A 72,089-nucleotide genomic window follows, 5' to 3' on the forward strand; every position below is an offset into this window, starting at 1 on the left:
TTAGGCTTAGATTCTTCAGTGTCAAGAAGGGGGATAGTTGGCTAACTATTGTTTCTTCATTATTTTCTCATTAGTTTTATCTCAAACAAGCTCCATCTATCAACTCAGAGCAGGGTAACATTAATTTTAGTGACAAAATTTGTAGGTCATTTTATAGAAATTAGAAAATGCAAATAATCAAATAGTAATTCCTATAATTCTACCATTACATGTTGCTGCTGTTACTACTTGTATTAGTTTCCTAGGGCTGAAATAACAGAAATTTATTTTCTCACAGTTCTAGAGGCAAGAAGTCCAAGATCAAGGTATTGGCAAGGTTGGGGTTTCCTTTAACCCTTCTCTTTGGTTTGTAAATAGTCACCTTCTGCTTGGGTCTTCTCGTGGTCTTCCCTCTGTTTGTATCTGTGTCTCAATTTTCTCTTCTTATAAGGACAGCAGTCATATTAGATTAGAGCTCATGCTAATGATCTCACTTAACCTTAAATACCTCCCTAAGAACTTACCTCCAAATACAGTCACATTCTAGTGGCCTTAGAGTTAGGACTTCAACATATAAATTGGGGCGGGGGGGGGACACAATTCAGCCCATAACACTACTAATTAGTATATGTTCCCATATGCCTTAATCATACGTAAACATTTTATACTTATGAGTTGGATTGTGTATCAGATAACATATAATAAAATACTAAATAAAATTTTTTTCTATGTTAAATATACACTTAATACGCTTAGTGGCTGAATGCCAACTCACCCTAAAATGGAGCTTCGTACTTATTGAGCATTTCACGTGGTAAATTATGATGCATGTCTTAGCTTAATCCTAATGATGGTGGTAGTGATGATAATAGATAAATTTAAAAAAAATGATAGAAAATAACATTCAGGGCGGGGGAGTCTGTGGTAACTTGAAATCTGGATAAAATGACATGGAAATGTTCCCATTCATTCACCAAATCACAATTTATTACACAGTTGGCACAGGTGCCAGGACTTCAAGTGAGAAAAGATACAAAATCCCTGGCCTAATGGAGGTTACACAACATATAAGTGAAGACAGTGACAAGCAAACAGGTAAGTAAAATTGCACACTGGGATAAACATAAAAGGGAGGAAACCAAAACTACAAAGAGACTGGCAGAGAGAGCATACTAAGGTATTCAGTGGAGACTTTCCTGAAAAAGTTACCTTTAAGCAGAGATTCAACGTTGAGAACAGCCAGCCACATGGAGAACAAAGCACATTGATTACAGAGCTATTGTGTTTTCTGGCCAAATAAGAAAAGTTTGGCATTCTTGAAATGTTGATAGAAGGCTGGTGGGGCTACAGGATGGTGAGCAAGTTGGTTTCCTTTTGTGAACATCAGGGACTGCAACTTTGGCAAACAAGTCCCCTAAGGGTGAAAGGGAGGGTCAGTAGATAGACTTCACTCACATTAAACACTTAAAAATACACCCATAACACATTTCACCAAAGAAACAGATGGTAAGCATATAAAAAGATATCCCATATCATTAGTCAATAGGGAAATGCAAATTAAAATCACAAAGACATACCACCACATACCTATTGTTCAGCTAAAATAAAAAAAGCAAGGACTCCAAATGTAGTGAAGATATGGAAAGATATGACTCATACATTGCTGGTAGGAACATAAAATGATACAGCCAATATAGAAAACAACTTGGCAGGTGTTTTTTTTTAAATGAAATATGCAACTAGCATACAAGCCAGCAGTTACACTCCTAAGCATTTATCCCAGACAACTGTTTACAAAAACCTGAGTAGTATATTTATAAAAGCTTTATTTATAATAACACAAAACTGGGAATAACCCAGTTGTTCTATAATAGATGAATGATTAAACAGTGGTACATCCATCCCATGGAGTACTACCCAATGATAAGAAGGACAAATTATTGATATGCTCAACAACCTGGATGAGTATTCAGAGAATTATGCTGTGTGAATAAAACCAATCCCAAAGCTTACATACTATATGATTCCACTTATGTAACATTCCTGAAATGACTAAATTATAGAAAGGAAGAACAAATTAGTGGTTATCAGGAGGTAAGGAAGGAGTGGCATAGAAAAAAGTGTGTGTGGCTATAAAAGGGCAATACATGGGATCCTTCTGTAAGAAAATATTCTATATATTGACTGTATCTATGTCAATATCCTGGTTATAATATTGTGCTATAGTTTTGCAAGATGTTATCATTGAGAGAAACTGAGAACAAGTCTATATTACCCTTTTTAAAAAATTATGACTGCTTTGACATTTTTTATTGTGTTATGTTGGTCACCATAAAATTACCCTTACAGCTGCATGTAATTTTTAAAAATTAATTTGAAATATATATCTCTGAGAATAAAGGGGAATTTGAGTTGGGATCTATTTCAAATTTTTCATAAATGACAAAGGTCCAAGGAGTGTAGACCTTAAATGTATCACTTCTCATTTCCTGCAAAAGTTTCCATACCTACGAAGTAATGGGATTCAGGTATAAATAGGTTCAAAGGTCCTTTTTTATTTCTATAATTCCATAACTACAGTGAGGTATACATATTTGTGGAACCTTGTTTTCAGTGTTACCATATTTATCAATGACCCTGTGAAAATGTTTATGGAAACAGCACAGCCACCTTTCTAGCATCACCCCAGAAGTAGATCCTCCCTTTCTACCCTACTAAAAACTGTTTTGCATACTACAGTAAGATTAATGCAGTTCTAGAGGGGGAAACACTGAGCATTTTTTTTGCTGCCTAAAGAGATCTCCCCATGCATATTATCTAATGATATCCTCTTTCATAGAGAAAGTGAGGAGCAGGGAATAAAGATGTTCTTTGAGACGACACACACACACTATGGTCAAGAAAATACATTTACACAAGAGGAACTGGGGACACTTTAGGAACTCTGTTCTGGATCTAATTATTTATTTTTTTAAGTCCTGGGGGTACTCTGAATATCAGTTGTATGACATAATCTTTTTTCCCACATTTTCATAAATTCTACAATATATTTCTTTCCGTTTTAGGCATGCCTTTCCAATTGAGTCATACCTCTATAAACTTAGTCCTCAAGCCTCAATCTTGTGACCCACTGTATTTTCCAAAGATGATTCTCCCATATACATGCTTTTCTTAGTATGACCTTGACATTTCTTCCATCATGTGTTGGCATCTATATTATATCACTTCCCCTTTATCTGGGCAGAGCTTTGTGGCTGTCTTGACCAATAGAGTATGATGAAAGTGGCACTATACAACTCCCAATGCTAAAACATAAAAAAAAAAGAAAAAGCTATGCATTTCCATCTGTTTTCTGGGGAGACAATCACTATTGGAACCCAACTGTTATACTGTGAAGAAGCCCAAACTCACCCAGGTGTAGAGGTTATATGGAGATATTTTGGCCAAATATTCCATTGAGGTCCCAGCCAATAACATCAGTTGCTAGACGTGTGAATGGACAGGTCTTTAGGTAATAAGCTCCAGGCTGTGATGCCATCTTTAGTCTTTAGGTCCAAGATAAGACACTAAACATAGGGGAGCAAAAACAAGCCATCCAACCATGCTTTGTTTGAATTCCTGACCCACAAAATTTGTGAGCCTAATAAAGTGGCTATTTTATACCACTAAATTTGGGGTAGTTTGTTAAGCAGGTATAAATAACTATACAGCTTGTTAGAATACATGCCCTAGTTCACCTTCTCCCTAACCTTCTGTTGGTGCTCCCACTGATCCAAACCAACTGTAATCCAGAGAGTAAGGGAGTCCATTGATGCAACCCATGGAAGGAAGCAGGAATGGAGTGTAAAATCTGGAGAAATTGGCAGATACCCAGTAGAGTTGGGAATCTCATTTATATTCTGCTTTATTTCAGTGATGATATAAAGTAAACAGGATGAAAGCTAGAATGCCTAAATTTGGAACAAGATAGGACAAATAGTAAACAGCAATAATTTAACCATCTTTTTTTTGAATCCATAAAACAAGGGATTTGAAGAAGTTTCTAATTCCCTTTTGGCTCTGGCATTTATCATGAAGAAGTACTAGAGCTTAATCACTAAAAGCATAGATTCTGGTTACATACTATCCAAAACCATCCACAGATTAACTATGATCCCTACCAAAATTCCAATGACATTTTTTTCATAGAAAAAAATTTTTTCATAGAAAAAAAATCCTAAAATTCATATGAAACCACAAAATATGATTAATAGCAAATGCAATTCTGAGAAGGAACATAAAGTTGGATGCATCATACTATAGTCAACCTATAATAAAAAGCTTTGATAATCAAAATAGTATAGCATTGGCATAAAAATAGACATATAGGCCATTGAAACAGAATTAAGAAGCCAGAAATAAACCCTCACAAAACAATCAACTAACATTTGACAGGGAAGCCAAGAATACTCAATGGGGAAATACAATCTCTTCAATAGATAGTGTTGGTAAACAGGAAAAACACATGCAGAAGGAAGAAATTGTATCCCTGTCTTAACCTACTCATGAAAACTAACTCAAATTAATTAAAGATGTAATCACAAAACTCCTAGAAACCTCAAAAACTCCTGAAACCACAAAACTCCTAGAAGAAAACATAGGGAAAAAGCTCAGTACCCTAGGTCTTGACAATAATTTTTTTATATGATCAAAAGCATAAGCAACAAAAGCAAATATTAATAAGTAGGACTAGTAGGGCAATTTCTGGGTTGTAGGATAGCTCCATTTTTAACTTCTTGAGATTTACGCCAAGGATACAAATGTAGTGATCTGAAGGGGCACCTGTATCTCAATGTTTATAGCAGCAATGTCCACAATAGCCAAACTGTGGAAAGAACCCAGAAGTCAATCTACAGAGATGAACGGATATCTATAAATGAATGAAATTATACACACACACCCACACACACCATGGCTTCTTTATCCATATATATAATGGAATGTTACTCACCAATCAAAAAGGATGAAATCTTACCCTTTACATCAACACGGATGGAACTGGAGGGTATTATGCTGAGTGAAATAAGTCATACAGAAAAGACAATTATCATACGGTTTCACTCATAAATGGGATATAAGAAGCAGTGCAGAGATTTTGAACAGCTGTGTTTTCATTTTCACTTGTTTCCATGGATTTTTAAAATTCTTCTTTAATTTCCTGACTAATCCATTCATTCTTTAGTAGGATGCTCTTTAGCCTCCATGTATTTGAGTTCTTTCCAACTTTCCTCTTGTGACTGAATTCCACTTTCAAAGCACTGTGGTCTGAAAATATGGAGAGAATGATCCCAATCTTTTGATACTGGTTGAGACCTGATTTGTGACCTAGGATTTGGTCTATTCTGGAAAATGTTCCATGTGCCCTAGAGAAGAATGTGTGTTCTATTGCTTCGGGATGGAATGTTCTTCAACAAATGGTATTGGGAAAATTGGACAACCACATGCAGAAGAATGAAACTGGACCATTTCCTTACACTACACACAAAAATAGACTCAAAATGGATGAAAGACCTCAATGTGAGAGAGGAATCCATCAAAATCCTTGAGGATAACACAGGCAGCAAAATCTTCGACCTCAGCTGCAGCAACTTCTTCCTAGAAACATCACAAAGAGAAGGGAAGCAAGGGCAAAAATAAACTATTGGGATTTCATCAAGATCAAAAGCTTTTGCACAGCAAAGGAAACAGAAAACAAAACCAAAAGACAACTGACAGAATGGGAGAAGATATTTACAAACGACATATCAGATAAAGGGCTAGTTTCCAACATCTATAAAGAGCTTAGCAAACTCAACACCCAAAGAACAAATAATCCAATCAAGAAATGGGAAGAAGACATGAACAGATATTTCTGCAAAGAAGACATCCAGATGGCCAACAGACACATGAAAAAATGCTCCACATCACTCGGCATCAGGGAAATAGACATCAAAACCACAATGAGATACCACCTCATACCAGTCACAATGGCTAAAATTAACCAGATGTTGGCAAGGATGCAAAGAAAGGGGAACCCTCCTACCCTGTTGGTGGGAATACAAGCTGATGCAGCCACTCTGGAAAACAGCATTGAGGTTCCTCAAAAAGTTGAAAATAGAGCTACCCTTCGACCCAGCAATTGCATTCCTGGGTATTTGCCCTAAAGATACAAATGTAGTGATCTGAAGGGGCATGTGCACCTGAATGTTTATAGCAGCAATGTCCACAATAGCCAAACTATAGAAAGAACCTAGATGTCCATCAACAGATGAATGGATAAAGAAGATGTGGTATATATACACAATGGAATATTATGCAGCCATCAAAAGAAATGAAAGCTTACCATTTGCAACAATGTGGAAGGAACTAGAGGGTATTATGCTGAGCGAAGTAAGTCAATCTGAGAAAGACAATTATCATATGATCTCTCTGATTTGAGGAATTTGAGAGACAGAGTGGGGGGTTGAGGGGTAGGGAAGGAAAAAATGAAACAAGATGGGATCGGGATGGAGACAAACCATAAGAGACTCTTAATCTTACAAAACAAACTGAGGATTGTTGGAGGTGGGGGGGTAGGGATAGGGTGGTTGGGTTTTGGACATTTGGGAAGGTATCTGCTATGAGTGCTGTGAAATGTGTAAGTCTGATGATTCACAGACCTGTACCCCTGGGGCAAATAATATATTGTATGTTAATAAAAATAATTTTTAAAAAAGAAATTAAAAACAGAGCTACTCTATGACCCTGCAATTGAACTACTGGGTATTTACTCCAAAGATACAGATGTAGTGAAAAGAAGGGCCATATGTACCCCAATGTTCATAGCAGCAATGGCCATAACTGCCAAACTGTGGAAAGAGGCAAGATGCCCTTCAACAGATGAATGGATAAGGAAGATGTGGTCCATATATACAATGAAATATTATACCTCCATCAGAAAAGATGAATACCCAACATGTATCAATATGGACAGAACTGGAGGAGATTATGCTGAGTGAAGTAAGTCAAGCAGAGAGAGTCACTTATGGTTTCACTTACTTGTGGAGCATAAGTAATAACATGGAGGACATTAGGAGAAGGAAAGGAAACATGAATTGGGGGAAATCGTAGGGGGAGACAAAACATGAGAGACTGTGGACTCTGTGAAATAAATTGAGCATTTTGGAAGGGAAGGTGGGGTATGGGTGAGCCTGGTGGTGGTTATTTAGGAGGGCACATATTGCATGGAGCACCGGGTGTGGTGCATAAACAATGAATTTGGAACACTGAAAAAATATAATTAAATTAAAAAATAAAAGATATATAGATTTGTTCATTTATTTTAGAGGGAGAGAGCAAGTGAGAGAACAGGGTTGGGAGGAAGAGGGTATGGACAGAGGGAAAGGGAGAATCTTAAGCAGACTCCTCACTGAGCACAGAGCTCAACATGGGGCTTGGTCCCTGGGATCATGATCTGAGCTGAAATCAAGAGTCTGGTGCTTAATGAGCTGAGCCACCCAGGTGCCCCTCTTTTCATGAATTTTCTAATCATCACTTCAATTCTTTTTAGATATCTTGAAATCATCATTTTATGTATAAGAAACTAAAGATTTAAGATTAATAAGGTGTATGGTTTTTCTGAGTCCCACAGCTAGCTCTTGTTGAAATCTGTATGTGAACCCTGATCTGACTCCACGTTTCATAATTTTAAAGATTATACTATTGGCCACCTACTCTTTTACCTCCATCACCCTCAGCTGAGAGTCAATAAGTACACTGTGTGCCACTGTTATTAACCAAGCCCCGTTAATGACAACACTTACTCCTAAAAGGTGCCTTTTTTTTGGTAAAGATTACTTATTTGTCAGAGAGGAGAGAAAAAAAAAAAGAGCACAAGCCGGCAGAGTGGCAGGCAGAATAGGCAGAGGGAGAAGCAGGCTCCCGCTGAGCAAGGAACCTAATGTGGGACTGTATCCCAGGACCCTGGGATCATAACTTGAGCTGAAGACAGATGCTTAACCAACGGAGCCACCCAGGCATCCCAGCAGTGCCTTATTTTGAGGCATATTTTATAAAATCATTTCTCTAAAGTTATGACTACTTCCCTACGCACTCCCACAATAGTCAAAGGAAGACTTAACCTGTCTTCTAAAAGCTCAGCTGGAGTCCTCCCCTTCCGACAAAATTGTCCCCAGGTGTTCCAGACCAAAATAACCTCCTTGTGCCGTACAAATCTCTCCCACCAAGGATGATTATTCACATCTTTACTGTTCAGTATCTTCATTTATGGGTCTATCTGTTCCCCTTGACAAACTAACAGCACATAACTTGCTTTTATGTTTCTGCCCTTCCTAATATATTGCCCATAGGAGACATATCAAAGCACATCACACTAATTTTGTATTAGTGCCATGTATCATGAATTACTTAGAAATAGGTTTTGGGATCTCTTCTTTTTCCTCATTCTCTAGTAATGATGCAATTTTTGCCTTTTCTTAGGTTTCCCACAGTGCCAAAATCCTTATCTATTTTATATAATTTTCACTCTGCCCTTTGTCTCTTGTGTAACTCTGCTCTGGGAACCTCAGGCAGTTAAGTTTATTAGCAGTGATTAACACAGCTGGTTATTTTCCAAATAAGGCTAACGTACAACACTCCTGTGAATGTGTTCAAACTTTTTTTTTTACTATGATTAAACTCAGCAGATCCAGAGAAAATGTTTTATGACTTATTGTACATAGTTGTGAAAGAGAAATTTTAGAATGGTTTAAAATCTTGCTGTGTGAAGAATGGTCCATGGGCCAGCAGCATCAATATCACCTGGGAGCTTGTTAGAAATGCAGAACCTCCTTCCCCATAAGTTATGTAGAGTCAGAGTCTCCTCTTCTAGCAAGATCTTCAAGTGATCACAATGAATATTTAGTTTTGAGAAATACTGATTTAAAAAAATAATTTAATGGCACTGTATATATCAATGGCTATGTCTGTTGCTTTACAAAATTCTAATAATCCCAACAACACTGAAGGTAGGTAAATGGTGATATTTCTATGTTAACTTACCACAAATCATTCTTCTAATAAGTTGCACTGATCTCAGAACCTAAACTTGTTTGCTCTGAAGACTCTCTTTCCAATATTCTATTGCAGATTCAGCAGACAATATCAGCATCTTCCCATCCCTGAGACCATACCATCCCAGAATGCACTGGCTGGATTTACCCTGCCCCCTCTCAGCAGTTCTCAATCAGTGATTGATGGCTGTTGGTGTCTAAGTTCCCCACCTCCTTGAGCCCCAGGCGAGATAATTCTGTGGTGTGTGTTTTAGTATCTCAGAGTTTCTTTGCAGGATTAATTTCCAATTGACCACTGTGATAGATGGCTTAATAATTCATCATTTGAGGCCACCTTTCCTACTTTCCTGAACTTCCCAACAAACTACCGATCATTAAATCCTTACTTCAGGTTCCGTCTCTGGAGGGAACAAAGATAGCACACAAAGATAGCAGAAAAGTCAGCTTGGATTTCCGGAAAGATTCCTCCCACAACAAAAGCAGCACTGGGAAGTGAATAACCCCCTTTTATATAGTGAATATAACACCATTAGTTATAGTGAAATTTTTTATAAGACTGGTGACAACTGAAAGATGAGACCCTGTGATCTCTATTAAAATAAAAATATCATTGGGGAATCCAAGAAAAAAAATTAACTCCTTCCCCAGTAGAGAGAGAGAGAGAGAGAGATGTGATTTCCTTCTAAAGGAATCTGTTACATGGATCTTTAGACAGAATCTCTGGTCTTTTGTTTACAACTATTATCTGTGGGAAGATTAAACAAATGTCTTTGGAACATACACATTTTCTGTCCCTATAACCTTCATACATAAAAGTAAGAGAAATTTTAACTGAACAAATGTGAGTTCACCCCTTGGTGAGTCAGACACTGCACCAAGTTGTCACACAAAGAAAACTTTACGGGCAATGAATAAGATCACAGGGATGCTTTCCAAAGCCATGACTCCTGAGAGAGGGTGAGTAGATGACTTTTGTTTATGATAAGGATGAATATTTTTTAAATTTAAATTCAAGTAGCCAACATATGGTATATCATTAGTTTTTGGTATAATATTCAATGATTCTGTAGTTGTGTAGAACACTCAGTGCTCATCATATCATGTGCTCTCTTTAATGCCTATCTCCCAGTTACCCCATCCCCACACACACCTCCCTTTCCACAACCCTCGGTTTTTATTCCCCTAGAGTCAAGGGTCTCTCCTGGTTTGGCTCCTTCTCTGATTTCTTCCCATTCAGTTTCCTCTCCCTTCCCCTCTGATCCTCTCTGCTATTTCTTAGAATGTCTATGCTTCCCAGAGCAATCTAAACATTAAAAGTAATTCCTATCAAAATACCATTGACATGTTTCACAGAGCTAGAACAAATAATCCTAAAATTTGTATGGAACCAGAAAAGACCCCAAATAACCAGAAGAATGTTGAAAAAGAAAACCCAAGCTGGTGGCATCACAATCTTGGACTCCAAACTATATAAAAAAGCTGTGATCATCAAGACAGCATGGTACTGGCACAAAAACATACACAAAAATCAATGTAACAGAATAGAGAACCCAGAAGTGGACCCTCAACTCTATGGTCAACTAATCTTTGATAAAGCAGGAAAGAATATCCAATGGAAAAAAGACAGCCTCTTCAATAAACGGTGCTGGGAATATTGGACAGCCACATGCAGAAGAATGAAACTGGACCATTGCCTTATACCACACACAAAGATAAACTCAAAATGGATGAAAGACCTCAATGTGAGAAAGGAATCCATCAAAATCCTAGAGGAGATCATAGGCAGTAACCTCTTTAACCTCAGCCACAGCAACTTCTTTTTTTTTAATTTAATTTTATTTTTTTTCAGTGTTCCAAAATTCATTGTTTATGCACCACACCCAGTACTCCATGCAATACGTGTCCTCCTTAATATCCACCACCAGGCTAACCTAACCCCCAACTCTCCACCCCTAACCAAAGAGCCACAGCAACTTCTTGCTAGACATGTCTCCAAAGGCAAGGGAAACAAAAGCAAAAATGAACTATTGGGACTTCATCAAGATAAAAAGCTTCTGCACAGCAAGGGAAACAGTCAACAAAATTAAAAGGCAACCAATGGAATGGGAGAAGATACTTGCAAATGACATAACAGATAAAGGGCTGGTATCCAAGATCTATAGGATGAATATTTTAGATAGGGAAGCCTTGTCATTCTATGTAAAGGCAGACATAATATTGAACATGCACCTTAAAGAAACATGCCTATACATACATAGTATATCATGTAGGAGGCTGAGACTCCTCCTTGGATGGAAATTTTAGTATTATAATGAGCTAAAGGCAATGGCCAGTCATGGGGTATGGGGTCACTCCACAGTCCATCTGTGCAAGGCCTTTGAGAAGAGATGGGGGTTTAGCTCAAAGGGTGTGGGCAGTTGCCATCACCTGAGGGATAGTTTCAGGTTTCATTTGCCTGAGTTAAGAGGTAAGCCAGAAAGAAGAGCTTAAGGAAAAATATAAGACAAATATTAGTGAGTACAAGCAGGTAAATATAAAAGTTAGGTCTTGGGGTCTAGCAGGTGACAAATATCTCACTGTGTAAATGGAATATCCAATCTTGATTGTGGCATAAATAAAGCAAAGGTTTTAAATATGTTTGTGCTCAGGGCCAGTTTCATGATTCTGCACTTCTTTTAATGCTTTTCTGTCACTGCCTTGAAATTCTTAATAATTGTGAACAAGGCACTTACATCTTCATTTTGCAATGGGTCCTGAAAATTATGTAGCCAGTCCTGTTTGTACTAATTTAAAATCACTTGAAAGACAGATTTTCAAGACACAAGAAGGAGAAATCAAACTAAAAGAACTATAGCAGTTGAAAAAAATTGTCTTTGGGAAAACTAAAACCAACAGTTGGAGTTTCTAGAAACTTCTGGGAGTAGTCATTATGGTTTTGCTGCACAGAGAACAAGGAAAGCAGTGGCTCCTGGAAATGACGTGGTGCTTCTCAAACTGACATATGCATATGTGTGACTGCAGAGGACAGATGTTAGATTTGGAGTCAGCAAGGAAAATTCAGATGACCCAGAAAATTAAGAGCAAAAGGAGAAAGCTGTTTGAGCTAGCTGTTCTGCATCAGACAAGGGAACAGACTGTTCCTAATGACATCTTGTATTTATCAAACATTACCATATCTGTCACAGTTTTAAGGGACTTACAGTCATGATCTTGCTTAATCCTTACAGCACCCCTGTGAGGCAGGTGCTATTATTGTCCCTCTGTCACCGGTGAGGAAATTTGGGGCAAAATGAGAGTATGTGAATGCCTAGGCTCTTGCACCTAACAAGTCCTGGAGCCTGGCTTTGAACTCTGGCAGACTCTAGAGCCCAAATTCTTAATGACAGACAGCAGAGAGCCCCCATCCCCAGTGAAATGTCTTCGTACAGTGAAATGTCTTCGTACTTGCAGAGGTGGATGAAGCAGATACTGTGCTGAAGGGCCCCCAGTGGAGAAGTGAAAGGGGAAAGGCCAAGTCCCAAGTGGTGCAATCCTTAGTGCAGTGAAGTTCCCCATTCCCCCAGGGGTGGGGGGTGGGGTGGGGGCAGCAGAAAATAAACAGCCGCAGACCTTGAGGAGCCCAAGCGGGGTTTTCCTGGATCCATTTTGCTTCACAAGCACATTTTCCATGGATTTTCACCAGGCCCAGTCGGGTTGTCAGTGGTCTTCAAACTGTTCCCCTGAGTCCAGCTGGCAGAGTCAAAGGTCTTCTGGGGAGAGAGAGGACTCAGTGGAGGGGCTTGGGTCCTGCTGATTAAGACTTGGGCAGCTGTACTTTCACCTAGTTTAGTCTAAATCACAGGAATGATGAGTAAGAATCTGCAAAACAAAATGAGTTTCTGCAGGTAAAAATTAAAGTTTAAAAACCATTGCTCTGGCTGTTACTTCAAAACAACTGGGGAGGAGCGCCTGGGTGGCTCAGCGGGTTAAGCCTCTGCCTTCGGCTCGGGTCATGATCCCAGTGTCTTGGGATCAAGCCCCACATCGGGCTCTCTGCTCAGCAGGGAGCCTGCTTCCCTTCCTCTCTCTCTGCCTGCCTCTCTGCCTACTTGTGATTTCTGTCTGTCAAATAAATAAATAAAATCTTTAAAAAAAAAAACAACAACTGGGGAAAAAAATGGATAAGCTGTAGGTTGACCGCATGTCCCTCCCCCTCCCCAAATGCAACTCATGTTCAACCTGGGTCAGCAGAGAAAAGATGATATTGGTATATGGTGTTCGTGGAACCCTGGGCAGAACATATTTGAATCTTCTCTGTACCAAAAGTTCACTGTGCGTTTGTTCCTGGCTTAAGAAAGTTTATATTAGGGGCACCTGTGCGCCTCAGGCAGTTAAGTGTCTGCCTTCAGCCCAGGTCATGATCTTCGGGTCCTGGGACCAACCTGGAGTCGCGCTCTCTGCTCAGCAAGGAGTCTGCTTCTCCCTCTGCCCCCTCCCCAAGCCATCTCTGTCTCTCTCTCAAATAAATAAAATCTTAAAAAAAAAAATTCTCTTAATTGTTTGCACAAGGTCCTTAAATATATATGCATATATATAAAATAGTCAAATAATTGTTGGATATTGTAGGAAAGGAGAGGAAGGAAGAGTTAATTCCAGGTGTGGAATGAAAGGAATGTCATTTTAAGTGCTTCTGAGATGGCCTTATATGGAGATTGATCTCTCTCTCTCTCTCTCCCCCTCCACCCTGCCCTCTAAAACAAAACAAAAGAAATGCCATCCACTGAGTGGATATGTAATTAGTTTCCCAAGAGAAGATGAAAACAACTGCTTGATAGAAACAGGAACAAACCCCACGATGTACCTTGAAAAGCCTTCTTTGAGGGCAGGAACTTGTTTTTTAAATATCTTCCTGGAGGACTCTCATATCCCATACACTCTTCAGCATCTGGACCTGTGTGTCAAGTTCTATAGACCTTTGTTTCTGATCCAGACGGACTTCTGTGTGATTCAGCTCTTGTTTGAGGATGACCGCGTACCGTCCGTACTGATATAATTCTGGAAGAATGTTCTCGATAAGCAGTGTTTGTGAAGAGCCCAATGTGTATAGCCCTCGGGATAATCCAAGTACTTACTATAAAATAAATATATTTAAAATTTTCTAAAATATCCAGAGCTGGAAATGTATGGCCCTACCTCTTGTTTACCAGAGCATTCAGGGGTTTAGAAAAGTACACCTATCAGAGAATAAGCTGGTGGTTGCCTGAAGGGAGGTGGGAGGGAATGGGCAAAATACATAAAGGGAATTCAGAGGTATAAACTTCCAATTATTAAATAAATAAGTCACAGAGATGCAAATATATGACTATGACTATTTCTATAGTCAATAATAGTGTAATAACATGATGACAGATGGTGACTACACTTATGGTGAGCACCGAGTAATGTACACAATTGTCGAATCACTGTGTCTACATCTGAAACTAATACGACATTATACAGTAATTATGCTTCAATTAAAAAGATATACCTGTTACGAAAACAAACCATTGCAGAAAACTTTGACTTTCTATTTGGCATTGTTCCTTCAAATAACAGGGATTAGAGAAGAGACCGAATATAGTTTAAGACGTTAAACTAGTAGTTAAAACTACTGCTATGTTTTTATTCACTGAACCATACCTTTCTTTTCCCCTTTTTAAGAAAATTATTGTTATGATAAAATATAAATACTGTGAAATTTACCATACATCTTGTTTTAAGTTATAAAAATAAATTTTTAGAATGTGAAATGTGAAAATCGAGATCTTTGAAGGGTCTTTTTCAATTTATAACTTCTGTTTTTCCTACAAGCACATAAACTACTGAAATATTTCAGAACATCCTGTCCCTCCCTCTCCTAATTTTAGAGCATGTTCCCTTGTCTCCTTTTATACTAAATCAGCATCTTAAATAGCAACGAGTAAAATTTATCAACCAGTCATCTGTGAACTCAAAAACACAAGTGTAAGCATGGTTTTAGGTGTTTGACAAGTTGCTACCTCTTGAGTTAGGTTGCAAATTATGATATTAAAGAAAATTCAGGATTCCAGGATAATGTCCCAAATTTTCATATTAAGAATAGTAACCACTCTCCCCACAAATACTTCTTGGCATGGTTTATAATCCATTCAGAGTTTTTCACAAGATGGAGGGAAGCTCTTTTCTCCTCTATATCAGGAACTATGTAACCACTAAAGCAGCATACAGTTGAGGTGGGCTGCCCCATAAAACATAAGCAGAAGTGTTAGATGGCTGTCTCTGGGCATTCCTTAAAGGACAGTGGGAGGCAGCTTTTGAACTTATTTCATCATCTTTTCTTCCATCCGCTGCCTCCACCAAGAATGTGAGCCAGAGCGGCAGCGCTGCGGGCACCACGCTCTGGAGACAGTGGGGCAGGAGGGGAAAGCACGGAGTGGCAGACCCTGAAGAACGTCTCCACGCGGCACAGGAAGGCCTTCCTCCAAACCCCTGCCTAGCAGAAGATGCACATCGGCACTCTTAATTTTGGCTTTCAGATACCCATCGGATTCTACTTTTACCCACGCGAAATACTTTTTGTTCGGAAGGCTCTTCATGAATCTCTGCCTGGGTGGGATTTTGGAAAGCTAGAGTGGGGCCGCCTCTGCGATGAGGCTGGTGTTACTGGTGTCACCCCATCACAGATGAGCGTCCTCTGCCCATCCAAGGTCCTCCCTGGGTCCAAGCGCATGCTCAAACTGGTGAAACGACCATCATCAGACCTAATTATATTCTCACTGGAAAGTCACGGTGTGCTATGCTGCTGGAAGCCCCCAGCAGTCTTGCCATGTTTGTTAGCTGTATGTCCAACTCGTGCCCCATATGTCCCCCTCGTGCATCATATGTCCAACTCGTGCCCCATATGTCCCCCTCGTGCATCATATGTCCAACTCGTGCCCCATATGTCCAACTCGTGCCCCATACTTTAAACAGGCTTCTTTGCTCTTGTGGTTTTCTTGAAAATTCCATAGTCCTGTTCCCTGGTAGGCTGTTGATGAAGACTTTCTTTTCCCCATGAGTGCTAACCCCTTGAAATTACACCTGCTAGCTCCCTCAGGAATGGTATGCTCAGCTGCCTGAAAATGCTCTGCTTCTTTGCAGAGGATGATTGTCTTCTTCTTTGGATGATTGTCTTTATTATAATCAGATAACCATAGAAGTCTTGGGGCCAGGCACCCAGGATCCTTGGATTATTCTCTCTCTCTCTCTCATGCTTATTCTGGGCAATGCTAGTAACTAGAATTAAGGGCTTACTCAAGGATCATACACCAAAGAACAGCTGTGTAACCCAGCATGATACTTTTATCTTTTAGCAACAGGCAGGCACAGGCACAATCTGGTCAGCCCTCAGCTGTGCAAACTACTGACACAGCCAAGTTTATGCATACCAGCGACCTCTCAGCCCTGGTGCAGACGATCAGAATCAAAGCTTTCCCACAGACTGATCCTTGAGGTGTCCACACATGCAGCTGCAGAATACCTTCAGGACTTTGTTCTGGCTTTGTCTTTCCTTCATTTCCAGAGGATGGTTTCCAAATCTTACGTACTCTTCCCTACTCACCTTGGTATTAGACTTCCTTTCACTGAGATTAAAGGCCTTCCAAACTCTTCATATTCCTAATTCTTCCCTTAAAAAAATACCACCTCCTAGTGAAAGAACCTGTCCCAACATAACATGCAATTCCATTTAAATGAAATGTCCAGAATAGGCGGGTGTACAGAGACAGAAAGTAGATCGGTGATTGCCTTGGGTGAGGAAGGAGGCAGATAGAGGAGTGATAACTAAAGGGTCCAAGATCTCTTTTTGATGATGAAAATGTGTTAGAGTTGTCTGTGGTGATGGTTGCATGTGTCTGTGAATTTGCTAAAAACAACTAAAACTTTATTAACATTTACTCATGTTTTCATTACTCTGCTGAAACTCTTTTATTAAAGGTCATTAGTGAATCATGTACTTTAAATGGGTGCACTCTATTTGTGAGTTTTATCTCAGTAAAACTGTTAAATGCCATGCCAGCAACTATGGTCTGGAGAAACAGGTACTAAAACAGGCTTTCAAATGGTTGCCGCTTGATTAAATATTGGCATTTTTATTTACTTCTGCTTAAGTCAGTCATCAAAACTTTAAAAATAAAGGGATCTCACATAAAAAACCAGCTTCTTGAGATCAGAATCTCCAGTACGAGCAGCTCCATATCCCCTCATGGGGACAAGTGCCTGGCTCTTAGCTGCTCAGGACCCCTGAGAGGAGACTCCAGTCCTCCCAGGCACCTCATCCCACTGACTTGTTTATTACGTTATTTACTGAGCACCTATTAGGCATCACGGACCTTTCCTCTCAGGACAGAAGCCTCACAAATCTCTATAATCTCTTTCTACCACCTCCTTTCCCTTCAGCCTAGAGACTTTTCCTGCCATCTATCAGCATAAACGATTTCACGCAGCTGAACAATCTTCTGTTGATCGTGCTACTTCCTCAAGTCAGCTGTTTTATCTTCCCCTTTATTTTCACCTACAGACTTGTCAGGTATAACTTATATTCGCTGCCATTTCTTTACCTCCTACTCCTTTGCTGACAATTTTGGTTTTCATTACTCTAACCGAAACTCGTTTATTAAAGGTCATTAGAAAAGAGCAGTAAATCATCAAATCTAATGCTCTTTTCTTAATTCTCACTTTCTTCAATGCTTTGCCATTTTTCTGCCCAGAAAATATAGAAAAATAGAAAAGGAAAAAAAATCATCATCTACTCCCCTAACACAGCAATTTTAAGACTCCAAGAAAATGAGTTTTCTTTTATTTTCCCCAGACAGAACTCTTCTGACATTTCATGGATCTTCCTCAAGGACTACCCCCCTCCCTGTATGTATCGGGCTGTCTCACTCATTCAACAAATAATTAACTAAAGCAGGCTGTTCTGTTCAGAGGAAATTATACTTAGATACTGAAATTGTCTTTACCAATACTTTATTTAACACAGGTTCACTGTAGGAATTATAATTTATAATAATAATATTTCATAAGCCAATAGCACACAGGATCACGTTTCTTAATAAGCTAAAAAGAAATGAAATACTCCAAACCAATGATAGATTAAGTCCAATTCTCCCAAATAAGGGGGAGATAAAAGAAACAAAGTCCAAATTTAGGTGAGGTATACCTTTCTACAAGCTGGTTCTTGGAAGAGTCAGCTTAGCCAACCAGACGATGATGTCCTGCAGTCAGCACAAATCAAAAGTCCCTTATTGCTAGAGCACATTGCTAAGGGAATGAAGTCTCTGGTGTTGAGAGGCAAGATGATCTCCTTCACCACGCTGCCTCATGGTTTTCACCACTAATGGCAAAGAGTTTCCTTGCCACAGTAGGAGCTACTGCTTCAAGGTCTCTAGAGAGCTATTTAGATACCCAAAAGGGAGCCTGGCCCAGACCAGACACTCTTGGTAAGTCCCCTCAAATTCTCAGTATTTAAAGTTTAAATGACTATTACATCATATTCACTCTTCCACATGTTCTTACTGATAAGTCCCCAGAGGCACTGACAATAGTTGAGCCACTGAGTGCCCATCAAGAACAGTTGACCACAACACCCCGACACGGCTTGTTCAATGTAGACACATTCACCTCTAGATCAAAACAACTCCACTTAAGTCACAAACAAGTGGATTTGAAATCATAACAAACCAATATATAACATGAGCCCTGGGACAAAAAAGACACTATCCTTATAGAGTTTATAGACTGGTGGAGTATTACATGAATGTATAATTTTCAACTGGGCAGAACTCCAAAAGAAATCACATGGTTCTTAGAAATCACAAAAACAAAGGAAGGTGATGTAGATGAAAGGGGTGGTGGGATCAGGGAAGATGTTCACGGGCAAGCCATGTTTGTCCAGTTAACTTCTATGTATCCTTTGTTTCTCCCCTCATAGCAAATGAGTGGGGTGGGGAGAGGGAAGGAGAGAGGGAGGAGGCATTCCAGGCAGAAAAACAACAACCAGCATTTAGGAAGGACAAAGAGAATACAAGGTGAGGCTAGAGAGATTAAAGAGGATCTTCTGAGTCATAGTAAGAGTTCTGTTATTTATCCTAAAGGCAATAGTAAGACACTGAAAGTTATAAACAAGGGAGAGGACATAATCACATCAATTTTTTTTAAATGGTTCTGTTGCATTTTGTAGAGGATTCGTACAAGAGCCATAGAAGAGAGAAGTCACAGTTAGTAGGCTATTAACAAGGGTAGGTGAGAATTAATGGTCGCCAGTATCCACAGGGATTTAAATAAACAGAAGAAGAAGGCATGTGGACTTTTGAGATACCTCCAACCATCAGAAAAATCTCAAGACTTTGTCACCATGCCCTCCAGACTCAAGAAAAAGTATTCATATCTAGGTCATGGCTGGGGATACTGTTACTCATGTTGTCAGGGTTGGAGTTTTTTTGTGGAAGGAACAAAGAAACACTTTCTTTCAGTTAAACAGAATAATCTGACTGTGACAGGCTCCCTCCTCCCTCCTTCCTGAGGTCAGAAGACCATGAAAGACTACAGATAGATTGGGGAGCCTGTTAGGAAAGCTACCTGAAGCCTTGAGCTAGAAGAACAAAAGTTTCTCTTGTGGTTCACTCTTGGTCCATCTGGACCACCTGGCTAGGTTTAGGCCCAAACCTCAGTCCTTTGAGAACTGAAAAGAGCTCAATGCAAATGCAAAATCCCACAGAGACACCTTTCCATTCTTTACCTGCTGACACAATTTTCTCCTTGCTCCCTTGTTCCTGCCAGCTTTATGGTTTGACAAATATTATTCAAGTGTGACCACTGTTGAGCCCATTGCTACAGATAGTGAAGAAAAGATAGGAGAGGAAAGGATGCGGAAATAATTTTCCCCCATGCACCCCTCAACCTTTCCAGAATAAACTACTCCTTCCCTTCCACTTCATTTTGCATTTCAATTAGGACTTTTTCTAAGCACTTCTTGTGTGGTTCTGAGGGGTCCTGTCCCTGGATCCCAGATGCACTTGCAGTAAGGATATAAAAAGCTATAAGGCTTTGTTGTTACTTCACCAGATTAAATTATGGTGTTGCACTGACTAGGCCCTCTGACTGGCAGAGAAAGCACTAGATGCTCATCCCCATCGAGGCTCTTCTTAGGCCGTATGGGGAAGAACCTGGTGGAAGTAAGGAAGGCGTTGAGGATAACTGTCTATCTGAAATGTACTCCTCAAAGACTAGGTGGGTTTATTTGGTGTTTGCTGTTACTGTTTATCTGCTCTGTTTTGCTCTTTAGTGCTGGTTTTTGTTGCTGTTGTCTTAGATTTCAATAGGCCCACCTGAAGGAGTATGTGGTACACCCTCTCCCTTCATTCCCACTTTCCTCCTTTAAAATTAAGTAAGTGGCAGCCATGGTAGGAATTAGAAAATGAGCCAATGTTGCCACTGAAATTATTCTAGTTAAGGCCCTAAAATGAAGGGGCAAGGGGGTTTCATGATAGAGGTACATCCCATGTCACTGATTTAGGACACTACATTTGAGCTTAGGGCCAACACACAGATGAATGGCATTGTTCCAAGGCCTACAATAGCCTTTAAATATAATTCCTCAAAAACCATGGTGTGACCAAAATAAATAGATACCCAGGACTTGTATCCCAACCACTGGCTAATACTTACCTATCCAGCTCTTTTGACCATTCAATACTTTTCAAATCACCTTGGTCTACTCTGCCATTCCACCAACATGCCCTGTCTTCATTACACAGTGGATGAAACCAGTGTGGGTTCAGAATAAGAAAGAAGGCCATTCCAGGCCTTTTGTTATTTTATGTTAACCTTGGTCCAATGGGTAGAGAATAGAGAAAATATTCTTTCCTTGGTTGCTACCTGAAATCAAAATAATCTCAGAATTTGACAGAAAGAAAAGAAGGTCTTCCCAGAGCCTTCTAAAAACCTGAATTATCTTTAGAAGATACATTTTTAACAGTGTTGAAAAATTCACTGAAGAGAAGCCATGGTTCCGTTGGAATTTCTGGGGCACAGGAATGCCAAGGAATCACCTGAGAAAGAAGAGAATTATTACCAGCCCACAACATCCAGCTCATTGACCACCTGAAGAACTTGTGGAGAGGGTATAATTGCCTGAAAGGAGAAGGACTTCCACCCCTTAGGCAAGTGAGGAGACAAGTAGGATATTCTGATCTACTGGCTTTGCTCTAGGTTTTGCTTAATGGCAAGAGTAAGGAGATAGAGCAGACATTGCAATCCGAGCATTTGAAATTCAATTATCCTCGATTCCAAAGCTGCTTTAATGACAGCTATAACTTATACCTTTCCAGAACCTACTATATGCTCTAGAGACTCTCCCTTCTCCAAAGACGTCAAAGTGAAGACACAGAGCTGGCTGAGCACACTGTGTTGCCGTATGCCCAAGTCTCCTTGCACGCTTTTCTGGAGGAGTGCTCGGAATCCCTCCTACTGGGCCACCATCTTGCAGCATCACTGTATCTCAGAACCCCTGTCAGGCCACTGAAAGCAGAGGCTTTACCAAAGCTGGTGGTTTCTTATTTAATACAAGTCTCAATCTTGGTATTTTGGTTATTTAAAATCTCTCTTGCTTATATGGAGTATCTTAAAAAAACAAATGAAGAAACAAAACAGACTTTTTTTTTTTTAGAGAGAGAGAAAAGGAGAGTGTATGGGGTGGGGGGCAGGCAGAGGGAGTGGGAATAAGAGAATCTTAAGCAGAGTCTATGCTCAGCTCTGAGCCTGACATGGGGCTCAATATCATGACCCAGAATTCATGACCTGGGACAAAATTAAGGGTCAAATGCTTAACCAACTGGACCACCCAGGCACCCCCAAAACAGACTCTTAAATACAGAGAATAAACGTGGTTGCCAGAAGGGAGAGAGGTGGGGGGTTGGGAAAATTGGTGAGGAGGATTAAAAGGTATGAACTTACAGCTATAAAATAAATAAATCATGGAGATGAAAAGTTCAGTACAGGGAATCTAGTCAATAATATTATAATAACATTGTATAGTGACAGTGACTGTAATTATCATGGTGAGCACTGAGTTATATATAGAATTATCAAATTACTATGTTGTACACCTGAAACTAATATAATAGTTTATATTAATGATACTTCAACAATAAAAAATAAATTAAATACATAAATAAAATTATGGGATAAAATTTCTCTCCAAGTGTGGACACTCGGGGGTATGGGAACTCAGATAATGCAGATCAGGAACATTTAATTTAAGGACAAATTAAGTTTCGAAAAGTGTTTACTTGTGACAAATCTCAAGGTCTGCAGAGCGGTTTGGTGCTGATGCCATTGACTGGGAAGCTAGAGTACTGATTCCTAACCTTCCTCAGCCACATCATATGAGCTTTTCTCCTAATACAAAAATTGTAATTACATAGTCTGGTGAGCAGACTACTGACACTTCACCTCCCTTCCACTCATATACATGGGGTCAGGGAAAGAGAAGCTGCCTCATCCAGTGAATACCAAAACTGCCTCATTTTAAACCTAGTCCAAGCCTAATGACTCCTAATTATTAGGTAACCATACTCACTTGAAGAATACTTTTTTAGAAGTAGGCTTTTGGGGTAAAATAACTGGCCATGTATAGTTTGAATGCCATGAAACTTCTGAAAAACTCTATTAAACCTACAGTTGACTGAGAACCTTGCCACCTGCACAGGGCACACAGCGAGGTTTATCATGAGAGATGAAATCGACACCTGCTGGTTTCCCTGAGGCCTGAGATGCCACTCACACTCGGCGCTTCCCAGAGTCTGAGCCCCAGTCTATTTAACAAGGACCTGTCGAAACAAGGTTACAAAAATATTATATGTCAATTAAAAAAATTTTAAAAACAAGGTTATAAAAAGAGTGTATTTTAAATGTTTACATTTAATAAAATAAGACATGAAACATATAAACAGAACAATTGTGCTATTACAACTTATAAAATTAATTTGGGCCATTTAGTATTATAATGAGACAATTTTATATGACAGTATGGAAAACCTCGTTTGAAGTTAAGGGTAAAGTTTAAATCTGATACACTTCCTGACACAAGGCCTGGGGCTGCACCAATGGCCATCCGGGCTAGACTTTGCTTTTCCTCCTTCAAAGGGACACATTGAAATCATACATTTTTAAATTTTTTAAAGGAACAAGATTATTGAATTTGGTAAGAGAGGGCTATTCTTTAAACCAGGATGGAGGCAGGATCCTTTTCTTTTTTCATCTTTGTTAAGGTTTGCAATATCTCTGGCCATGCAGGAATAAGGAATATCATGACCTGGTTTTCATACATAGTGACTGTGTATCTCATGCCACAGTAGCTGAATATGAGCTTAAGAGAAGGTAACAGGTGATATGCATACGTGATCTAACACTCCCCTGTGTCCAGGCAACACCAGGTGCCCTGTGCAAGAAATGCCGACAATTACCTACACAAAGTGGCTCACCAGAGGTGCGTATTCAGGACAGGATCTCTGACAGTGGGGCAATAGCTTTTCACTCATTGCTTAGCAGCCAGATTTTTCTAGTTTCAGGGAAATAATTCATTTTTCCAACTGTAAATAGAGGACTGAGACGTTAGCTTCATGGGAGCTTACTACTGGTCAGGGACACCGTAAGGGATAATGTTATGGCACAGGTGAGAGTCCTGGGGGGGGAAAAAAGAGAATCTAGACACCAATTAAAGATGGAGGGAGAATGAAGGATGGTTAGACACCACAGCTCCCACGTACAAACTGAAGACCCCGTGGCAGCAAGTGGGGCTGATATGTGAAAGGGGCGGGGGGGGACTCTGCGTCTCCAGCAGGTGACAGATAATGGGAAACCACACTGGTTCCTAGCAGCTTGAGGTTTCTTCTTCTGAGTCACTGCAATCAGCAGCCTAGTATTGAAAGTCTGAGCAGGCTTCCCTGCCGGCTCTTTAAAAGTAAACGCAGCCTAGACTTCCTTGATTCTCAAGCTAGTCAACAGTGCACAGAATAAAATCCGGTAAATCTGCTGCCTTAACTTGCTGAACCCGTCAAAACAAGAAAAGGATGCTGTGTTGGAACATTCCCCTTTATTAATGAAAACTTCTAGTTTCATTTCCCCCTACCTCCAACCCCTGTGCCATTCATTCACTTATGCATTCAGTCCGCAGAGGAACCAGGAGGTCCCATGAACTTTCATTGAACGTGTTCAAGTCACAGTGTGAGGAATACAGAACCGGGAGATTTGACCTCCTCCTGCAGGAATTCAGTCTAGCTAAGGATAATGTATAAAAATAATGTATAAAAACAAATGGTTGCATTCCTTAGGGTTGAATGCAATAATGCAGGGGGGTACTTCGTACGACAGTGGCTCAAAGGAGGGAGACGAGGAATCTGCTTCGTTGGAATCGTCACAAAGGCTGTAATCTGTGCCGGGCACTGGGTCACATACTTTACCTCCTTCGGCTCATCTATTCTCCAATGACCACCACTTCGTTTTAATTAACATGTAATGTATTATTTGCTTCAGGGTACAGGTCTGTGAATCATCAGTCTTACACAATTCACAGCACTCACCATGGCACAGACACTCCCCCATGTCCATAACCCAGCCACCTCATCCCTACCCCCAGCCCCCAGCAACTCTCAGTTTGTTTCCTGAGATTAAGAGTCTCTTATGGTTTGTCTCCCTCCCCAGTCCCGTCTTGTTTTCCAATGACCATCACTTTAAAGATTAGAAAACTAAGGCTCCAAGAAAACAAGTAACACACCCAAGGCTACAAATCGAATAAGAGGCAGAACCAGGATTCAAGTTTCAGGTCTCTTATACTCCTCAGCCAGCAACTGATTGCAAGGACAGTGAGCATGAAACTGTCCAGTACATTTGGCATGGAGCCATGTAAGGGATGGCGGCAGGCAGACAGGCTTAAGTCAAGGACACCTTCTGCTCCTGACTGTAGAGGGCACTAGATAGAGGAGCCAACCCCTAGGACTGGCATAAACTCTTAACAGCATTCTTTACCTCTTTTTTACATCCTTTTCTGCTGCTTTCAAGGAATGCTTGTGCCCACCTCCTCAGCCTCCTTACCATTCCTAAAATCCTTTGGAACAATTCGGGGCACTAGCATCAGTGGCCAAGGGGATTTCTGTCTTGCTTCCTTTGTATGATATTTATTTCCTCTTTTTACCCTCGGTAGATTCAGGAAAGAGAAAAAGTCTCTTTGGTTAAATGTTGCTACTCCTACATTAATTTCCCAAGAGGGCTGCTCCCCTCTATTTCCACCACTGTAGTCTTCATAGAAAAGTTCCAGTGAACAATCAATCATATGTTACCGTGAATTTGGGTACATACTTTATTCTACTGTTTCTTAAACCCACTCCCATCCTCTAGGAGAGTATAAGAAAACAATTCAGAAAACTGGATCACTACCATTGGGGTGGGTGAGGAAGATTGGTCCCAAACCTCAGGGATTCTAGCCTCAAAACCGCTGCCCACCTCTGAGAATCCCTGTCCCAGCAACTAAGTATCGTTAGCCGCTTCATACTCCAGTCAGCTTGGTTCAGCCTGATAGACGTTCAGCTGTATTCATTACCGACAACAGGGACGTCTCTTGAGAGAGCACACCAGGAGAATTTAAAACCAGTGATCTCTTATTTGTCCCTGGCATGTGTATACCTCACAAATGGAGTTTCTTCCCAAAACTACCTACCTGGATATTCTGTCCTTTAAATTATGAGTTCACTCTAGCCCCAAAGGGGATCTAGCTCTCACCTCCATTCTCTTCATCTGCCCTCATTGACTCTCTTTCTCCAGGCCTTTTCCTAGGCTGTACTCACCCCCAACCTACCTGTCTCAAACAGAGAGAAATGAGAGCCAAAATGGACACTCCCAAAGAAATCACTGCTCACTACCCTTTAAACCACTAAATGAAGTAATGTATGCAAGTTAAACCCAAGGAGATGAGGTTAGAAAGTTCCCTTTTACAACTACCAGAAATGAAACTTATCCCCCATGGTTGAAGCAATTTCCTCCGAGCCACTTCTATTTTCAGTCTGTCTAAGTTTCTATTTAAGGCTCCCGTGGCTGGAAAGGCTACCGATTATCATGGACCGTATACATTTTGTAATTTACAGAAGTGCTTGCAGGGGCCTTGCTTTGATGGTAGGAGGGGTGGAGGAAATTGTTGAAAGTTATATCAAAGTTCTTCTTCCTGACCCCAGGGCCGAACACCAAGCACTTGGCACGGAGGTGACATTTGGCAAATATTTGAGGAAGATTGTTTGCTTTACTAGAGTCACAGAGAGACTTTGAAAGGTGTTCGTGTTTTCAGCTGAAACTGTTGAAAGGCTCAGATTCTCTAATGGTCCTTTTCCATCAATTCAACGTTGGAAGTTTGGAGGAGGTTCGTTCAAAATAGACAAAGCGCAACACATTGCGTGTGCCTGCATCAGAAGGGTGATGCCACTCTGCTTCACCCTTCTGTCCCCCTCAACACCTGCACTGACAGTCCCCACACTCACATCTCCCATACACCAAAAGTTCACGGCCCATGTAAATTTTCTCCATGACCGAAGTACGTCGACGATGGTTTTTAGGAAAGTGTGATCACAGCTCCTTGGGGTTTGCAGGGAACTTCCAAGTCAGAGACCTTTGCATTGAGTGGCTCCAGGAGATGGTAAGATATATTTTTAACTCAGAAGAAGATAACCTTCAGATTTATATATAGATTGCTATCCCATTACTATGCATGTCTGAAATGTCCTTTTGAGGATGTGTCTTCTTTGTCTTTAGAATCCAGTTTCTACAGAAGAAAGGCACAGTCAAAGGTAAAACAGAGTGTTTCCCTTCCAGCAGAGCAGTGTGTGGGCCAAGGTCAAAAGTGCTTATTCAAGCCGTCATCCCACTTCAAAGAAGCTGATGGTTGTGGGGGAATCACAGAGGCAATTTACGGGAAGTTTGAACTCTTCACTCATTTCAGCCAATACAAGTATTATTCCTTTTTCTTAAAAAAATAAAATAAAATAAATGGCTTTAAATAGAATTGTATTTGGCATAATAATTTAATAAAGCTAAACACAGTACCAAAATGTTAATCATGAGCTTACCTCCAAAAGACCTAAAGAATGCACTGTCCGTGGTTACAAGTCACGTTGTAATTCGTGCCTTTTCTGCTCCTGGGTTTAAAACCAAACAGCTAAGATCAGATCTGTTGGCATGGCAGTAGCCCGTGAATTATCCCCTCTCCTACAAAGATGTCCCACACTAATTCTGTGGGACAGGATTAGGAGCATTCTAGATTCAGGGGGTTTAGAATGAGTGCAATTCTCTTCTCCAAACTCAAGTGTAGGGCTGGTGCTTTTGTTTTGTGACTATAAAGATCTTGTTGTTTTGTTTTGTTTTTTAAAGATTTTATTCCTTTGTCAGAGAGAGAGAGCACAAGCAGGGGGAACAGCAGGCAGAGGGAGAAGCAGGCTCCCCGCTGAGCAAGGAGACTGATGGGGGATGTTGTCAACTGAGCCACCCAGGCATCCTGAAAGAGCTTGTTAAAAACTTTTCATGCCATGTAAATTTTATCTATAAGAAATCCTACACTATTTATGGCTGGTATCACCGTATTAGAATGGCTCTCAAACTTTACCAAGACTCAGAAGTGCCTGAGGAGATTTTTTTTTTCAAATGAGATATAATTGACATATAACATTGTATAAGCTTAGAGCATACAATGTGGGGCACCTGGGTGGCTCAGTTAAGTGTATGCCTTCAGCTCAGCTGGTGATCTTGGAGTCCTGGGATGGAGCCCGCATAGGGCTGCTTGCTCAGTGGGAAGCCTGCTTCCTCTCTCCTTCTGCCATCCCCTTGCTCGTGCTCTCTCTCAAATAAATAAATAAAATCTTTTTTAATTTTTTTATTATTATTTTTAAAGATTTTTGTTTATTTATTTGACAGAGATCACAAGTAGGCAGAGAGGCAGGCAGAGAGAGAGGGGGAAGCTGGCTCCCTGCCGAGCAGAGAGCCCGATGTGGGGCTCGATCCCAGGACTCTGGGATCTTGACCCGAGCTGAAGGCAGAGGCCTTAACCCACTGAGCCACCCAGGTGCCCCCCAATAAAATCTTTAAAAATAAATAAATAAATAAATAAAGTGTACAATGTGTTGATTTGTTCCACTTATATATTGCAAAATGATTACCATAGCATTAGATATACCTCCAACACATCACGTAATAATCATTTCTTTTTTTTTAGTGATGCAAACATTTTTTTTTAAGATCTAGTCTCTTAGCAGCTTTCAAGTATAAACACAATACTGTTAACTATAATCAATATGTTATACATTATTAGATCTCCAGAACTGGGGGTGCTTATTAACCATGCAGCTTTTCTAGTCTGATCCCCATAAATTTGGGTCCAGTAAGTTGGACTCTGGAATCCACAGGTGTATAGGTCCCCCAAATGGTCCTGACACCCAGGCCATACTTCACACAGCCCTGCACTGGCTTTCTATCCATGTCATTTATCACTCTGTCCTTCATGCCAGCAAAGTGCCTGACAACTTGTATCCCCCAACACACACAATAGGATATTTCCCCAAAATAAGAAATTTGTAATGCTTGGCAGCTAACTGTGTGTGTTATGGTATGGTTGGCTCCACTTTAAGTAACCCAGAAAGGTTAATAACTTACAAACAAGTGGGCAAAGTTGTCATTTTAACTCAGGTCTTTCTTCTCTCTAGACCCCTCTCTTTAGGCACTATTCTTTCATCATTTCCTTGGGTTCAGGTGGTCTCAGGCACTCTTTGTCAAGCCAACAAGATACATTTTTGACCAGAGATTAGCAGAAACTGAAAGCTTGTACCATTTCCCTGGTTGTGTGCTGTTTTGAATCACTTGCTAATAAAACAAAACTAAGTACATCTTAAGCATTTTAAGAGCCAATTAAGCTTGAAAGGGTAGAGAGAATCACCTCCAATTTACAGTAAGAAGGAACAATAACCATTGCCTCACGTCATCTCGTCATCTCCCGTAAGTACCCCCTGTTGGGAGTCATACCAGAGGTGGAGATCGGTCACTGTGTTGTCATGAGGATAAATGAACATTCCCTTGAGACCTAGGTTTCCAAAGCCAAGCTGATAAACTCATGTGGCTTTGAGGAAGTCAATCTCAGGAACTAAAATCAATGGAAATACGTAAATGAAGTGATGAAGTTAGTAAAATACCTTCAGTTTCAAAATCATTTTGTATTCTATGAAACACTTTCACATACATTAATTTCTTTTATCACCCTCATGGAGACAGATTTTATTCCCCTTCTGCAACTGAGAAAATTTGGAACTCAGAGTTTAAGTAGTCAACTCCAGAAAACAATGAACTTCCAAACCTAGATCTCCTGATCCCAGTGAAAACATTGATTTCCAGTGAAACCGTTTGAAGACAAAGGTGGTTCTTGTACAAAGGAACACACACCACAGTGGTATGATCAGCTGGCCAAAAAGCTCTGACTTCACCTAGTAGAGGGGAAAGGAGGACCAGTGCTGCCCCAGACATGGGGGCAGACACGGGAGCCTGCTACAGTGAGCCAAAGAAGAGAAGAGACGTGGGCTCTTAGACAACTGGCTTCAGGTCCACAGAGGCCCAGACTCTCCTGCCTAGAAACCTCAGAAACCTCTAGAAACCTCAGAAACTTCCTTCTGGACATCCATCTATGGAGAGCAGCATAGCTCAGCCAGGCTTCTGCTCCGATGAGTGTCAAGGCACAAAAGAAACACTCCATGTCATGGCTCCCAGGGACAGTGCTCTGGCTCTGTTGACGGGCAGCTGGGCAGGTCCCGTGGCGTGCTAATGCCAGGGAGCTCTGACTGTTCATGAATCGCCAACTCCACATTCTCTGACCTTATATGGGTAGCAAATGCCACAAGTCAGAAATGACTATTTCCAGAAAGCTGGTTTTAAAACATTTACCAGCACATTTTTTTAACCAATGAAACAAAGCCTTTTTGCATATCACTGGGGCAGATTGGTCTATGGACATGACTCTCAAATTTCTGTTCACCTGATTCAGTCTGGGCAGCTGCTCCTTTTGAGTTCTCTACTGAGATCTCTTCCACTTCATGATTAAGACAAAAAACTGTACTAGAACATTTCAATCACCTTGAGTAAAAGTAATGCTAGTTTGGGGGCACCTAGGTGGCTCAGTTGGTTAAGAATCTGCCTTTAGCTCAGGTCTTGATCTCAGGGTCCTGGGTTTGAGCCCTGTGTTGGTCTCCCTGTTCAGTGGGGAGTCTGTTTCTCCCTCTCCCTCTGCCTCCTCTCCCATGCCCTCCTTGTGTACTCTCTTTCTTTCTCAAATAAATAAATAAAAGCCTTAAAAAAAAACACGCAATGCTAGTTTGTATTTTTAAACTGCAGGCCAGCACGGGTTGCCCTTAGAAACCCAAGTGTATGCAGTGAAGGTATTAAATTTTGGGGTGACTTTCACACGGCATGGGCCATACCTTTTTTTAATGCACATTGCATAATGCCTGACATATAATAGACACTCAATTGTTTGTTCATTTGAAGGCACGAACAGAGCAAAGATAGTGAATTAGTTCACACATGGATCCTAAATAAAACTGAACCGTAGAAGGAGGTCTAATAAGCTTTTCTTTGTTCGTGACTCACAGGAATGCAGCATAAAAGTGTGAAAGCCACAGCTTTTGACTATAAATGTAGCCATGTAGGTACTGATATTACCCTTCCAGAACTTCGACCTGAAGTCTATGTGACTTCCACCCACCACCCCCAAGAAGTACCCTACTGGTTTCTGGGAGATGTGTAACAATACCGTCAGTGATTTTTTGTTCTAGCTTTCTTGCCAGGACCCGTCACAGCTGTCCTGCAGAGCCTTCTGAGGATGCTGCTCTATCACTCTGAGCCTTCAGAGTCTCGGAGCTTTACTGCTATCTTCAGCACAGTTAGCAGAAATGGCCTCTACACAGTTCTGTGTCCCACTTCCTAAGACAAAGTCTTCTGGACTCCAAAGAAGCATGTTTCTGTCCAGAGATGTTATCACACAGTGTGTGCTCAATTTGGCATTCCAACAATCTATTAATGGTCCCAAATAGTCTTTTAGTTTGGGTGGGGATGGAGAAATGACTATCCCATGCTACTTCTTTATGGACTTTGTCGTACTAGAAAAAAATATATATATATCTTCACAGAACCAGAACAAATAATCTTAAAATGTGTATGGAACCACAAAAGACCCTGAATAGCCAAAGCAATCTTAAGAAAAAAAGGACAAAAATATTCCACTGGGTAGAGAGGTTAGAAATAAACCCATGCTTATGTGATCAACTAATCTACATAAAGGAAGCAAGAATTTGCAATGAAGAAAAGAAGCCTCTTCAATAAATAGTCCCGGGAAAACTGAACAGCTACATGCAAAAGAATGAAACCGAACCACTTTCTCACACCATACACAGAAACAAACTCAAAACGGATTAAAGGCCTAAATAAGAGACCTAAAACCATAAAACTCCTAAAAGAGAACCTGGGCTGTAATCTCTTTGACATCAGCCTTAGCAGCATTTTTCTAGTTATGTCTCCTGTGGCAAGGGAAACAAAAGCAAAAATAAACTATTGGGATTACACCAAAACAGAAAGCTTTTGCTCAGTGAAGCAAACCATCAGCAAAATGAAAAGGCAACCCACTAAATGGGAGAAGATATTCCAAATGATATATCTGATAAGATTAATATCTAAAATATGTAAAGAACTTATAAAACTCAATACCAAGAACAAATAATCTTATTAAAAATGGATAGGAGACCTGAATAGACATTTTTCCATACAAATGGGCCACAGACACTTGAAAAGATGCTAAATATCATTAATCATTAGGGAAATGCAAATCAAAACTACAGTGAGATATCACGTCACACCTGTCAGAATGACTAGGTAGCCAAAGGACAAGAAATAGTAAGCATTGACAGGGATGCTGAGAAAAGGGAAAGCTGGAGCTCTATTGATGGGAATGCAAACCAGAGCAGGCGCTGTGGAGAACAGTACGGACATTCCTCAAAAAATTAAAAAAGTAAATAATATATGATCCAGTAATTCAACTACTAGGAATTTACCCAAAGAAAATGAAACTATGAATCCCAAAAGCTAGACATACCCCTATGTTTCTTGCAGCATTATTTATAATAGCCAATATATAGAAGCAATCCAAGTGTCCATCCACAGATGGATAAAGCAGATACACGTGCACACACATGCACACACATGCACACACACACACACACACACACACACACACAATGGAGTATTGTACAGCCATTAAAAAAGACTGAGATTTTTGCAATTTGCAACAACATGGATGGACCTCGAGGGTCCTAGAGGGACCTAGAGTGAAAGATGTCCTAGACAGCAGGGAAATAATCATCTACATAGTAGAGTCAAGGTTATTGGGTAAATTTTTCTTCACTATATACCAAGAAGTTGGGAGTCCACAAAAACACGTTCTACTCAGAAAGAGGTAGGGTCGTGCCCAATTCTAAGCTTCAAAAATATCCATGTTCCATTTCTAGTCCACCTATTTCGATTTATTGAGAATAAATAGAAATAAAGCTACTGTAGTAGAACTAGAGGAAAACATTTAAAATATTCAGATGCTGCCAATGAGGAAGGGAATATTAATTTAGAATACAAAATTGTAGTCTCTACGGAAGATGTTAAACCTGTGAACTTCAGACCCCTAGTGGAAGGCAGAGTGATTGCACAGAGTCCTCAAATCAACCTGAAAAGTTGAGTGGAGAGCAAGGGAGTGAGGAAAGATAAAACTGGAGAGAAGGCCAGGATCCAAGTAAGGACTTAGCCATGGAAGGACAAGGAGAAGCTTTTGGAGCAGACCAATGAGATGATCAGGTTTATGCTTTGAAAAGATGACTGACCGGCTGCAGCATGAAAACAGATGGGAGCAGGGATGGGAAGAGAGCAGCTGGCAGGCGCCTCCTGCTACGGGTCCAACAACAGGCGATGGCGGCTTAGAGTAGGAGGGAGCAGTGAGAGTGAAGAAAAGTGGACAAAGCCAAGGCACTTTAACATACACAAGTGGCAGCTCTTGGAGAACAAGATTAAGGGAAATGAAGGAAGGATGACTTACTGGCTTCTGAGCAATGGGGTGGGTGACGAGACCCTTCACGAAGACTGGGAATACTAGAGGTAGAGCAGATTTTGGAGAAACTAAGTTCAGTTTTGAATACAATGGGTTGAAGAGACCTAGGAGGCCTCAATAAAGAAATGACCAGTAGGCTGTTGGATAGATACCGATGTGAGTGGACTTACCTCTAAATTTGAAGCAGGGAGAAGACATGCTTGCGGAGGGAGAGGGCATCCAATGAGAAGAGGAGCTTAAGGAAGGTCTGGTTGGACAACGGGAAGATGTCGGCAAAGCTATGGGAGGCCGAGAGGATTGTCTGGGGGCTCCTAAGGTCTGAGGGTCAGAGGTTACAAAAAGAACTGAGCGATATGCCAAAAACGGTCAAAGGTAAACAGGGGTGCTCTTGCTGGAAAATTCGAGCACTGACTTTCATTGATAATATGCAGGACTCCAAGCAGGGATATAACATAAAGATATGCTCAGATGAAATAATATGTATATTACGGAATTCGAGTGAAAGAAACAAGGTGACTGTTTTGTTAATGTTCACAGCGCTGTGCTTTGAAAGGCTGGAAAATCAGACTACACTTTGACATTGGTATGTGGTAGCCGCACTGTTCTCTGAAAACTTTCTGATCGTAGAAGGTTCACACCCAGCTCTGCTGAGGCCTAATGTGATTGCCTGCCAGGGAACTGATGCATCTGATTTTGCAACCTTGAGGCCAGGAATTTGGATCTGGCCCAGAATTTGTTAGATTATTTCAGATTTTTAGGGGTTTTTCTTCCCTCTGATTAACATGTAAGCCTAATCAAAAAATCTCAAAACTCAAAATATATCTTAAAAAACCAATAAACCAAATCAAATAAATGACTTGAACGTTGAAATAATAATGCGACGCAGCCCTCTTATGAGCACTGTAGTCTTTACCTGAGGTCAGGCCTCTCCCTCCCGGCAAGCGGTTTCTGTAAGTAATGCTGCCACCTAGCAGTCTCCTGGCAAATCACCATCCTAATAGGTAGGAAAGGAGTTCTGGTTTGGGGGTGGGGGGGCACTGTTTTTGTTTTTTGTTTTTTGTTTTCCTTACCAAATAGGAAAGGAGTTTTGTGCACATTTTAGCTTCATCCGGGATTCACTATTTTTGAGTTGAACTTGAACAAAACTTGAAATGTAAATTTAACTACCTTGGAAAAAACCCTTTTCTGCAGATATGGGTCTTAAAACCATGTGAACCACAGACTTTTTCAAGCAGTTCAGTTGTGATTAAATTCATGGCAAAAGGTAAGACACCCTCTTTATAACACTTCAGTAAATTTGTAACTAATACAAACCTCCATGGGTATCTCCTTAGGGAAGTTAGATCAACATTTTTGTTGAAAGTGGAAAAAAATAAAGTGAGGGTGATCAGTCTCAAAGAGGAACAGCTTTTTGACCAGAGGACCTTTAAACTCAAGGAATCATAAAGGTCCAGTGCAAGCCTAAATAACATTTTAATTCATGTCAGGAGCTTCACTTACAAACTATACCAAAGTCGCTTCTTTAAAAAGATAAGTAAGATCCAGAGACCCACCGTACAACACTGTACTTAGAGTCAACAGTACTGTATGGGACACGTAAAAATTTGTTAAGAGGGTAGACCTCATGTTGTATTCTTACCACAATAAAATAAAATTAAATAAAATAGAAAAAATGAAAAACTAATACATTTTTGTGTTTTCACAAAAGTAAAAAAAATAAAAAATCTAACATTTATTGAGTGTTTGCCATTTGCCCAAACACTGAGAGTGCAAAGCACTTTCCTGGCACTGGATTCCCTATAGAACTCTCTAAGAAGGTATTACAGTAATTAATGCTACTAATACATGAGGAACCGATCTCTTGAGGACCATAACAGGCAAGTAATTGCTGGAGGGGGATATAAACCTAGATGGTCTGATTTCAGAACCTGAGCTCTTACCTGCCAGCAATCTATTGGAAGCAAATAGATACCAGATTTTCAGCAGGTTGGAACATTTGTTAATGGAATGCAGTAAGTCTATTTTCTACTTGAGTTGCTTTTTAAATGGCATAACAGAAAATGTTCTCAATTTGGTCAAAGTGACCTTTGTCTTACCTTCTGTTTTATTACAAACTACTTAAAATTATAAGAATCTTATCCTTTGAACATTTTTAACTCTATGATAGGTCCTCTGTTCAATACCTATCGGCTAGCTAGATGGATAGATACTTTGGCCAGTTTTGCCACCTCTCTATTTGAGTGACATTTCACTTTTGATGTCTCGAGAGAGAACATCTTTCCATTGATGTCCCTCTGCATTTAGCTGTCAGTGGGCACGTTTGTCTTGTACACACTGACTAAGGGATCTGTACATCAGACCCTATGCAGATGACTTGGGCAAACATTTCTCTGAAGACAATTTTGAATACGCATGTGGTTCATGCTCTGCTACCAGTGCTTCTCAGACTTTAAGGTGCATTTAAATCACCTAGGAATCTTGTTAAAATGACCTGAGATGCTGCATTTTCAACAACCTCTCAGATGAAGCTGGTGGTGCTAGTCCGTGGACCATGACTACTGAGGTGCTCAAGAATACTGTTTTTCTTGGATGTGGGGAGAAAACCTGGTCTATTTCCAAAGTCACAGGGAAAAACCCTCCCCATAATTTTCTCATTTTTCCTGTTTTTATATATCTGATCCTAAAAATCAGGTTATAAATCAAGTTGTGTGTTTTTATATTTTTTAAAGATTTTATTTATTTATTTATTTATTTGAGAGAAAGAGAACACAAGTGGGGGCAGGGGAGAGGGAGGGGGCAGAGGGAAAGGGGAAGGGGAGGGAGGAAGGGCAGAAGGAGATGGGGGACAGGGAGAGGGGGAAGCAGGCTCCCTGAAGGAGCTCCACTCCTAGGGTCTCATCCCAGGACCCCGGGATCATAACCTGAGCCAAAGGCAGATGCTAAACCAACTAAGCCAGCCAGGCACCCCATGTGTTTTTATGTTTTTAAACAAAGTTATCTATAAGAGTTATTTTAAAAATAAAATCAGCTTGGGCCCTAAATCCATCAGTTCAATTTTTTTTTCTTGAAATCAGACTCTTTGCAGTTTTTACCCCTGCTATAGAACAGATCACGGGGAGTCATACTTGAAACTTCTAGCTACCAGAGAGCTGTCCAACCTCCAGTTCCATCTTGGGGAGGGCAGGTATAAGAGTCCTTTAGTCAGGATGAGCAAATGCAGAGTTCAGGGCATTAAAAGGCCCAAAAGCAAACTTTAGAACGGCTCTGGAATTAGCTCCTTGACTCAGTGGTCCTATGTTTAGCAAGAGCCAATGGGGGAATTTCCTATATTTATTTGGAGTCCTCTTTCAGGTACCTCTGCTACGATGCTCTTTCTGTTATCATCAGCATCACTCATTTTTGCTCTAACAAGGAAATATACAGTACATATAACAGAGGCAAATGTAAAACTGCTACACTTGTTTCCCAAAATCAAATCTCACAAGATGAAATGAATGAAACATAGTCAGAAATTGGCCATTTTCAAAAGAAACAAATTTCTACCTACTAAATATAAGTGACCAGAATATTGTTATCCAGTCTAGGAATGCATCAATAGAAAAATAGTGCCTAGGACAAAAGAGGTAATGGGCTTCCTCTAGTTTGCATTGGCAAAGCCATACTTGGGGTACGATGTTTAGATGTGTGTGTGTGCATGAGTTTGTGTGTATGTGTGTGTGAGTCAGCGAAAGTATGGGAGGGCAAAAAGGGAGCAGTCATGATTTAGGAGAAACAATGAAAAAGACCAAACAGATTTCAAAAAGATAAACCATATAGTGGTTTATATTTTTGAAGATAAGTAATGGAAAGAAGAAGTTGAGAGACCCCTGGGGATAAAAATACATTATATGTTTATTAAAATAAAAAAATTTAAAATAAAAAAAAAGAAGTTGAGAGAACTTCAAACTGCATTGTAAGTTAAAGGACTTAGAGATATTTACCTTTGAAATGTGTACATGTAGGTTTTAGAGTGGAAATTAGTTAAGACCTTGTTGATGATGGATGGATGGATGGATAGTTAGATGGATAGATGGATGAATGGACAAACAGGCAGGCTATCTATTGGATATATTATATGTGTCAGGCACTCTACCAAGAACTCTACATGTATTGTATGATTTCATTCTCCAAACAATTCTTTAAAGTTAGTATTATCCCCATGTGAAAACTGGTAAATATAAGGCATAGATAAATTAAGTGACCCGTCCAAAGTCATTGACTGGGTGACTCCATAGTTTGTGCTTTTAACCTCTAGTTAATAACCCTATGTGACAGCCATGGAGTTCCACTGCTCAGATCTCCCTTAAAGAAATAACTTGCTGGCCAGCCATGAGAAATATAGTTAGCTGACAGCCTCCAGCTGTTAACATCCCCAGGATCTGTTTGCACATTCTACCAGACACCATTCTGTTCCAGAGAAGCCCCGATGACTGAGCATGGCAGGGGGGGTAGGACCTGGATATTTCTGCCCATTATGGGGCTCCTCCAATAGTCTTTTCTCAGGATATCCCCATTAGGTTGTCACAGACTTTGTGGGATCAGCATCGCAGTCTGAGGCTCTCCCTGCCCACTTGTGCTACTCCCCTATTTTATCTGTGATAGGAGTCATTCTGAAAAGAAGTTTCTTTTACTCTAACATCGTTTCAGCATCTGCTTCCTGAGGGACCCAACTAGCACTTACTGTGTCTTCAAATATTTGGGGTGCTATCATATGAAAGAGCATTTAGAATTGCTTTCATATGGTGATAAGGGGTTAAAGTAGGAGAAACTGACTGAACTATTAAGGAAGTAGCTTTCACAAATGCATACAGAGAACTTTCTAACTAGATTGTTGTGGTGCAAACATTGGGATAGACTGCCTCAACACTGATAAGTTTTCAGTCACTGCCGTCATTCAGGCCAAGAGAACTGCTTATTGTAAGGCTGCGTGACATCACTACAACCCCCACCCCATACACCACGGAGCATCTGAGATGCTAAACATCTACACTGCTCAGTGAGTAGCAAAAATCAAATTGTTTAGGAAACCACACCAGGAAGCCCAAACTTCTGATTTTTCAGTGGTTCAGTGGGTCTGGTTTCCTAAATCCGTACCTGTACACTCCTAGGACAGCCCAGTGGTACTCCAAGCAAGACCCCCATTATCCACATCCCCTCCCTTCCTTCCTTCCTTCTTTCCTTCCTCTCTTCCTCTCTTCCTCTTTCTTTCTTTCTTTCTTTCTTTCTTTCTTTCTTTCTTTCTTTCTTTCTTTCTTTCTTCTTTCTTTCTTTCTTTATCAAAGAGCTCCTAGCAAGGGAGTTAAGTCTATGGGCTCATTGTCCTCACGGACTATTTTGCAAGATCAAAACCAAACTGCTCATATGCTTTGTTAAGCAAACTGTAATATTCTCTTTGGCGTCTGATGAAATTTCATGACACTGTCCACGGACTCCTGGCTTTCGAGCTGAAGAGCCTGTATCCCAGAGACAGAAAGACCCTCTTCCTCAAAGCTGTTGCCCCTTTCTTCATCAAGACTCGGGCACACCAGTGAGGAGACACACACTTGCTCCTTCCTGGATTTCCATAACGGTCAAATTACATACATAATTATAGATTTCAGATAATGAAATAAAAGGTGTGAAATTCTGATAGAAAAACAGTAACCTAGTCAGCATAGGAATCTGTATATAAGGAGATATTTACTGAGCACCCGCCAAAGGCTAGATAGCCTTTCTTACAGGGCACAAGGGTGTGCTCCACAGGGTTCCTCATTTCCAGGAGCATGTATTCAAATGTCATTGAGAAGCCTGCTGACCCTCCACTAAGAGAAGCAATCGAAGCCATGTTCACAGAAAGCGATCCTAAAGAGAACGCTGTGGAACCACCAGTCTGATGTCTTTTCCCTCTCTCTCCACGCCAAATTTCTGCAGTATCCCTACCAGTTATAGTCTACATTTTCAAGAAATATTTCATTATAGTTATAGTGCTCTGAAGCCAATTCATAAAATTTGCAAGGGAGTTCAAAAAAAGCAAGCTCAGCAGTATTTGGGGACTTTTAAAAATGATGACACAGCTGACCTATTGGAGACAAAGACAGTGGGAGGGCCCTCACTGGCATAAATAAATAGGAGTCTCTGTGCTCAGAACCCACACTTTAGACCCAGAGCTGAAGTCTGAACTCCACCTTGAGGCAGAATGAGGTTCACCCTGGGATCTCTGCTGTTCATGCTACTGGTCTGCAGCCTCCCTCCAGTCCATGGTGAGATCTTTCACATACTTTGTTATTGTGCTTTGTGCAGAAATAGTCTTCAGCCGTTTCTCTCTTTTTCTTTTTTTTTTTTTAAAGATTTTATTTATTTATTTGACAGACAGAGAGGCAGAGAGGCAGGCAGAGAGAGAGGGAGAAGCAGGCTCCCCACCAAGCAGAGAGCCCGATGCGGTGCTCGATCCCAGGACCCTGGGATCATGACCTGAGCCGAAGGCAGAGGCTTTAACCCACTGAGCCACCCAGGCGCCCCCATTTCTTTCTTTTCAATTAGAATATGGGGAGCGATATGACTGGTGGGAGGGGGGGACTACTCAACTGCTCTTAAATTTCTAAAAGTAAAGTGCTTAGAGATTTAACTCTTAGAGGCTAGAAGCACGTATGTCGTTAAGATTCTTAACCACAGATGGAGATACTGAGGTCCCACATCCATGGGCCTTATACTTGGTTTGTCTATTCCTGGTCTTTTCCAGATTCAGCTCTATTAACTAACTCTTCCCATGTACATCTTCTTTGCTCCACCCTTCACTTCTACCCCTTCTGACTAAACCTTTTATAGGGTTTAAAGATAATTGATCTCAATAGGTTGGTCTCCTACAGGGAATGTTTGGTGCAATTTTATACGACTAGCTCTGACATGAACAATTGTAAGCACAAAACTGAAGTACATGCTTTCTGCAAAGAAGCAGACTTCCAAGTCCAAACGGGAAGACTGTGTTTGTATAAGTAGATAAATATCTAGTTGAAGTGGTAAGTTTTTATGCAGCTGAAGAAAGCCGAAGCATGTGCAGAATGATATGCTCCGCCCAGGTGTAAAAAACAAACTTTTGTTCTTAAAGTGCAAGAAATTGTTTTCCAGTTGTTATTTTCTTCACATGCTCTTTTTATTCTTCAAGACCTTCACCTCTCTCTTCCTCCGTAAAGCTTTCCCATTGTCCTGGCAAGGTCCTCTGTTCTCATCATGCAGTTTTGATCTTGGGTGTGAAATACAACATTCTGTGACATTTTAGGCTTTGTTCATTGGTTTCCTCCACCAGATTGTAAATGCCTTGAGAGCCAGATCCCTTTTCTTTCAAATGCTTGTCAAACATGGTGGTAGACACTGGATTTAAAGAAGGTAGAATTCATTAAAATACATGAAATAGAATACTTATAAAAGTATTTAGTACAAATCACTGGTGTTGTTGAATAAAAATAGTCTTGAATTTTAATTATTGGCCTTTGGTTGGTAATGATTTGCAACTGATACAGAGGACCAACATATTACACAAAAACAAAAGCTATGTTCCATCGTATTTCTTTGGAGAGACAAGGGAGGAGGTGATTTGAGCATGATAAGAACAATCCTGTTACAACTTATTATTGCTCTGGGGACACTGTACGGAATTCATATCTTCGGTTTTTATGTGTTTGGAGCGAAGATCAGTTGACATAACACTGTATTAATTATAACAGAGTTGTAAGTCCCCAGAGTGGTGGTTCTCAAATTTTATTATACAGGCCATCACCTGGGCAGCAATATAACACTATCGCAAATTTCAATAGGTGTTGTGTTTTTAGAAAGCTGATTTTATTTTATTTTTTTTAAGGTTTTGGTAGAAAATGTTTGAAAATAAGCCAAGACAAGAAGAAATACACAAACTAAAAGCATCTGGGTCAAAGCGTTGACTTGAAAGTTTTAAATCTTCAAATGTACCATAGGAAAGATTAATAACTAAATTCAAGTTATGCATTATATGCCAAGGGATTAAAATAACTGCTTGTGTTTACAGGTGTTCTGGAGGCCTACAATACAAACTTAAAGTGTAAATGCATCCAAGAGACCTCGGCCATTATCCCGTTCAGCCACATTGACAAGCTTCGGGTCTTCCCTCCTGGGAATGGGTGCCCAAACAAAGAAGTCATGTAAGTTGCAGGAGAAAAAGTTATGTGATTCTTTTCTCCCCATGAAAATCAGATCAAATGTTGCCATGGAGTATTTTTTAGTATTGTTGACATACAATGTTGCATTACTTTCAGGTATACAACACAGTATTCTTATTCAAGAATCTCAAAGTAATTTACTTTGAGAGTTGCTTACAACTCTCAAGCTAATAATGAGACTCAGTAATATTTGTTAAATGTCTATTTTGCCTCAGCCCTGAGCTAAGTGCCTTATGCACATTCACTCATCTTATTCCTTTAAGAGCCCTACTAAGTTATGTCTACTTTTATCACTCCTCTACGGATACAGAAATCGAGGCTTAGGACTGACTGCCCTGAGGCGTACCAGTGGAAAGAGAAAGAACCAGGACTCCACCCGAGTGTCCCCCCACCAAACCTCTTTTCTTCTCCACCAAATTAGAATTGACTGCAAAAGCAGGCACTTTGCTCCCCAGAACTTAAAGAGCAAGAAAATAAGTATTCACAACAGTCCTTGCCCTGAAGTCTGTTTTTATGGAACTGTCCCTTAACTTTAAGAACAACTTGAAGAGTTAGGCTAAGGGGACAGTAGTGGCTGCAAGAAATTCAATAGGTATTTTCTTTTACTGAAATGTTTTTTCTGTGACCCTTCTTTTTCAGTACAGTCAGAGAAATCTGCTCATGCTTCTATCATAGCATTTCCCAGAGCACATCAAATGAGAATTTACACATTGCATGTGAAGCTCATAGTACAGTGTCCGGCACAGTAATAAATATAATACATGTTCAGTAAAAGTTAGCTGTGATATTATACACTGCTACGTTGAAATAATCAGGTTTGTGGTTCTCTCTCTTTTTTTCACTCCCACCAGAAAATAAGTTCTTTATAGACAGGGATCAGATTTGTTTCTCCACTCCCAATGCTTTATCCCTTACCTGGCATAGAATAGAGGTACAACCAATGTTGGATTGTTACATTTAATATCTTAAATAGAGCTTATAGATCTTTTGTGTTTAACTACTTGGAACTTTGATTTCTCCTTCTTCAATCTATCTTTATGAACCAAGCACCCACAATACCTTGAAGTATTGGGTACAGCGTCTTTCTCAGGGCGTTCCTGACTTCATTTTCATTAGCAGCCCTTCCCTTGGACTTCTTTAGACTTTAGAAATGTTTGTAAGCAGCTACTTTTGTTTGTCCCACTTTGCTATGTGCTTTGGGTCTCTCACACTGGCTGGATTCAACTTGTAAAAAGGAAATATGGGATATTAAAAATATGTATGAAAATCTTTCATTAAAAAGGCATTACACTTTCCCTAATGTCTTCACCAATGAAGGTTCTAACTAAACCACAATTATTGTCCTCAAACTCAGAGATGTCAGTGAGCACTGGGTGGTATATGCAACTGATGAATTGTTGAACACCACATCTGAAACTAATGATGTACTATATGTTGGCTTATTGAATTTAAGTAAAAAAAAAAAACACCAAAAACAAAAAAACAAAAAAAAAACTTAAAGATGGCAAGTCTAGCCATGACCTATTGGGGAGCAGTTCCTCTTCCTGTACAGAAAACTGAGACTCTCTCTCTCTCTTTTTAACTTTACTTTTTCAGTGTTCCAAGATTCATTGTTTATGCACCACACCCAGTACTCCATGCAATACGTGTGCTCCTTAATACTCACCACCAGGCTCACCTAACCCCCCACCACCCTTCCCTCCAAAACCCTCAGTTTGTTTCTCAGAGTCCACCATCTCTCATGGTTCGTCTTCCCCTCCAATTTCCCCCAACTCACTTCTCCTCTCCATCTCCCTATGTCCTCCGTGTTATTCCTTATGCTCCACAAGTAGGTGAAACCATATGATAATTGACTCTCTCTGCTTGACTTATTTCACTCAGCATAATCTCCTCCAGTTTTGTTCATGTTGATACAAAAGTTGTGTATTCATCCTTTCTGAAGGAGGCGTAATATTCCATTGTATTTATGGACCATATCTTCTTTATCCATTCAGCTGTTAAAGAGCAGCATCTTGGCTCTTTCCACAGTTTGGCGACTGTGGTCATTGCTGCTATGAACATTGGGGTACAGATGGCCCTTCTTTTCACTACATCTGTATCTTTGGGGTAAATACCCAGTAGAGCAATTGCAGGGTCATAGGGTAGCTCTATTTTTAATGTCTTTTTTTTAATTTTTAAAATTTTTATTTATTTTTTTAATTTCTTTTCAGTGTTCCAGAATTCATTGTTTATGCGCCACATCCTTTAATTTCTTAAGGAATCTCCACACTGTTTTCCAAAGTGGCTACACCAACTTGCATTCCCACCGACAGTGTAAAAGGGTTCCCTTATCTCCACATCCTCTCCAACACACGTTGTTTCTCATCTTGTTAATTTTGGCCATTCTAACTCGTGTTAAGGTGGTATCTCAATGTGGTTTTGATTTTAATCTCCCTGATGGCTAATGATGATGAACATTTTTTCATGTATCTGTTAGCCATTTGTATGTCTTCTTTGGAGAATTGTCTGTTCATATCTTCTGCCCATTTTTTGACGTGATTATCTGTTTTGTGTGTGTTGAGTTTGAGGAGTTCTGTATAGATCTTGGATATCAGCCCTTTGTCTGTAATGTCATTTGCGAATATCTTCTCCCATTCCGTGGGTTGCCTCTTTGTTTTGTTGACCGTTTCCTTTGCTGTGCAGAAGCTTTTGATCTTGATGAAGTCCCAAAAGTTCATTTTCGCTTTTATTTCCTCTGCCTTTGGAAACATGTCTTGAAAGAGGTTGCTGTGGTCGATGGCGAAGAGGTTACTGCCTATGTTCTCTTTTTTTAAATTACATTTCCTCTACCATGAGTCATCTCTCACCTCTAAACCTGAGGAAGTATTGCACCCTAATTTCTTCTTTGTCAACTTCAATCATTTTGAAGTGACAAGAATTTGATTTTATATCTTCTCCCCAAATTTCTGTGTTTCTGAATTTTAATCAGATATAGCACTAAAGCTGGAAATTATGAGAAATTCATAGCAATTGGGATAAAAATCCAGACAGTCAGAAATCTATTTTCCATCATGAACTCAAAAACCAAATCCGAAGGTTCTGCCCAAGAAGCCAACAGTCCTAGGACCTCGGACCTCTCTAAGATTCATTTACAAGAGTAGTTTCAAAGCTAGACGGCTGGATCCTTGCTATCTGTTATTTCATAACTAAGATAAATATGAAGAAATTGCTTTGTTCAAAGTCCACCCCAATAGACAGTTGAGTGTCCCAGTTTGCTATCACCTGGGAAACCGCATGTCTTCCAGCAAAGGGAAAACATTTGACACTGCCCAGCATTTGATAACCATTCAGATCCTGCCCATGTAGAATAGTGGCTCTCTGATGGTGGGAAACATTCATTTGGATGTTATTCTACCATTGCATTTGTTGTATAGTCTTAGACAAGTTATTTAAACTCCCTAAGCCTCAAGTTCCTCATCTGAATATGAGAAATAATAGTTCTCTAGCATAGGACTTGTGTGAACTTGAGATAATTTATGCTACCTGCTGAGCGTAGTGATTGACACATTGCAAGGGCTCGACTGGTATTAGCTAGTAATTATTATTGCTGCTTTTGCTGTTGGTGAATCTCTTAAAGCAGTGAAAGCCTCACTAACTAGAGGTTCAACAAAATGCAGATGTCACTCTCCCACATTGAATTTCATTGAATTTTTTTACAAATAAAATTTTCTAAGAGAGTGTTTTATGGAGTTTATTTTGTTTTCCCAAGCTCAGTGGACAAATACATTTTAAAGGTATTGTGATACAGATTTCGAAGTGAGCCAACCTTGGGGTCAGCTATTTGGTCCACTTCCAACTCATGGAGAGATTGTCAGCAGAGCATTAACCCCTGACACTTGAGATTCTATAAACATCATCTATAGCTCCTCTGGCTCATACACAACTTTTCTGCAAATGTTTCCCTCCTTCCTCAGACCTCACGCTACAAATCACCTACTTCAGATCCTAAACTGCCCACCTCCAATTTCACTTCACTGAGGAATATTTTTATACTCAGTTCTCCTTAAGCACAGGATTGACTAAAATGTAACACTGCTTTATTTTCATTTTTGTTTCTTTTTCCCCAGACTTTGGAAGAAGAATAAGTCGGTCGTATGCTTGAACCCTCATTCCAAATGGACACAAAAATTAATAAAAACATTACAGTAAGTCAGGCATAACAAGAGTTTCCAGATTCCAATTTGTACAGAAGGGTTTCCTTTTAATGGGTAGTCAAAATGGAGACGATTTTAAATTTATGAGAAATTCTTAAGACAAATATTCATTCTTCATTATTATTACTTTTCAAATGGGTGAGGTTGACTTATTTCAGTAGCTCAATAAACTAAATTGGAAACCAGTATGTACAATATTCCTTGTTTGACATCTTTAAGGGAAAGCCAATTTCTAGTAAGTCTCTAAACATGACTCTCGTTTTTGTTTTTATTATAGAAAAAATGCTGCTTCAACTCGACCAGCTCCAGTGCTTAGAAGAAGGATCAAGTGATATCAATATCTGTACTAAGGACAACTGTATTCCTCCCTGAACCTGCTCTGGGTTTTAGTCTTGTATTTGGATGAATCTTTCCAAGAAAAAGAACATCCCCACATAAGCAAGCATGAAAGTATATGTAAAAATAACCCTAGAGCAGCTTATGGGGCCAAGTTGGGCTTTTTGAAAAATAAGGTACCCTATATACTTGGGCTTTGCATTCTCATTCATCACAAAGGAAATTTCTGTGAGGATAGTTACTTAGTAATAAATCACATAGGTTTCTTTTAATAGTATTACTAAAATAATAGCAATAGCAATAGCACTATTGCTTAGCGCTAAATTTTCCTAGAAAATAAGGTAATATGAATTTAAATCTCAAGTCTAAACATGTGGCTTGAGTTAGGAAGGAAATGATGGAATTCACTTCAATCATTTTATACCATAAGAAAAGCAGGCTTCCATAAGAGACTTGAAACCTACCTGGGAAACCTGTGGAACTTTACGAGACAGAGGGCTCTGAGTTGCTTTCTTCCACTTAAAAACTCCGTATTGAGAGAAATGGGGTCCTGCTTTTAATAGGTCTTTTATAAGATTTATTGTCATGTGCAAAAACTAATAACATTCAATGATCCCCAGACTTAAATTCATAGAATACTCAGGAAAAGCATTTAAGAGCTGGTGTTCAGATGTACTCTTTTATACATTTGCTTTGACAAATATTTTTTACTCTCATCTTTTGCACAGACTTTTTTTTTCTTGCTCTCTGGTACCTGGTTCTATAAAGTTTCTTATTAATCTAATGCTTTTCAATAAAACTAAGTAAACATTTTACTTAACTATGAGCAACTCATTCTTAACAGAGCATTTGCTCAAATTTAGCCATTCTCTTGACTCGTCACAATGGAAAGTAGGATTTCATCATACTAATTTTTATTTGTATGATGCTTGCCTTTTACAGAAGATCTAAATTATGTGGCAGTGGGTGAGTGAAGCTGTTCCTAACATTAACACAGTGAGAAAATGCTTGACTATGAGAGTCTTTTTCCTTGGTGTACTCGTCATTATTTCTTCCAGAAATCTTCAAACTCTCAACAAAACCTATTTTCACAGTCCCATTATATTGATTCTTAAAATCTCCAATGTTTCCTTTGACAAAATTTTGCATGGGTTTGACAAACAGAAGAAGATCCTTAAATCTCCATTCTTTCCTTCCCTGGATGCAGCCTGACTCTCCCTGTAGGCCGAGCTCCACTCTCCTACTGTCCCTCAGTCCCCTTGACACATGAGGGGCCTCATTCCAGCACACCCAGGTTTGAAGCTGTATCTGGCTCCTGATTTCATTTTCTCTTTTTATTTTTTATTTATTTTTATTAAATAGATTTCTTGGATGGAACTAAAGGGAACCTATCCATCCTATATTTTCTGTTGTCTACAATTCAGTGTTTATTTCTTTATCGCACACACAAGGGATTATAAAATGCCATCAAAATCCTGGATTCCAACCTTTTTCAGATTTCTACTTTTAGAGGTCAGGAATCATGTCACTCTTTAGTTTTATTTTGGTCTTCTTTGAGAACGCAGCTAGATAAATATTCAGGATCTTCAAATAGGAAATATTACCATTTCATTTAAGGCAGGTACTATTATCTTGATAGTCATTAAGAACCCTCATTTTACAGAGGTAGAATTTGTTAGTTACACAGGAGTTAAGTAACTTGCTCAAGGCCATACAGCTACTGACAAGCCAAAATTCAAACCCAGGCAGAGTTCACACTTTTTTTTTTTCAGTGCTCCAAGATGCATTGTTTATGTACCACACCCCAGGCTCCATGTAACACGTGCCCTCCTTAATACCCACCACCAAGCTCACCCATCCCCCCACCCCACCCCTTCTAAAACCCTCAGTTTGTTTCTCAAAGTCCACAGTCTCTCATGGTTCGTGTCCCCCTCCAATTTCCCCCAATTCATCTTTCCTTTCCTTCTCCAGTGTTCATAGCAGCAATGTCCACAATCGCCAAACTGTGGAAAGAGCCAAGATGCCCTTCAACAGACGAAGAGTTCACGCTTCTAATCACCACACGATGCTGACTCTATACGGAGTAGACATCACCAGCCGCATTTTACAAAAGCAGAAGCTGAAGCAATAAGACATTTACTAGTAAGAGGCAAAATCAGAATTCAAACCCAGGGCCTAGGTTTGACTCCTTAGAAAATGGTCTTAATCAGGACACTGTATTGCATGAAATTCACTTAGCCCTAAATGTATTCCTTACCTCAGCCCTTTTGTCTACCCTCCCTTTCAGGGCCAGTCAAAGCTTGAGAAGGTTCAAGCTATTCCAGCGTTGAAAGGGCAACGTGAAGACAGTCGGCAAATGCGGGATGAGAAGCAAAACCACAGGGCCAGGGGGTTCTGAAACTTGGTTTTCTTGCTACCCAGGTACCGGCTTCTCAAAGTCACAGTAGCTTTAGAGGTAGTCAGCCTAATTTGGAACAGGGAGTCTTAATCCACATTTAAATGCAGGATGACTTGCTGAGCCGGTTGATGGAGTGTCTGAGGAAAAGTGATCTTTAGCTGATCTGAGTGGGTTTGGGTTCAGAAAGGGAGAAGAGTGGAACAGGAAGATAAACTTTAGGTAATTCATGGCCACATACATACAAATACACACATACAAATTAACTAAAATCTGAAGGAAAATAGAACTGAAGAGAAAACACAAGGTAATGCTGACCAAAGCAGGATGTTCAACTCTGGGAAATGGAATGCAGGAACGAGAAAGGCCAAGCTGGGTGGGGAGCGCTTAGCAATGGAATGCAGGGAACCCCTAACAAAGTTGAGTTGAGCCTCAATTGCTCTGCTAACTCCTATCTGACCATAGAGGCCCAAGGAGGAAAAGATTGTTTCTCAAAGGTAATCCTATTCATGAGGGCTCCCCCTTATAACCCCATCCGATGCTAACTATCCCCCAAAAGTCCCACCTCCTAATACACTGGAGGGCAAAGTTTCAACATATGAATTTTGGGGGAGATACAAACATTCAGTTCCCAAGCTCTGTTCTGTTCCTATAATTTTGCCTTTTCTAGAACGTCATATAAATGGAATTATACAGTATGCAGCCTTTTTGCCTGGCTACTTTAACTTTGCATAAGATTTTAATAACACAATTCATCGTGTTATTGAATGCATCAATGGTTTATTTTTCATTGTTGCTGACTCCTATTCCATTGTATGGATACACCACAGTTGATTCATTCGCCAGTTGATGGACATTCGAGTTGTTTCCAGTTTTCGACTATTGTGAATCTAACTGTTTTCAACATTCACACACAAGTCTTTGTGGGAACGTATGATTTTGTTTCTCTTGAGTAAATACCTAATGAGATTGCTGGGTCATGAGGCAGATGCATATTTAACTTTATTAGAAGCTGCTAGACTGTTTTCCAAAGTGGCTCCACTACTTTGCTTTCCCACCAGCAACATATGAGAATTTCAGTTCACACCTTTGTCAGCAGTTGGTATTATTAGTCTTTTAAAATTTAGATATTTTAGTAAATGTTTATTCTCTTGTGATCTTCATTTGTATGAATTAGTTAAAATGGCTAACGATGAGCAATTTTTAATGTGTGTATTCTAGATCCATACATTTAGATTAGGTACCTTACATGAAAGTCTTTCCCCATTGAGTTACATTGGCAAAATTATCAGAAAGAAACTGACTGTGTATGTAGGTTTCTACTTCCAGACTTCTGTTTCATGATCTGTATGTCTACCCTTATTCCAGTACCCTATGGTCTTGATCAGTGAGCTTAATAGTAAGTCTAAAATTCAGTAGCAGGACTCTTCCTACTTCGTTCTTTTTCAAAATTATTTTGAACCCATGTCCTTTGCTGTTCCATATGAATTTTACAATCACCTTGTTGGGGTGCCTGGGTGGCTCAGTTGGTTAAGCAACTGCCTTTGGCTCAGGTCATGATCCCAGAGTCCCTGGATCGAATCCCACATCAGGCTCCCAGCTCCGTGGGGAGTCTGCTTCTCCCTCTGATCTTCTACCCTCTCATGCTCTCTCTCTCTCTCTCTCCCCCTCTCAAATAAATAAATAAAACCTTAAAAAAAAAATCACCTTGTCACCTTTCTACCTCCCCTGCCAAATGATTTTGACGGGGATTGTATTGAGTCTTATAGATCACATTGGAGACAATTTGCATCTTAATGATACAACATCTTCTAGTCATGAACACATTTATATAAAACAGTTTTTTCAGCAATGTACTGTAGATGTCCACATTCAGATCCTGTAGTCCCCACATGAGCCCCGTGAGCTGTAACCAGTGAAGGACAATCATATGAAGGAGTAAGACAAACAGATGGGTTCCTTATTTATCATCTATATCATTTGGGAAGTGGTCAGATGTGACTTGTAGCCTAACTTTAATTGGACGGTATTTCTCCCTCCTTCACAGAAAAGTAGTAAATTGCTTAAAATGATAAGATGGGACACCTTCTGGGGCCCCTAGGTGGCTCAGTCGTTAAGCCTCTGCCTTCCGCTCAGGTCATGATCCCAGGGTCCTGGGGTCAAGCCCCACATCAGGCTCCCTGCTCAGTGGGACGCCTGTTTCTCACTTTCCCATGTCCCCTGCTTGTGTTCCCACTCTCACTGTCTCTCTTTCTCTCTCTGTGTCAAATAAATAAATAAAATCTTTTTAAAAATGCTTTTAAAAAAGATGGGACACCTTCTAATTCCCTCCACTAGATCCACAAGTCTACCCAATCTCCTCCCTTATCAATTCCCTTTTGCTACATCAGAATAGGCACCTCTCCTCCTCATTCCTCCATGGCCAATCCCTCTACTTGTGTTTTAAATCTCAGCCCCTCTTACCATCTCAGGAGCTAACCAACTACCCTTTTGTTGTCTATAATCAGCCACTTCCAATTTGTTCCATCCCCATACCATTAAACATATTTTGTCTCTCCCATCTCAAAAACAAAAACAAACAAAAAATTCTTCCTGGTCCTCTTCTGACTATTGCCCCCCTTTTCTTTACCTCCATCACAGCCAAACATCTTGAGTTGTCTATTTTTCCATTTTTCCAGGTCTCTCCATTTTTCCAGGTCTCTCTGTTGCACTCTCCAGATGAGGCTTTCACTCCCTCACTATCCCTAAAACAATGAATCTTGGAACACTGAAAAAATTAAATTTAATTTAATTTAAAAGTAAATTAAAAAATAAAAACATAAAAATAAAATAAAATTTTTATAATGTTTTCAAAGTAAATAAAACATTCTCAGTAAGGTCATCAGTGACCACTGTAGCCATATCATTCAGCTATTTCCACCAAAGTGGTATGTAGTTCAGGGGCTAACAACAAAAGCATTTATTTCTTGTTCATGTGTGTTGAGTTGAGTTGAGGTTCAACTGACAAGAATGAGTTTAGGATTGATTCAGGCTATTTATTTAGTTCAGGTCTGTTCCATATGTCTCTTATTTTGGGGGGATCAGTTGATACTCAGGGCATATTCTTCTCATGGTGATGGCAGATGCAGAAGGCAGGTGAGCAAAAATATGTTATGCCTCCATAGTTGAGGCTCAGAATTACCAACCACTTTCTTCCACTCATCTTTTACTGGGCAAGGCAATATGTCCTTGCCCAATATCAGTGGGGCAGAAAGTTTATTTCACCGTTAGTGGAACTGCAAAACCATACAGCAAAGATTAGTACAGGGAGGGGTAAAGAACTGGGAACAATATTAAATCTGCCACAGCTGGCAAGTACAATGATCAACGTTTCATACTCATCTGGTGGTACTCAATTTTTCAGGAAAGAAGGACTAGTGGATTTATAGTCTCTCCCCTTGTCCATGAGAACAACACATTTCTGGATTTCCTCCTACCTTTCTGGCCACTCCTTCTCAGTCTTATTTTCAGGCTCAACCTTCTCTCTCTAGCCACTCAGTAACAGAGAAGGTGACTTTGTTCCTCTTTTATCACCATATATTTTCTCTCCAAGAGATATCTAAGAACAAATTTTTATTACCATGTAAATACTAATGACTCCCTATTTTTCATCCCTGGTTCTCCTCTGAATTTCATTCCATTCTACCCAAATGACTCTGCTAATCTCCAGTTTGTATCTTGCAAAGGTACCTCAAAAACCCAACGTCAAGGGCCAAAATTCATGGTTCAATTCCAGCACTACCTACCTCAATAAGAGCTCCACAATTGTCTAAATGTGCAAGATGCAAAACTAGGACTCATTTAAAAATTCATTTTCAGTCACTACTAGTTACATATCCAATCCATAACAAAACCCTGTTGACCTATTTCTGTAAATATTCCCCTAATCTGTCCACACCCTCCATTTTTACCAATACCCTATTCCAAAATGCCATTAATTCTCACCTTAACCAATTAAATAACTTAAAGTTGTGTGTATCCTCCACCCCCTTTGATACTTCTCTATAATGTGCTAAGGTGATCCTTACAATATGCATATCAGATGATGTCACTCCTGTTTCATTTCTAAGTTCAAGGGTCACTTCCCAGGAAAGTCTTTCATGTCCCTGCAGCCTTGGTCAGATCTTTTGTAATATGCTCTCATAGCATATCTGTTTTTCTTAAGAACATTTACCTTAGTCACTAATAATACATTGTTAGTGAGACATAAATTTATGTCTCCCCATTAAGCTATAAACTCCACGTGATCAAGAACTATGTTTGGTTTTGTTCAGACCTATATTGTTAGTATCGATTACGGCCTGGAACATAGTAGGAGTTTAAGAAATATTTGTTGAGGGATGCCTGGGTGGCTCAGTGGGTTAAAGCCTCTGCCTTCAGCTCAGGTCATGATCCCAGGGTCCTGGGATCAATCCCCGCATTGGGCTCTCTGCTCAGCAGGGAGCCTGTTTCCCTTCCTCTCTCTCTGCCTGCCTCTCTGCCTACTTGTGATCTCTGTCTGTCAAATAAATAAATAAAAATCTTTATTAAAAAAAAGAAATATTTGTTGAATGAATGAGTAAATGAATGAATGCCTTGTAACTGTCTCGTTTATTATTATTTATAATACTACAAGAATAACTTTTCACATGTTCATCCTATTTCTCTAACTGGATTATAAATTTCTTGGAGACAGTGAATCTGATTTTTATTTCTTTGCCTCTCAGACAGCATCCCAGATATTAAGTAAGCACCTTTTGTGCAAAACAAAGAGCATCTTTTATAGCACATAATTTGTTTGGAATGTTTAGGAAATAATTTTTTACCATATTACCTAGAACATGACTAGGAAAAAGGAGGATCTAACCACAGTTGTAACCACCATTGTTCATCTGAACAGATTTAAAACAATTGGTAATTGTCATTGAAATTAAACATAATTGTGTAATATTAAGATCTTCCAGCTAAATTCCTATTAAACTAGTAAATTTTAAATAACAAAACTATATCATGATATTAGAGCACTAGTATTTTTCTAGGATACCACTGGAAAAAGCAAAATTAATAATGAATACATTCTCACTATAAATTTAAGATGACTAATATTTATTAAATTCTTATTTGCTGTATCATTTAGGATCCCATTAGGAAACCAGCATGCTCAGTTGGAACCTGAAGAGAATGCAATGAACTATTTTAGAGGTGTAGACAGGATTAAAGGAGCCAATAAGGAATGTTGGGGCATCCAGAACCAGTAACCACCCTGTCTTTAACTCCACTCTAAGCCAAGAGGTGGGAAGGAGAAGGAGGAAGAAAAGGAAGTGGTATTATGGAAGGCTTTTTGGAGAGCTGCAGCTTGGAAGCTAGATTGCCTGACGAAACCACAGGAATGAAGGGATCAGTCCCAAGAATTGAGTGTAAACAAGGAATGGAAGAATAAGTTCTTCTACCTCTGTTTCCTCCCATCCTCCAATCTTCTCTTCATATCCCATACCCTCATTGACCAAGCACATCCAGCAGTGGTCAAATGAGGAAACCAAGGTTCAGAGAGAATAAAAAGTTAGCCCAGATTCACACAGCTACTAAATATCAGTTCTGGTATTTGAATCCTAGCAGGTAGACTCTAAATACCATAATCTCATTTATTATCTTCCATGTGCAATGGAGGACTGTCTCAATTACAACTCGCTAAAAAAAAAGTTACTGAAGCCTATACATATATGCCTTCATTATATATTCCGTTATAGAAAATAATTGCTCATTCTTATGTTAGATACCAATTTGACTTACAACTATGCTTTCTTTTATCTGAATGATAGTCTCTTCTTTGAAATATGAAAATTAAGTAAATAAATAAATAAATATTTTATATTTCTAAATATAGAGGGCTAGAAGACTTAGCACCCCCTATTAAGTAAGTAATGGACTAACATCCTTCTCCCTCAAAGGTGGGTGATGAAGAGGGCCACCTCTCCATCATTGCCTCTTTGGCCTCACCCTTTCTGTTTATCTCTAGGCAAGGCTCCCAGCAGGGCCTCCAGCTCCATCTCTGAAACAACCTCTGGTCTGGAGGCCCTTCTGTTTCTTGTCTACTCCTGAACAATTCCTTCCCCACCAATACAGAATCTAGCCTAGGACACTCTGAGAGCACTCGAGTAACCTTACAGGGTTCTGTAGCTCTTTCAAAGAGATTCTTCAACATCCCCTGATGGTTAGTCCCCAAAATACCATGACCAAATTGAATACAGTCCATGAGAGAGGAGACATTAACTCTGGGCACAAATTCCATGCTTCCTTCTCCATTCAGATTGTGACCCCTAAGAGTATCTCCCAGAAACAACACAGATAAGCATCTGCCAGGGATCATAGACATGGTCCTCCAAACAGCAACATCAGCATCATTTGAGAGCATGTTAGAAATGCAGAATCTGAATCAGAACCTTCATTTTAACAAGACTCCCAGAGGATTTGCATACAGCTAATGCTGAGAAGCTCTTTTGCATTTCTTCCTGTCTACTCACTGCAGAAAGATAATGCGTAATCAAATTTGAGGGCTGAACCATAACACCCCCAAGCTAGGTCTGCAACCAGGATAAGAAGAATGAAAAGAGGAAAAGGCAGATGATCTTGGATCAAAATTTGTCCTACTAGTGATTAACTGAAATTAAATTAAATTCTGAATCTCACTAGTTTAACTTTTCAGATGAAAATAATATCTACCCTTTGGGGAACTAAGAATAAAAACATTTTCAAATCAGCTACATGTAATCTGGGATCACTTTTGGGATTTGCAAATTCCAGACAGTTGGGATTATTCTTCCATTTAGAATGTTATCCCACTAGTTTCCTACAAATAATCATGTTCAACGTTTTGAGTTTAAGTCTCTACCAGCATTCAGTGGCCGATGGTGCAATGTGGCAACATCAAACTCCCCAAACATGGGAATTTAGTGTTCTCTAGAACTGATCCAGGAAGATAGGGCCTAATACTAGTGTAGGACTTATCATATTACCCCCAAAATAGAGACTAAAGAGAGAAATAGAAGGAATGTGCTTACAAGTCCAGTCAGCAGAGACCTGGTGCAGATTCAGACTTACTGATCTGAGCAAGGCAATATATACCAGGTCATTAGTTTCCAGGTGTCAAGCTGAAATAATATGTACTCAGTGTTCTAATCTGCATCATTTCAAATTAGATGTAAAATAATTGCTGAGAGTTCAGTGAAGCTGAGACCCAGTAATAAGAGACTTCATCACGATAAAAAGCTTTCTTACAGTAAAGGAAACAATCAACAGAAGTAAAAGGCAACTTTTGGAGTGGGAGAAGATATTTTCAAATGACATATTTGATAAAGAGTTAGTATACAAAATATATAAAGAACTTATCAAACTCAACACCCCCAAAAAACAAACAATCCAGTTTTAAAAGGGACAGAAAGCATGAAGAGACATTTTTCTAAAGAAGACATACAGATGACAAACAGACACGTGAAAAGATGCTCAACATCACTCATCATCAGGGAAATGCAAATCAAAACTACAATGAGATAACACCTCACACCAGTCAGAATGGCTAAAATGAATGACACTTGAAATGATGTTGGCAAGGATGTGGAGAAAGGGGAACCTTCTTACACTGTTGGTGGGCATGCAAACTGGTGCGGCTACTCTGGAAAACAGTATGGAGGTCCCTCAAAAAGTTAAAAATAGAATGACTCTGCAATCCAGCAATTGCAATACTGGGTACTTACCCAAAGGACACAAAAATACTAATTTGAGGGAGGAGAGGCAAGATGGCAGAGGAATAGGTGATTGAAATGACAGCAGGTTGTAGGAGTTCAGCTAGATAGCTATCAAACCATTCCGACACCTACAAACTCAATAAGAGATTGAAGGGAAGAAGAACAGCAATTCTAGGAACAGAAAATCAACCACTTTCTGAAAGGTGAACTTTCAGAGCGGAGAACTGAATCCAAAGTGATGGGAAGATAGACCGTGGGAGGAGGGGACAGTTTCCAGCAAGTGGCGGAGCAGTGAAGCACAAAATCTGAAATCAGAAGTCTGCTCCATTGAGAGATATTGCTCCAGAGGCTAAGCAGGGGTGGAGCCCTCTCAGGGACAGTGTAGTCTCAGGACCCACAGAGTAACTGATAGATCAAGGGTGTCTGAGTGTTGCAGAGATCCCAGGTATCAGAATGGGGAAGCCGACTCTAGAGACAGAGCCGAGGAGTGAGCTATCAGCTCGGGGTTATCTTAAACTGTGATCTGCGGCATGGTCAGACCACTGCTCTTTGTGCAGGAACCCCACAAGGGGCAGATCCAGGGAGAATCACCTTCCTCCTCTGGAGGTAGGAATCTGCTGTGTTTGGAGACTCCAAATGGGACTGTGCACCAGAGACAGAAACACTCAGTCACAGGATGGCTGAGCCCAGAGTGTGGCCGGAGATCAGGGAGATGGGAGTGATTGACCCCTTTCTCTGAGGGTACACTGAAGAGTGGAGCCCTGAGCTCTCAGCTCCTCCAGGCTGGAGATTGGGAGGCTGCCATTTTCATTCCCATTCTCCAGAGTGCTACAGAAAGTGCCCAAGAAACAAAAACTCCCAAGAGTGAACTCAAGAAGATTTCTTAGCCCGGCCCCTGGCAAGGGTGGTGCAATTCCGCCTTGGGCAAAGACATTTGAGAATCACTACAACAGGGCCCTCCTCCAGAAGATCAGCAAGAACATCCAGCCAAGACCAAGCTCACTGATCAAGAACAGCAGAACTCCAGAGCTAGGGGAAAGCAATGCATGAAATTCATGGCTTTCTCCCCATAACCCTTCAGTATTGCAAAGTTAAATTAAATTTTTTAATTTTATTTTTTTCTTACTCTATTTTATCAATTTTTCCTCTTTCCTCTTTTAATGTTTTTAACTAGTTTATCTTAACAATACCTTTCTAAAAAAATCTTTTTTTTTTAAGATTTTTTAAATTTATTTATTTGACAGACAGAGATCACAAGTAGGCAGAGAGGCAGGCAGAGAGAGAGAGGGGAAGCAGGTTCCCTGCTGACAGAAAGCCTGACATGGGGCTCGATCCCAGGACCCTAAGATCATGACCTGAGCCGAAGGCAGAGGCTTTAACCCACTGAGCCACCCAGGCGCCCCCCTAAAAAAAATCTTTTTAAGTCTTCATTATTATAGTCATGTTTTATCCTTCATTGTATTTAACCTTATTTTTTGTATACATAGAGGGTTTTCTTTTCCTAAAAAATTTTGGGATACAATTTCTTCTAATAGATCAAAATATCCCCTAAATCTAGAATAGGGCTTTGGACTACTCTCCAGCATGAGCACATTCTGTGCCCCCCCCCCAACCTTTTTGTTTCTTCTTTCTTTTTCCAACCAACTTATCTTATCAATTCCTTTTTTAGAATTCTTTTAAAAATTTTCATCTTTACAGTCATATTCCATCCCTCCATCATGTTTACCATTATTGTTGTATATATGTTTTTCTTTCTTTAAAATTTTGGGGGTAGTTTCTTCTAAGAGACCAAAATAAACCCAAAATGAAGTGGGTGGCTCTGTTCTATTCACCAGTCTAACATATATACACACACACACACACACACATATATGTATACATATATATTTAATTTCTTCTTACCCCCTCTATTCTACCCCCAATTTGGGGTCTCTTCTGATTTGTTTAGCATGCATTTTTTGGGGGGGTCTTTGATACCCTTTTAGTATTTTATTCTCTCCTTCATATACTCTGATCTGGACAAAATTACAGGGCAGAAAAACTCACCACAAAAAAAAGAATGAGGGACAGTACTGACGGCTAGAGGCCTAATCAATACAGACATTGGTAATGTGTCAAATCTAGAATTCAGAATGACAATTCTCAAGGTGCAAGTTGGGCTTGAAAAACACATGTAGGATATTAGAAAAACCCTATTTGGAGAAATAAAATCCCTTTCTGGCGTAATAAAAGAACTAAAATATAACCAAGCTAAAATTTAAAAAGGTATTAATGAGGTACAATCAAGAATGGAGGATCTTACTGTTAGGACAGATGAGGCAGAAGAGAGAATTGGTGATAAAGAAGACCAAATGATGGAGAATAAAGAAGCTGAGCAAAAGAGAGACAAATGACTACTGGACCAAGAGGGGAGATTTCGAGAGATAAGTGATACCATAAGATGAAACAACATTAGAATAATTGGGATTCCAGAAGAAGAAAGAGAGAGGGGCAGAAGGTATATTGGAGCAAATTATAATAGAGAATTTCTCTAATATGGCAAAGGGAACAAGCATCAAAATCTAGAAGGCTTAGAGAACACCCCTCAAAGTCAATAAAAATAGGTCCACACCCCATCATCTAAGAGTAAAATTTACAAGTCTTAGTGACAAAGAGAAAATCCTGAAAGCAGCTCAAGACAAGAAGTCTGTAACATACAATGGTAGAAATGTTAGATTGGCAGCAGACTTATCCACAGAGACCGGGCAGGCCAAAAGAACTGGAATGATATATTCAGAGCACTAAACAAGAAAAATAAGCAGCCAAGAATACTATATCCAACTAGGCTATCATTGAAAATAGAAGGAGAGATAAAAAGCTTCCAGGGCAAACAAAAATTAAAAGAATTTGCAAACACCAAACCAGCCCTACAGGAAATATTGAAAGGGGTCCTCTAAGCAAAGAGAGAGCCGAAAAGTAGTAGATTAGAAAGGAACAGAGACAATATACAGTAACAATAATCTTACAGGCAATACAATAGTACTAAATTCATATCTTTCAATAGTTACCCTGAATGTAAATGGGCTAAATGCCCCAATCAAAAGACACAGGGTAGCAGAATGGATTTAAAAAAAAAAAAAAGACCCATCGATATGCTGTCTGCAAGAAACTTATTTTAGACCCAAGACACCTCCAGATTTAAAGTGAGGGGGTGTAAAACCATTTACCATGCTAATGGACACCAAAAAAAAAAAAAAAAAGCTGGGGTGGCAATCCTTATATCAGATCAATTAGATTTTAAGCCAAAGACCATAATAAGAGATGAGGAACAACACTATATCATACTAAAAGCATCTGTCCAACAAGATCTAACAATTTTAAATATCTATGCCCCTAACATGGGAGCAAACAGCCAATTATATAAACCAATAAATAACAGAATCAAAGAAACACATTGACAATAATACAGTCATAGTCAAGGACTTTAACATCCCCCTCACTGAAATGGACAGATCATCCAAGAAAAGATCAACAAGGAAGAAAAGGCCTTAAATGACACACTGGACCAGATGGACATCACAGATATATTCAGAACATTCCATCCCAAAGCAACAGAATACACATTCTTCCCTAGTGCACATGAAACATTCTCCAGCATAGATAACATCTTGGGTCACAAATCAGGTCTCAACTGGTACCAAAAGATTGGGATAATTCCCTGCATATTTTCAGATCACAATGCTCTGAAGCTAGAACTCAATCACAAGAGGAAAGTTGGTAAGTACTCAAATACATGGAGGCTAAAGATCATCCTACTAAAGAATGAATGGGACAACCAGGAAATTAAAGAAGAATTGAAAAAATTCATGGAAACAAATGATAATGAAAACACAACAGTTCACAATCTGTGGGACAAAACAAAGGTTGTCCTGAGAGGAAAGTATATAACCATACAAGCCTTTCTCAAGAAACAAGAAAGATCTCGAGTACACAACCTAACCCTACAACTAAAGGAGCTGGAGAAAGAATGGCAAAAAAAGCCTAAACCCAGCAGAAGAGAAATCATAAAGATCAGAGCAAAAATCAATGAAATAGATACCAAAAGAAAAGTAGAACAAATCAACAAAACTAGGAGCTAGTTCTTTGAAAGAATTAATAAGATGGATAAACTCCTGGCCAAACTTATTCAAAAGAAAGGAGAAAGGACCCAAATAAATAAAATCATGAATGAAAGAGAAATGATCACAATCAACACCAAAGAAATACAAACAATTACAAGAACATATTATGAGCAACTATATGCCAGCAAATTTGACAATCTGGAAGAAATGGATGCATTCCTAGAGACATAAAAACTACTAAAACTGAACCAGGAAGAAATAGAAAACCTGGACAGACCCATAACCAATAAGGAGATTGACGTAGTCATCAAAAATCTCCCAACAAACAAGAGCCCAAGGCCAGATGGCTTCCCAGAGTCTACAAATTCTACCAAACATTTAAAGAAGAATTAATTCCTATCCTCCTGAAACTGTTCCAATAAGTAGAAATGGAAGGTAAACTTCCAAACTCATTTTATGAGGCCAGCATTACCTTGATCCCAATACCAGACAAAGATCCCATCAAAAAAGAGAATTACAGACCAATATCCTTGATGAACACAGATGTGAAAATTCTCACCAAAATACTAGCTAATAGGATCCACCAGTACATTAAAAAGAGTATTCATTATGACCAAGTGGGATTTATTCCTGGGCTGCAAGGTTGGTTCAGCATCTGCAAATCAATCAATGTGATACAATACATTAATAAAAGAAAGAACAAGAACCATATCATACTCTCAGTAGATACTGAAAAAGCATCTGACAAAGTACAGCCACACTTCTTTTTTTTTTAAGATGTTATTTATTTATTTGACAGAGAGAGAGATCACAAGTAGGCAGAGAGACAAGCAGAGAGAGAGGAGGAAGCAGGCTCCCCGCTGAGCAGAGAGCCCGATGTGGGGTTCGATCCCAAGACCCCAGGATCATGACCTGAGCCAAAGGCAGAGGCTTTAACCCACTGAGCCACCCAGGCATCACCAGCCTCCTTTCTTGATTAAGACTCTTCACTGTGTAGGGATAGAGGGTACACACCTCAATATCATAAAAAGCCATCTATGAAAAACCCACAGTGAATATCATTCTCAATGGGGAAAAACAGAGCTTTTCCCCTACAGTCAGGAACACAGCAGGGATGTCCAGTATCACTGCTATTCAACATAGTACTAGAAGTCCTAGCCTCAGCAATCAGACTACAAAAGGAAATTAAAGGCATCTAAATCAGTGAAGAAGAAGTCAAATTATCACTCTTTGCAGATGATATGATACTTTGTGTGGGAAACCCAAAAGATTCCACTTCATATCTTCTAGAACTTGTACAGGAATTGAGTAAAGTGTCAGTATATAAAATCAATGCACAGAAATCAGCTGCACTTCTATACACCAACAACAAGACCGAAGAAAGAGAAATTAAGGAGTCAATCCCATTTACAATTGTACCTAAAACCATAAGATACCTAGGAACAAACCTAACCAAAAAGGCAAAGAATCTGTACTCGGAAAGCTATAGAATACTCAAGAAAGAAATTGATGAAGACACAAAGAAATGGAAAAATGTCCCATGCTCATGGATTGGAAGAACAAATATTGTGAAAATGTCTATGCTACCTAAAGCAATCTACACATTTAGTGCAATCTCCATCAAAATGCCATCCATTTTTTTCAAAGAAATGGAACAAAAAATCGTAAAATATATATGGAACCAGAAAAGACCCCCAATAGCCAGAGGAATGTTGAAAAAGAAAGCCAAAGTTGGTGGCATCACAATTCCAGACTTCAAGCTCTAGTACAAAGCTGTCATCATGAAGACAGTATGGTACTGGCACAAAAACAGATACATAGATCAATGGAACAGAATAGAGAGCCCAGAAATGGACCCTCAACTCTATGGTCAACTAATCTCCCACAAAGCAGGAAAGAATGTCCAATGGAAAAAAGTCTCTTCAACAAATTGTGTTGGGAAAATTGGACAGCCACATGCAGAAAAATGAAACTCAACCATTTCCTTATACCACACACAAAAATAGACTCAAAATGGATGAAAGACCTAACTGTGAGACAGGAATCCATCAAAATCCTTGAGGATAACACAGGCAGCAACCTCTTCGACCTCAGCCCCAGAAACTTCTTCCTAGAAACATCGCCAAAGGAAAGGGAAGCACGAGCAAAAATGAACTATTGGGACTTCATCAAGATCAAAAGCTTTTGCACAGCAAAGGAAACAGTTAACAAAACCAAAAGACAAATGACAGAATGGGAGAAGATATTTGCAAATGACATATCAGATAAAGAGCTAGTATCCAAAATCTATAAAGAACTTATCAAACTCAACACCCAAAGAACAAATAATCCAATCAAGAAATGGGAGGAGGACAAGAACAGACATTTCTGCAAAGAAGACATCCAGATGGCCAACAGACACATGAAAAAATGCTCCACATCACTCGGCATCAGGGAAATACAAATCAATGAGATACCACAATGAGATACCACCTCACACCAGTCAGAATGGCTAAAATTAACAAGTCAGGAAATGACAGGTGTTGGAGAGGATGCAGAGAAAGGGGAACCCTCCTACACTGTTGGTGGGAATGTAAGCTGGTGCTGCCACTCTGGAAAACAGCATGGGGGTTCCTCAAAAAGTTGAAAATAGAGCTACCCTACAACCCAGCAATCGCACTACTGCGTATTTAGCCTGAAGATACACATGTAGTGATCCAAAGGGGCACGTGCACCCAAATGTTTATAGCAGCAGTGTCCACAACAGCCAAGCTATGGAAAGAACCTAGATGTCCATCAACAGATGAATGGATAAAGAAGATGTGGTGTATATATACAATGGAATACTATGTAGCCATCAAAAGAAATGAAATCTTGCCATTTGCAATGACATGGATGGAACTAGAGAGTATTATGCTGAGAAAAGTGAGTCAATCAGAGAAAGACAATTATCATATGATCTCCCTGATATGAGGAATTTGAGAGGTAAGTGGGGGACTTGGGGAAGGAAAAAATGAAACAAGATGGGATCAGGAGGAAGACAAACCATAAGAGACTCTTAGTCTCACAAAACAAACTGAGGGTTGTTGGGGGAAGGGGGTATGGAGAGGGTTGATTGGGTTATGGACATTGAGGAAGGTACATGATATGGTGAGTGCTTTGAAGTGTGTAAGCCTGATGATTCACAGACCTGTATTCCTGGGGCAAATAATACATTATATGTTAATAAAAATAGTTAATAAAAAGATTGAAAAGAAAAAAATACTGATTTGAAGAGATATATGTGCCCTGATATTTATAGCAGCATTATCAACAATACTCAAATTATGGAAATAGCCCAAATGTCCAGCAACTGAAGAATGGATAAAGAAGGGGTGGTATATTATATTACTCAGGTATAAAAGGAATGAAATCTTGCCATTTGCAATGATGCAGATGGAGCTAGAGAGTATTATGCTAGGCAAAATAAGTCAATCAGAGAAAGACAAACACCATATGATTTCACTCATGTGTGGAATTTAAGAAACCTAACAGATGAACATGGGGAGAAAAAGAGAAACAAACCAAGAAAAAGCCTCTTAACCATAGAGAACACACTGAGGGTTACTAGAAGAGAGCTGGGTTGGGGTGGGGATGGCTTAAATGGGTGATGGGTATTAAGGAGGGCATATGTTGTAATGAACACTGGATATTGTATGTAAGTAATGAATCACTAAATCCTACACCTGAATTTATGTTAATCAACTGGAATTTAAATAAAACTTGGAAGAAAAAAACCATTTCTAACATACTTTGTAAAGAAACATCAGGTTAGTTCACTCGATTGCCTTACCTAAATCATGCTTTATGTCTATTTGTTTTACTTACATGTTCTGTCCTTTCTGCCTCCAACCTCATGAAAGTAAAAAATGAGGATAAGCAATAAAAAGCACACTGATTCTTTCTTATGATAAAGGAGATATTACATTTATTAGATATCCAATATCTATGTATGGCCATAGATATTCCATTTCTATCATGGTGAGTGTCCCTGATATATTATCATGATGTCCACAAAGCCAGAAAACATTTTTTCAAAGTTTTACCTGACATCTAGTTTTGAAAGTTGTAGTGTGCTTTATTGTTAATTATAATGTGTAGACTTTCTGCCTAGGAGCAACTTCAAAGAATTCCTTTTTGGAAGTAGCAGCACATCATTTTTAAGAATTAAAGCATATTCCCATTTTCTTATGTAAGATAACATCATATGCAGGTATACTTTTCACTAAAGTCAATGAGAATCTGAAAATCTCAGTTGCAATGAGGGGCATATATAGGGGCTTGTTTAATAGAACTCACTATGCCACAATCATTCTAATTTGGATTCTAGTCTTTGGGGGAATTTTTCCTATTTGTTAAAAGTAAAAAAAAAAAAAAATTAAACCTTCTTTATTCATGCTCCCTTTTATTATCCAACTACCCTTAGATGATTAATGAAAGTGAGCTTTTTCCCCTAAGTACTTCTTAGAGAGACTCCTGACTGTCTGGCCTCAATAGGCCACTCTTGAAGAAGCCCACCTGGTGCCTGGGTGAAGGAAGTGGTTGTGTCCACCACCAACTGTGGTGCTGCTGTGCGAAAGACAGGTAGGGTGGTTCCACATGCTATGAATGCCTGTGATTTCTGGAAATGTTGGCCAGTTCCAAACGCTACTGACTGGAAGGGGCCTTGAAGTTCCCTCTAGGTCTCTTGTCACAATGAGAAGAACCAGGAAGACTTTTTTCCCAGCAAAAGCTAAAATTCCAAGGAAGATTAAAATTGAGGAAGTCGTCTCTTTTTTGGCCTCCTCAATTGTCCATGTGCTCAGGCTCTGAAATCTTGAGTTGCTCAGAACAGAAAGAGAACCTCGGTGTTAGTCTATGACTAATACGATCATCCAGCCAATTCAAAGTGAAAAATTTATGTAACTTTGGGAAAACCTTGGCCAAAATCTGAGGTTGGTTTTTGGCAATGCTAAAGCCAACATACATTAACAACACAAATGCTTCTCTGTGTTCTGCAAACTTGGGACAAGCCATAGATTTTGACATCTAGCATTTACTTTCATATCCAACCTGTGGAGCTGGTGGCAGAGTGTGGTGTCTTACCAAAGACAAAATGACAACTTGCTTGTACAAGTTTTTTTTTTAAGTCTTTTTTTTTAAGTCCTTATTTTGTATCATCTCAAAATGTGAGTGAAATCTTTGAAGCGACTTTCTACTATCTGCTTTGTTTGTCCATAATCCAGTACTTACAAGACAAAGAACAATTTCTTCAGGATTGTACTTCATCTTGTCCATTTTTGAGACAGAAATACTAAAATGAGAAACATGTGTGTCACTCTCTAGCTGTGCATTGAAAAAGTTTTCTTTCTTTTTTTTTTTTTTTGGAAAAGGTTTATTATTGAAAATGAAATCACTTAGGACTTCCAAGGAAGATGGCAGAATAGGAAGATCCTGGCTCACCTCATTCCACAGATACAACTAGATAACACACATGTCAGTGTAAATAACCCAGAAGACAACCTGAAGACTAGCAGAACATACTCTCCAGAACTAAATGTAAAGAAGCAGCCTTATCAAGGAGGGTAAACAGGGTGGATATGTGATCAGAAATGAAATGTACCCATGGGACTGCCCATGGGAGGGAGAGATGCTGTGCATGTGGAGAAGGGAGAGGAACAGATCCTCCACCAACCACTCCAGTCATAGTGGACCTGAACTAGGAGGATGAATCTTTATATTTGACTTTGAAAACTAGAGGAGCCTACCCTTTTGTGTTCTTACAATCAGTGGGGTTTAGCACCTGGGACTTAAAAAAAAAAAAAAAAAAAGCAGACTTGGTTCTGAGAGAAGCAGGAGGATGAGAGGAAACTGAGTCCATGCCTTTAATAAAGAGATAACACAACAAATAGCCCTGTAGAGATATAGCATAGAAGCAGCAGTTAGAAAAATGCCTGGGATATATAGGAAGGAGATTCACATACAATTTTAAGAGTGTGTGCTAAAGAGGCATGGTTCTTTGGGAAACTTCTCCAAGAGCAAAGGAGCTGGTGGGAACCATTTCCCTCCCTGAGTCCCCAACCTAGATACACAGACATCTGTGGGAATGAGCACAAACTCATTCTACCTAGTTTGCTAGCAATGCTCCCATCCCCATGTTTTTCTGTGGATCTGCCCCCTCCAATGCAGCCATCCTCAGTGAGAGTTTTCCCAGGCAGCTACAGGTCCCTGCCCAAAGTGGACATGTGCAGAACTCACTGGCACCACATGCACTGCCCCCACCCTTCAACTCACCCTTGGCAGGAGTCCATCTAAAGTGGTGCCACAAGCCTGGCAGTGTGCAATCAGCCCCAACAGGGGCCAGCACCACTCCAAAGTGACTCCTGCACTGAGGAGAGAAGAAGATAACCACTGAGACCGGTCTAATTTTGGCACCAGTAATGGGCTATGGGCAGACATCTGCTCTGACCACAAACCCAACTCAAACCCCAGGTGGCCTTAGACAGGACATCTAAAGCCCAGGACCCAAACCCTGCCTGCAAGAGGCAAAGAGAGCCATTGACTGGACTAAAGGCAAAAGTGGCTCACAGTGGGGCATATTCAACAGTGGGGCATATGCAACACACATAGGAGATACCCCTGAAGTGCCAGTTTCTGGTGAACAGGGAAATTGCACTGCAGGGCACTACAGACCCACTGTTCTCAAGAGGAGGAAATGTAGCGGACATTTCTAACACAGAGAAACAGCCATAAGGAGTTAGACAAAATAAGACAGAGTAATATGTCCCAAATGAAAGAACAAGACAAAATCACAGCAAGAGACCTAAGTGAAACAAATATAAGTAATATGTGTGATAGAGAATTTAAAGTAATGGACAGAATTTTCTCAGTGGACATGAAAAAAGTGTGGAACCTTTCAGTGAGATCTTTTACAAAGAGATAGAAAACATAAAAAAGATCCCATCAGGGATGAAGAACTCAGTAACAAATTAAAAGTACACTAGATGGAATAAATAGTAGACTAGAGGAAGCAGAAGAATTGATCATTGACTTGGAGGACAGAGTAATGGAAGGCAATAGAGCTGGAAAGGAGAGCGAAAAGCCAATAATAAAAGTGAAAGTAGATTAAGGGAACTCAGTGACACCATCAGACATAATAACATTTGATTATGGGGATCCCAGAAGAGAAGGTAGAAAATTTATTTGAAGAAATAATAGCTGAAAACTCCCCCTAATATAGGGAAGGAAACAGAAATCTAGATCCAGGAGACAGAGAGGCCCCAACAAATCAAATCAAGGCGGTCCAAACCAGGACATACAGTAATTAAAATGGCAAAAAAGTACTGATCATGAGAGAACTTAAAAGCAGCAAGAGGTCCATTTTGTTTTTGTTTCTCTTGCCTTAAGAGACATATCTAGTAAGAAGATGCTATGGCCAATGTCAAAGAGGTTACTGCCTGTGTTCTCCTCTATGATTTGATGGTTTCTTGTCTCAGATTTGGTTCTTTTTGAATTTGGTTCTATTTTGAATTTATTTTTGTGTATGGTGTTAAAAAAAAGGCGGTCCAGTTTCATTCTTTTGCATATTGCTATTCAGTTTTCTATTGGGACATCATCAAAATAAAAGGTTTGTTCACAGTGAAGGAAACAGTCAACAAAACTAAAAGGCAACCTTTGGAGTGGGAGAAGATATGTGCAAATGACATATCTGATAAAGAATTAATATACAAAATATACAGAGAACTTATCAAACTCAACACCCAAAAAACAAACAATCCAGTTTAAAAAGGGGCAGAAAGCACAAATAGACATTTTTCTTTAAAAAAAAAAAACATATTTTAAGATTTTATTTAATTTGACAGACAGAGATCACAGGTAGGCAGAGAGGCAGGCAGAGAGAGAGGAAGGGAAGCAGGCTCGCTGCTGAGCAGAGAGCCCGAAGTGGGACTCAATCCCAGAACCCTGGGATCATGACTTGAGCTGAAGGCAGAGGCTTTAACCCACTGAGCCACCCAGGCGCCCTAGACATTTTTCTAAAGAAGACATACAGATGACAAACAGACACATGAAAAGATGCTCAACATCACTCATCATCAGGGAAATACAAATCAAAACTACAATGAGGTAGCACCTCACACCTAAAATGAATGACACTTGAAATGATGTTGGCAAGGATGTGGAGAAAGGAGAACCTTCTTACACTGTTGGTGGGCATGCAAACTGGTGTGGCTACTCTGGAAAACAGTATGAAGTTCCCTTAAAAAGTTAAAAATAGAATGCCTCTGCAATCCAGCAATTGCAATACTGGGTACTTACTCAAAGGACACAAAAATACTAATTTGAAGGGATGTATGTGTCTTCGTGTTTATAGCAGCATTATCAACAATACCCAAATTATGGAAACAGCCCTAATGTCCATCAACTGATGAATCGATAAAGAAGAGGTGGTATATTATATTACTCAGGTATAAAAAGAAATGAAATCTTGCCATTTACAATGATGCAGATAGAGCTAGAGTATTATGCTAGGCAAAATAAGTCAATCAGAGAAAGACAAGCACCATATGATTTCACTAATATATAGAATTTAAGAAACACAACAAATGAAAATACAGGGTTTGGGGGAAAAGAGGCAAAACAAGAAACAAATTCTTAACTATAGAGAAAAAATAGAGAGTTTTTGGAGGGGAGGTAGGTGAGAGATGGGTTAAGTAGGTGATGGGGATTAAGGAGTGCATTTGTTATGATGAGCACCCATGTTTTATGTAAGTGATGAGTCACTAAATACTGCACCTGAAACTAATATTGCATTGTATGTTAATTAGTTCAAATTTAAATGAAAACTTGGGGAAAGAATAAAGGCAGAAAAAGAAAAGAAAATAGCTCCATACAAGAGAAACCCCAAAAGGCTATCAGCTGATTTTTCCATCACCAGCAACTTGGCAGGCCAAAAGAAAGTTGCATGATATAGTTAAAATGCTAAAAGAAAAAAAACCAGCAACCAAGAATATTCTATCCACCAAGGCTATCATTCAGAATAAAATAAGAGAGAAAGAATTTTCAGACCAACAAATGTTAAAGGAGTTTATCACCAGTATAGCAGCCCTACAAAAAATGTTAAAGGGAACTTTGTGAGTGGAAAGAAAAGATCATAAACAGGAATAAGAAAAGTAGGAAGCACAAAAGTAGTAACATTAAGTATGTGCATAATACATAGTCAAGGAATTCACACAATAAAAGGATGTAAAGTATGACACTGTATACCTTAAACAGTCAGGGGGGCAGGAGGAGAGAAGTAAAAATTTTGTGTTTTCAGAATGGGTTGCACTTAAGTGACTATCAATTTAGACTGCTATATGCATAAGATGTTATATATAAACCTAATGGTAGTGATAAACCAAAAAACAGTAATAGAGGGGCACCTGGGTGTCTCAGTTGATTAATCATGTGCCTTTGGTTCAGGTCATGATCTCAGAGTCCTGGGATTGAGCCTGAGTCTTGCTTCCTGCTCAGGGGGGAATCTACTTCTCCTTCACCCTCTGCCCCATCCTCCACTTGTGCACTCTCTCTCTCTCTCTTTCTCTCTCAAGTAAAAAAATATTTTTTTAAATAACTAGTAATAGAAATAAAGAAAAAGGGAGCAGGTAAGATGGTAGAGTAGTAAAGGGGACCCTGAGCTTGCCTCATCCCACAAATACGGCTAGATTAACATCAAATCTTTTTGAACAACTAGGAAGTCAATCTGAGGATTGAGAAAACAATCTGCACAATTGGAGAGAGAGAACATGGCAGATGCAATGTTCAGGGCCAGGAACTGGAGTAGAGAAAAGCTGTGGTGCTGGGAAAGGGAGGGAGCTCTTTTGTGGAGTGAAATCAGAGAGAGAGGGAGACAGCCAGAGAAAGAGTTGCACATAAGGTTTTCACAACACACTATGGTGAGGGGATCCCCTGGGTCGCACTGGAAGAGATTACTCCCCTTCCTAGGGTACATTTGGGAGATAGCATTTTGCCTCACCAAGGACAAAGGGCTTGTTGGGAGCCACTGAATGGCTGTTCAGCAGCAGCACAGAGGTGTGTGCAAAGGTCAGATAACTTAGTCACAGCTTGTTCCCATGCATCACAATAGGCTTCAGCCACCAAGTGCTTGTTGTGTGACTGCTTTTCTGGGACAAAATGGCACTGGACACACCTTGAGTCTCTCCTCTGGGGGAGGGGAGCAGGTCTGTGCATTCTCAGGTCCTTTAAGAATTAGAGTTTTGAATCTCAGGCACCAGCCAGAGATAAAACACAAGAGAACTGTAGTACTGGGTGTGCCAGTGGCCAGGCACAGACAGGGTGAGGGCAGTGATCTGATGAAAGCCTGGGACACAGGAGAGGAGATTCTTTGCTTTTCTGAGAGGACCTCTTGAACGGTGGCAGCCATGAATCACTCTTGCCAAGGAAGAGAAGGTCCAGTGATGATGAGGTCATCTTCCATGCTCCCCGCTCCCACCCCTCCACCAGCATGGTCAGACCTGGGAGAGACACACGGTGCCTCCAAAGCAACTTGGTGGTTTGGTGGTTTCTTACACCAAAACTGCCCCTGACCTGGCAAGGGCATCTTTGCAAGGGCAGGTCTGACTGTAGGCCAGTACAATGGGCCGCTCTCTCAGAAAACCAACATAGGCTTCCCTCAACTCCACCACATTCATGTACCAGGACTGCTGATCACAAGAGTGCTCCAAAGCATCAGCTTCAGTTTTAGTGGAAATGGAATGAAACTTTATTTTATTTTTTCTTTTTTTTTTCTTTTTCTTCTTTTTCTTTTATTTTATCATTTTTTCTCCTTTTTTTTTCTTTTTTCTTTGGTATCAGGCTTATAGTTTCTTGTTCATTTGTTGATTTGTTTGTTTCCTTTCCTTGTTTTTTGGATCACCCTTTTTTTTTCCTTTTCTTTTTTCCTTCTATCTTTCTTATTCCTTGGAATCAGGCTAATAGTATTTTGTCTGTTTGCTTCTCTGTTGCTTTTCTTTTTCTCTTTTCTTGGATAAAACATTTTTAAAAAATCAGTTTTATCTTAACAAACAAATCAAATGCATCTATTTAAAGATTCAAACACTCCCACTGCAAGCAAGGAGGAACTCTGTAGAGAACTGACCTGTGGGAAAGAGCAGCCAAAACACAACAGCAGAATGCACACAGCATACATCAGAAACACTTCTTGAAGAGACAGGCCCTGGATAGTATAGGACCTCTTCTTAATATAGCCATTACTCTTGGGAGCAGGAAACATAACAAACTTCCATAATACACAAAAGATAGAAACCTAGACATAATGACAAGATGGAGAAATTCTCCCAGAAAGAAAGATCAAGAAGAAATCACAGCCAGGGATTTGCTCAAAGCAGATATAAGCAATATATCTGAACAAGAATTTAAAACAGTCACAGGAATATTAATTGGGCTTGACATAAACATAGAAGATACCAGAAAAACCCTGGCTACAGAGATAAAAGACCTAAAAACTAGTGAGGCTGAAATTTTAAAAATGTTATAGCTAAGATGCAAAACCAAGTGGCTATAATCACAGCAAGGATGGAAGAAGCAGAGGTTCGAATAGTTGATACAGAAGATAAAATAATGGAAACAATGAAACTGAAAACAAGAGGGAAAGAAAACTAATAAATCATGAATATAGACTTTGGAGATTCAGCAATTCCACAAAGTGCAATACCTATATCATAGGAGTCTCAGAAGAAGAATGGGCAAAAGCTGAGAACCTCCTAATCTGGGGAAGGAAACCGGCATTCAAGTCCAGAAGGGACAGAGAACTCCTCTCAAAATCAACAAAAACGGACCAATACAAAGACATATCAGAG

The 72,089-nt window shown here is 39.7% G+C and overlaps 1 protein-coding gene across 1 annotated transcript; it reads left to right on the forward strand.

Moving 5' to 3' along the window:
• Window positions 1–39,457: 39,457 nt before the first annotated feature.
• CXCL13 (C-X-C motif chemokine ligand 13) lies at window positions 39,458–45,975 on the forward strand (the record flags this gene model as incomplete). The annotated part of the gene is made up of 4 exons (XM_080796387.1): window positions 39,458–39,521; window positions 41,300–41,432; window positions 45,557–45,634; window positions 45,921–45,975. 4 exons carry the CDS (start codon window positions 39,458–39,460, stop codon window positions 45,973–45,975), a joined length of 330 nt encoding a protein of 109 aa, XP_080652513.1.
• Between the last annotated feature and the right edge of the window lie 26,114 nt (window positions 45,976–72,089).

This window comes from Martes martes, assembly GCF_963455335.1.
Source record: "Martes martes genome assembly, chromosome: 2".
In the NCBI taxonomy this organism is placed as follows: domain Eukaryota; kingdom Metazoa; phylum Chordata; class Mammalia; order Carnivora; family Mustelidae; genus Martes; species Martes martes.